The sequence below is a fragment of the Hemiscyllium ocellatum genome, unplaced genomic scaffold (genome assembly GCF_020745735.1).
Source record: "Hemiscyllium ocellatum isolate sHemOce1 unplaced genomic scaffold, sHemOce1.pat.X.cur. scaffold_600_pat_ctg1, whole genome shotgun sequence".
In the NCBI taxonomy this organism is placed as follows: Eukaryota; Metazoa; Chordata; class Chondrichthyes; order Orectolobiformes; family Hemiscylliidae; genus Hemiscyllium; species Hemiscyllium ocellatum.
The window spans coordinates 273,651-343,245 of NW_026869128.1; the positions used below are offsets into that span (position 1 = coordinate 273,651).

Sequence of the window (69,595 nt, forward strand, 5' to 3'; positions counted from 1 at the left end):
GAGGGTGGTGGTTGATGGGAAATGTTCATCCTGGAGTCCAGTTACCAGTGGTGTACCGCAAGGGTCGGTGTTGGGTCCACTGCTGTTCGTCATTTTTATAAACGACCTGGATGAGGGCGTAGAAGGGTGGGTTAGTAAATTTGCAGACAACACTGAAGTCAGTGAAGTTGTGGATAATGAGGAAGGATGTTGTACGTTACAGAGAGACATAGAAAAGATGCAGAGCTGGGCTGAGAGGTGGCAAATGGAATTTAATGTGGACAAGTGTGAGGTGATTCACTTCGGTTGGAATAACTGTAATGCAAAGTACTGGGCTAATGCTAAGATTCTTGGGAGTGTAAATGAGCAGAGAGATCTCAGTGTCCAGGTACACAGATCCTTGAAATTTGCCACCTAGGTTGACAGGCTTGTTAAGAAGGCATACAGTGTTTCAGCTTTTATTAATAGAGGGATCGAGTTCTGGAACCATGAGGTTATGCTGCAGCTGTACAAAGCTCTGGTGCAGCCGCACTTGGAGTATTGTGTACAGTTCTGGTCACCGCATTATATGAAGGATGTAGAAGCTTTGGAAAGGGTGCAGAGGAGATTTACTAGGATGATATGGAGGGAAGGTCCTACAAGGAAAGGCTGAGGGACTTGAGGCAGTTTTCGTTGGAGAGAAGAAGGTTGAGAGGTGACAATAGAGACATATACGATAATCAGAGGGTGAGATAGGGTGGACAGGGAGAGCATTTTCCAAGATGGGGAGCACAAGGGGGCATAACTTTAAATTGAGGGGTGATAGATATAGAACAGATGTCAGTGGTAGTTTCTTTACTCAGAGCGTAGTAAGGGTATGGAATGCTTTTTTTGCCAACTCCAAACGGACTCATCATAGGGATATATTTCCCTCCCCTCCCCTATCAGTGTTCCGAAAAGACCACTCCCTCCGTGACTCCCTCGTCAGGTCCACACCCCCAACCAACCCAACCTCCACTCCTGGCACCTTCCCCTGAAACCGCAAGAAATGCAAAACATGCGCACAAACCTCCTCCTTTACTTCCCTCCAAGGCCCCGAGGGATCATTCCATATCTGCCACAAGTTCACCTCCACCTCCAGACACATCATTTATTGCATCCGCTGCACCCGATGTGGCCTCCTCTATAATGGGAGGCAGGCCGCTTACTTGCGGAATGTTTCAGAGGACACCCGGACCAACCAACCCAACCACCCCGTAACTCAACACTTCAAATCCCCCTCCCACTCCACCAAGGGCATGCAGGTCCTTTGACTCCTCCATCGCCAGACCATAGCAACACGACAGTTGGAGGAGGAGCGCCTCATCTCCCGCCTAGAAACCCTCCAACCACAAGGGATAAACTCAGATTTCTCCAGTTTCCTCATTTCACCTCCCCCACCTTGTCTCAGTCAAATCCCTCGAACTCAGCACCGCCTTCCTAATCTGCAATCTTTTCCTGACCTCTCCTCCCCACCCCATTCCAGCCTTATACCCTCAACTTGACCTCCTTCCACCTATCGCAATTTCAATGCCCCTCACCCAAGTCCCTCCTCCTTACCTTTTATCTTAGCCTGCTGGACACACTTTCCTCATTCCTGAAGAAGGGCTTATGCCCAAAACATCAATACTCCTGTTCCTTGGATGCTGCCTGACCTGCTGCGCTTTTCCAGCAACACATTTGCAGCTCTGATCTCCAGTATCTGCAGTCCTCACTTACTCCTATGGAATGCTTTGCCTGGAACTGTAGTAGATTCACCAACTTTAAGTACATTTAAGTTGTCATTGGACAAGCATATGGAGGTACATGGAATAGTGTAGGTTGGATGGGCTTCAGATTAGTATGACAGATCGGCACAACATCGAGGGCCGGAGGGCCTGTACTGCACTGTAATATTCTATGTTCTATGTTAACTTGTTGCAGCATAGGTAAACATCTTCCACTTCCCAGAGTTCTGCCTGCCTTCTGAGTCTTCATTCAGTGGAAAACACTCCTGCAGTTATGCTGACACTTCAATTCAATATAAACACTTACTTTGTGTGAAATTATTACTTTCAGAGCAAAATAATTTCCATGTTAAAATTGTTTTACTTTTTATGTGTGCAAGAAAACAATGTAGGTACATCCATTTGTTCTTTAGTTCAACTAACACTAAATTTTAATTTATTGGAAACACTACACTGGGGTGAAAAGAACGATTCTTCAGCTCAAATCTCACATTAAATGGCTGTTTCTATTTTTCAAATCCTATAACCTCCAAAACAATATTTATTTAATTTCATAAGCAGAAAAAGAAACTGCTTTTGAAATGTTGAGATCGTTTCTTTTTCTTCCAACATTAGTTGTCAATGAAAAATAATCCCACAATTATCAGTCATTTGGTACGAAATGACTCCTGGGACCAAATGTCATTAACATGACCTTTCCTTCACAATAATACTCACTTTCCTGGCCTAATTAGTCTGACCTGCTGTGCTTTAACTGGCAACACATTTTCAGCTCTGATTATTGTCTTCCTAATTCTGACATAAATGTCGAAACATTTGTCACGGTAAAAATGGCATTAATTAAATGGACATGACTCTACAAAAAAAATCGATTGTTGGTGAGTGTTTCTTAATTATTAAAGCCACCTTTTAATGTTAATTTTGAGTTTATTAGTATTAATGAATATACAATCGATATCAGAGCAAAGTGCATTCAGAATATTAAGTCAACTTATCTATCAGGATTTTAGAAACAATTATCAATTACAGTAATTACACAACATTTTAGCTTAGAATTTGTAACAAGCATGTGATTGTCGCCATGCCCATTATGGTTGGGAAAGTTATGAAGGAATCTTGTGCAGCTCTGTTACTGTCTCTGCTACCACACCAGTAGGCACAGTTTCAATTCCCACCTTGTACAGAATTCTGATTCGAAAATATCTAAAAATCAATTGAATTGCCTTCCAAATCAATATTCGATATGCTTCCATCTGTTGTTCATTCCAATAATCACAGTATTTGTTATTTACTTTTTTCAGGTCACTAATAACAGAATGTATCTAATTCCACTCAATCAATATTCCTTGGAAAATATTTGAGAATATTGCAGTCATAAAGATGAAATATACGAAGTAATTATATTCATTGATTTTGTTTTGTTCTGAAGAGCTTAGTTCGGACAACACATAGAACTTGATGCTCCAGTGCTACAAATATTAGAAAATAATATTGTTCTTCTTCAGTAAAATAAACAAATGCCACTTGCTATTATTTATCATTTTTTAGTTATTGATCTGTTTGTGAATTGTGTGAAATGTTTAGTTTTCCACTCACCTATTTATGTTGAATGTAAGATTGAAATGCTGTGAAAATATCAGGGTGTGTTCGTTTGAAAATTGACTTTACATATTTCTCAATTACCTCATTTATTGCATGATGTCTTAAGTGTGTTTTGCTCAGCAATTCTAGTAAATATTTAAAAATGTCTAATCTTAAATAAGATCCTTCACACCCAAATATCAGTCTGTTCCTAATTCATGTAAATACCTTAAATTTTATTGAAATCAATGTTAACACAAAACACTGCACATAAAGCAACACAAAGTTCCTTATCACCAACTGATTACTGAGTAAATACCTTATTGTTCCTGAGACTAATAACAACAGTAAGCATTTGTCTACTATTCCCTGCAGTAAGTGCAATTGATATCTTATATTTCAGTCCAGTCATCAATGATGATTTATATTGTTTCAACCAATAATTCTACTTTATCCTGGACATTGACTGGAATACAAGAACATTGGGAACAAAAGTTTTGTCATTCTAACAATTTTTATGCTTTTTGTTGTGTGCAACAGACAATTCAAATTATAGCCATTTTTGTTGCAATTCAACAAACGCTTCATTTCAAATTTGTGAAATTCCTACATTTTTGCAAAAAGGTATGTTTCATATTAAAGGACTGCTATTTCAAATCATGTGTGCTACAAAATGATTATTGCTTTCATTTCATTGTAAGAAAAGAACAGCTTTGATCAGGTCGATTGTTTTTTGCCGTTTCTATTCTGACGTTATTCATCATTGTACAATAATGACAAAATTATTAAAATTGTTTTATATACCACATGTTGTTGACTACATTGTTTGTTCAATTTCCTGTTCACTTTCATGATCTACTAATTCTCTTCCTAATTCTGACACAAATGTTTAAACAGTCATCATAATATTAATCATATAAATCAATGTAACACATCTCTACAAGGAGTTCAGTGGATGGAAATTCACGATTCTTGTAGAATGTATATTTTTGTGTTAAAAAGAAGAATCTTGTTCAATAATCACTGCATGGCCTCATTTTTTTTATCTTCAATCCATAAAACTAGGTACTATTCCTCAGTTTAGTGATCTTAATAAATATTCAATCAACATCACAGCAAAGTGCTTTTGAAATATTGAATCATTTTAATTCTTCATGTCCAACACTAATAAGCAAGACATTGTCATTACAATAATGGCACAATTTTTAAGAAAGCCTTTTGAACAAATATAGTAAGATTCACATTTAAATTTAATCCATTGTTGCTTAGTACTAATACTCCAGTGTGAAAATGCATTTATTTTGCAGGTCACCTATCCCACAACAGAACCAATGACTTCCCATCCAACATCATTGCAAATATCTGATGTTTGCTCATTAGAATGATCAGCCTTAATCTCAGCCTTAAAATACAGGGAACTGTAATTACTTTTCACTGAATTAATTCCAGTTCATTTCCAGACATCGCTCAGTCCCATAGCAAAATGAGGTTTCTCGTTATTACTTAATACAATGATAGACTTTGACGATTTAATTGTTGTTGTTATATAATAATTTTTAATACTCATTCAATCCAGTACATTGTGCAAATGTGGAATTACGGCACAGTACATGAACTACTGTAAAGATTTTGCAGGGTACAATGTCACAATCATTGTTAATATCAATTTTTATTTTACCTGTGGAAACATAGTTGAATTCATTTAATTATATTTCACTTCAATGCTAAGATTTATCATGTTTGGAGCACAATAAGACTTAAGGATTTTTCATGCAACAAAGTCGAATGATAAAGAATTAACATCTCTTTATTGTTTCATTCAAAAATAACAATAAATTTTGGATTTTTGTAAGTTATATATTTTTGGAAAGAAGGAAAGTTGTCTTCAGTCGAATGCTCACATGGAATCACTAATTCACAGTATCTGCTCTTTATTCTCTTCCAGTTCTCAACAAAAGAAATTAACTAGTTCTGCTGGTTCTAAATCCGTGGAAAATATTTGAGAATGTTGTGGTCTTAAAGGTGAAAGGGCTAAGTGATCGTAAGTGATCAGGTTTTTTTGTTCAAAAGAGCTTGATTCAAACATTTCGAACCCATACATTGTCATTCTGCAGTATTTCAAACGTGTAAAACAAGTCGCTTTCTTCATTTATAAAATAAATAAATGCCACTTCCAATTATTCATTAGTCAGCTAATTACCTACGTTTGTTATTAAAAAATTGCAATTCGTCCAAATGTTGTTATGGCCTTTGATCAAATTAAATTTCTAATTAATGTTCATTCGTGAATTTTCGTTTTTTATTATTTTCCATTCATCTATTCATATTGAATGTAAATTTGACATCCTTTGACAATATCGGAGTGTGTTCATTTGAAATATGTCTTTGCATATGTATCAATGACTTTACTTATAGCATATGGTTGCACGGTGGCTCAGTGGTTAGCATTGCGGCCTCACAGCACCAGAGACCTCAGTTTGATTCCATTCTCGGGTGACTGCCTGTGTGGAATTTTCATGTTATCCCCATGTCGACATGACTTTGCTGTGGTTTCCTCCCACTATCCAAAGATGTGTAGGTTCGGTGATCTGGCCATGCTAAATTGCACATTGTGTTCAGGGATGTGTGTAATTAGTCAGCAGGAAATGTAGAGGAATATGATCGGGAAATGTGTTTGGCTGGGTTACTCTTTGGAGGGTCATTTTCTTTTCGACCAAATGGCCTGTTACCACACTGTGCTAACAGGAATTCTACAATCGTTTAGTTGTGTTTCTCTAAGCAATTCTAACATTTTGTCAAAATTTGATGTCAGTTAATATGTTTAATACTTGATTACCAATGTGCTCCTAAATCTTTTAAAATATCTCAATGTTTTTTGAAATCAATGCTCACACAAAACACTAAACATGAGGTCACACAAAGGTCCCCATGACCATCTAATTACTGTTCAGGGGAATAATCAGAGTAATTATCTGATTGTTCCTGAGATCAATCCCCACTGCCACAGTAAGGATCTGTTATTATTCCCTCCAATAAATGCAATAGCTGTCCTCTGGTATTTCAGTTCAGTAATTACACACGATACTGGTTGTTCAGAGCAGTGGTTATTCTTTATTATGAATGGCCAAGGATTTTAATAGAAGAGATGTTCATATGTCCTGATGTGTTGCATGGTCACAAACAGGTTTTCAGTCCAAATATTGCAAAAAGAAAGTGTAAATTTAGTTTTGTTCAACTGCCGAGGCTAACATTTCCTGTTCATGTCCATTACAAATACTTGGAGAAAGTGAGGGAAAGCAGATGCTGGAGATCAGAGACAAGCATGTGGTGCTGGAATAGCACAGTATGTCAGGCAGCATCTGAGGAGCAGCAGAAACCACGTTTCAGGCATAAGCCTTCATCGTCTTATTGATTCTTTGAGGAGGTGACCAAGCATGTGGATGAAGGTAGAGCAGTGGATGTAGTGTACATGGATTTTAGTAAGGCATTTGATAAGGTTCCCCATAGTAGGCTTATGTAGAAAGTCAGGAGGCATGGGATAAAGGGAAATTTGGTCAGTTGGACAGAGAACTGGCTAAATGGTCAAAATCAGAGACTGGTGGTAGATGGTAAATATTCACACTGGAGCCCAGTCACAAGTGGAGTTCCGCAGGGATCAGTTCTGGGTCCTCTGCTGTTTGTAATTTCTATTAATGACTTGGAAGAGGGAGTCGAAAGGTGAGTCAGTAAATTTGCAGATGATACGAAGATTGGTGGAGTTGTGGATGGTGAGGAGGGCTGTTGTCGGCTGGAAAGGGACTTAGATATGATGCAGAGCTGGGTTGAGGAGTGGCAGATGGAGATCAACCCTGTCAAGTGTGAGGTTGTCCATTTTGGAAGGACAAATAAGAATGCGGAATACAGGGTTAACAGTAGGGTTCTTAGTAAGGTGGAGGAGCAGAGGGATCTTGGAGTCTATGTTCATAGATCTTTCAAAGTTGCCACTCAGGTGGATAGAGCTTGTAAGAAGTCCTATGGTGTATTAGCGTTCATTAGCAGAGGGCTTGAATTCAAGAGTCTTGAGGTGATGTTGCAGCTGTACAGGACCTTGGTAAGGCCACATTTGGGGTACTGTGTGCAATTCCGATCGCCTCACTTTAGGAAAGATGTGGAAGCTTTGGAGAGGGTGCAGAGGAGATTTACCAGGATGTTGCCTGGAATGGAGAATAGGTCGTACGAGGATAGGTTGAGAGTGCTTGGCCTTTTCTCATTGGAACGGCGAAGGATGAGGGGTGACTTGATAGAGGTTTATGTGATGATCAGGGGAATAGATAGAGTAGACAGTCAGAGACTTTTTCCCCAGGTACAACAGAGTGTTACAAGGGGACATAAGTTTAAGGTGAAGGTGGGAAGGTATGGGGGGGATGTCAAGGGTAGGTTCTTTACCCAGAGAGTGGTAGGGGCATGGAATGCGCTGCATGTGGGAGTGGCAGAGTCAGAATCATTGGTGACCTTTAAGTGGCAATTGGATAGGTACATGGATGGGTGCTTAAGCTAGGACAAATGTTCGGCACAACATCGTGGGCTGAAGGGTCTGTCCTGTGCTGTATTGTTCTATGTTCTATCGTGAATCTCGAGCTCCATGGATGCTGCTTGGTCGACTGTGCTTTTCCACCACCACACTTTCGACATAAAAAATATTTGTCTGCTTATTTGGAGCAAATACTCTCTTTTTCCTCGGTAATATAAATTTACTGTGCTTTCTATTCACTCAAGTTCTCATTTTAATAGCTCCACGTTTTCTTCTTAATCTGATACAAATCTCAAAACTCCGGGCACAATAAAAGCGATATGAATTATAAATTAGTATCTGGACAAGAGAACCAATGAACAGCTACATAGACCTCTTGAACATCCGAGATATTTGAATGAAAAAGCAATGCCTTCCAAAAAAATCTCTGCACGTCTGTATCCTTTTTCAATGCAATAATCCTGCAAATAGCTTATAATTGTCAGTTGGTCTCCCTTAATGAATACCTAATCAATGTCATTGTAAACCACTGAAAACATTGAAACTTTTATTGTTAAAATGCAAAGATTCATTCTCAATTTGTTATTAAAACAATGAATGAACCATATTTTACCTGTCCACTAAGGTCAAGTGACCTTTGGCCCATAATTGAACATTCTAATTATTCCTAAAGCTTGAGAAATCGGAGCTAAAAAGGTCAAACTAAAGCAAGCATTAGACAAAATAACCAGTTCCAATAAACAGTGGAAAGCCCGGTTAAAGAGCTCACAACGTTTCTGGAGATCCAGTCACAACCAGCCCGAGAGTTGAGCTTTGGAGAGTTTGAAGCAGACTTCCTGGCACCTTGCCTTGCAGCCAGTGCCTGAGCGTTAGACACCTCACTTGAGAATGACGACAAGTGAAGGGTGTTTGCACGAAACCCATAGAATGCTTAGAATCCAGAATTCTGGTAAAATATTGTGAAACTTTTCCCAGATCATGGAAATCAGCTCAACATTATTGAAATCAACGTACTCTGAATGTTCTTCAAGACCACCTCATTACTGTTCGGTGAAAAACACTTTGTACGTGCCTTATTGTTCTCAGGAAGAATAATCACAGCAAACATCACAGTCTCACCGGATCCAAAGATATGTAACAGACACCTTATTATAATTTACACACTACATCTTTCCCAGACCAATGATGACACCTTATTACTTCTGACTGAGGATATTACTCGTAACATGTATCGAGATGAAGCAAATCTTAAATATAGGAATCTTTTTCTGATAGTTTCCATCCAAAAATTATGATAAAAATGTAATTGTGGCTCATTACATTAAACATAGTTATCTGTTTATTCAGAGACAATATTGAAACAAATACCTTGATAAATGCTGTTGACCGTACGTTTGTGTGAAATCTTCCTTATTGACATATTTTCTTTATAATTCTGACTCATATGTCTAAATATTGATGATATGAAAAATTGCATAAATTAAATACAATGCAGAATTTGTTCTCATTATATATTATATTTCTCCAGAAGAAAAGCTAAGAAACCAAGTACAGAAATCTTGAAGATCTGAGAATTTTGAATGACAAACCATTTCTGATCAACGTTCACCGAATGTCTAATGTCTTGCCACATCATCATGCCAGAATTTGTATTCTCAGCTGACACATTAAGAAATATCTAGTCAACATCAGAGCAAACCCGTTTGGAAATATTGAAACATTTACTTTGACAAAGTTCTAAAATTAATTATCAATTCATTGTCTCTCCAAAAATCTCACAGTAATTCAGTTCAGGTTTTATAACAAACATCATCTAATGCATATTTTAATTTAATCCATTATTTCTTAGAGTCAATATTAAAAAGGAATAATAGTTCTCTCATTCCAGGTCAACACAAACACAAACTTACTAATGATTCCCCATCCAACACTCACAGGTAATATCTGTTCCTTTCTAATTTGAATGTTCACAGAAATCATTGGATTAATATTCGGCCTTACATATTCAGTGATGTCTGATTTTTTTTTAGTTTAGATTACTTACAGTGTGGAAACAGGCTCTTCGGCCCAACAAGTCCACACCGACCCTCTGAAGCGCAACACACCCAGACCCATTCCCCTACATTTACCCCTGCTAACACTACGGGCAATTATAGCACAGCCCATTCTCCTAATCTGCATATTTTTGGACCGTGGGAAGAAACCCATGCAGACACGGGGAGAATGTGCAAATTCCACACAGTCAGTCGCCTGAGGTGGGAATTGAAGCCGAGTCTTTGGTGCTGTGAGGCAGCAGTGCTAACCACTGTGCCACCGTGCCGCCCATTACACTCCAACAAATGCTGTTCATTTTTACATATGACGGGCAGCTATATGAGATTTCTAATCAGCTGTCGCGACAATAGAAGAGTTCGTTTGTCAGAAATAGTTATTATTTTAAAGTTACTAAGAATATTAAACAAAGGTTCTAATTACAGATTCCTGAGAATCATAGGGGTAATTTGTAACATAATTAGATACATGTAAACAATGCCTATTAAAAAATTATAGAAAAGCATTTAGACTTAGATGTGCAGTTAGCTAGTTTTAGGAATTAACTTCAAGGTGTGGTGTTGACTGCCCATTAATTATAAAGTCCTGACAGTAAGAGAAGCTGGATAATTTCACACAATGTAACGAACATTATAACACAAGTCATATTACTAATCTTATGTCAAGTAAGTTAAAACTCACGGTCTTTTGTATTTCTTTGTACATATATAATTAGGACAGTGAGCAATATGAGATGTAATTGTCTTTGAAAAAATAAAGTATAATGAATTGCAGAATTCAAATGTCCCAACTGATAAGGCATCCTGAGAGGCCCGAGGGAGTGCAGGAATAACTTTGGAATCTGAATTAATGAGATGCGTGGAAAGATCGCAAAGCCTGGAGATTATCGTACCTGTTAAACAACATGAGATGAAAGGAATTTGGGAATGTCCATTAGAATGTTCATCTGTGATTATGTGTTTGAATTGGGTGTCGGGATGAGGAGGAGAGGGCTGTAACTACGTTGCATGTGGCCATTGTGATGCAGAAAGTCCACAAAACACATTTTACAGTGTGTCATGGATCTCCCTTCCGAGATTGGCCTCGGGGGATGATCCCTTCATTAACTGGTTGCTGCATGAGTAAACATCTTCCACATTCCTGAACTCAGCCTGCCTCCTGAGTGATCATTCTCTGTCAGGGGGAAAACACTTCTACAGCTATGATGACATTTCAATTCAATACAAACATTTATTGTGTGGGAAATGATTACATTCAGAGTGATATAATTTTTATGATAAAATTGCTTTACATTTGCTTTTTTAGTGTACAAGAAAACCATTTGATTATATCCATTTGTTCTTTAGTCCAACCAACAATAAGTTTTAAATTATTGTGAACACTACAATCGAGGAAACGGGAACTAGTCTTCAGCTCAAATGTCACATGATGTGACTATTTACTTTTTTCAAACCATGTGCCCTCCAAAATGATTTTTAATTCCATTTCATTATAAGAAAAGAAAGCTTGGAAATGTTGACAATTTCCCTTTTCCTTCCATGTTAGTTGGCAGTGAATAATAATCACACAATTTTGAGAATTCCTTTCCGTACCAAATGTCATTGACGCTACAGTTTGTTCACAATAATAGTCATTTCATGGTCTAAAACTTTTCCTCCTATTTCTGAAATAAATATTGAAACCTTTATTGTGATTAAAATTATATTAACATAACAACATGACTCTTCACGAAAGCTATTGGAAGCATATAACTCTTGCATTGCCTGCATTTTTGAACAAAATCTGTTTTGTTCAATTGTTGCTGAATGGTTTTTTCACACCATCCAGCTACGTTTTATGCTTTAATTTTCAGTTTGTTACCCTTAATGAATATCCAATCAACATCAGAGCAAAGTGCTTTCAAACTATTAAGTCAATTTATCTGTCAGGATTGTAAAGGCATTTATCAATTACAATAATTACACAGCAATTTAAATTAGACTTTGTAGTGTTTTTTTTAAAATTTCTTTCATTATTTCTTATTGTCAATGCTACTATAGTAATTGGGTGCGAATGATCTGTTTGTTCAGGCCAATGCAATTACAAAACGAGCAATAATATTCCTTGCAGAATTATTTGTAAATATCTGATTTTTGCTCATTTGAAAAATTACAATTACCTCAGCCTTTGAAATTCAGAGAGCTCCAATTATGTTTCCCTGCAATATCATTCTTCATTTCTATATATTAGAGTAAAAAATGAGGTCTGCAAATGCTGGAGATCACAGCTGCAAATGTGTTGCTGGTCAAAGCACAGCAGGCCAGGCAGCATCTCAGGAATAGAGAATTCGACGTTTCGAGCATAAGCCCTTCATCAGGAATAAGAGAGAGAGAGCCAAGCAGGCTAAGATAAAAGGTAGGGAGGAGGGACTAGGGGGAGGGGCGATGGAGGTGGGATAGGTGGAAGGAGGTCAAGGTGAGGGTGATAGGCCGGAGTGGGGTGGGGGCGGAGAGGTCAGGAAGAGGATTGCAGGTTAGGAGGGCGGTGCTGAGTTGAGGGAACCGACTGAGACAAGGTGGGGGGAGGGGAAATGAGGAAGCTGGAGAAATCTGAATTCATACTCATTTCTATATATTACTCAGTCTAATATCAAGATGAGATCTCTCATTATTCTCAAATTCACGAGTATGATTTTTAAAATCCCTTTGTTGCTAATATATCTTATAAAAAATAATTTTGCAATCCAGTAAGGGGTATAAATGTGGAATTATGCTTCCGTACAATAAATACTGCAAGGACATTGCAAAGTGAAATCTCTCAATCATTGTGAATATTGTATTTATTTTAAAGTTGGAAACATTTTTGAATTGATTTGATAATAATTTACTTCGATGCTGACATTTACTGTATATCCAATCACAATATCAGTAGATTATAAGGAGGTATCATTGTTCATTCCAATAATCACAGTATCTGCTATATTCTTTCTTCTGATCATAATAGCAAGATGTATCTAATTCCACTCAATCAATATTCCTCGGAAAATATTTGAGAATGTTGCACTCATAAAGCTGAAATATACAAAGTCATGATAGTCATTAATTTTCTCTTGTTCTGTAGATCTTAGTTAAAACAACACACAGAATTTTATGTTCCAGTGCTATAAATATGAGAAAAGATCAATTAATTCTTCAGTAAAATAAACAAATATCATATGATATTATATTTTTTTAAATTACAGGTTAGTTTATGAATTGTGTGAGATTTGAGTTTAGCTTTCCAGTCATTTATTTATATTGAATGTGACATTGTAGTGATGTGAAAATATCAGGTTGTGTTCATTTGAAAGTTGGATTTGCAAACTCTCACTTATCCCATTGATTGCATGATGGTTTAAGAACGTTTCACTCAGCAATCATAGTAAATATAGAAAACTGTTAAATTTTAAATCAGATCATTCGCACCCAATTATCAATCTGTTCCTAATTCATGTAAATATTTCAATTTTATTGAAACCAATGTTCACGCTAAACAGTACACATAGAGCTACACAAATACTTCCATCACCATCTGACTTTTGTTCAGTAGAATAACCTGAGTAAGTACGTTATTGCTCCTGAAACCAATGACAACAGTAAGCATTTGTTTACTATTCCATGCAACAAGTGCAATTGATACCTTCTATGTCAGTTCAGGAGTTATAGATGATGTATGTTGCTTAAAACAATGCTTCTACTTTATCACGGATATTGACAGTAATACAATCATGCAAACAACAAACGTTTTGTCATTCTAAAAATATTTAAGTTTATTTTTTTATATTTGTGTGCAAGAGATATTTCAAATTACAGCAAGTTTTGTTGTATAATTCAGCAAACCTAAACTTTGAATTTGGAAAAGTCTCCATTTTTGCAAAATGGAATTCGTTTTCAGTTTATATCACACAGTAAATGACTGTTTTTTTTTTCCAAATCACGCACTCTACAAAATGAGTATTGGTTTCATTTAATTGTAAGGAAAGAACTGCTTTGAACACCTTGATTCTTTTTGTCTTTTCTATTCCAACATTATTCATCACTGTACAATAATGGCACAATTATTATAATTCCTTTATGTACCAAGTATTATCATTATCTATTAACTTTCTTCCAAATTTTGACACAAATGTCTGAAAGCTCATCATAATATTAATCATCTGAATTAAAATAACATGTCTCTATGAGGAAACCATTTGATAGAAATTCATATTTCTTGTGTTACCTGTATTTAGTAAAGAAAAAGAAAGTTCTATAATCACTGAATGGCTCATTTTTTCTTCAATTCATAAAGCTAGTTACTATATTGTATTCCACAATTTACCAATTTTAATAAATATTCAATCAACATAACAGCAAAGTGTTTTGAAATATTGAATCATTTTAATTGCTCATATAACATTATCAAGTCATTGTCATGATAATAATTGTGCAATTATTTAAGAAAGTCTTGAACAAGTAAAGTGAGATTCACATTTTAATTTGACCAATTGTTTCTGAGTACCAACACTGCAATATGAAACTTTATTTTCAGGTCAACTTTCCCACGATGGATCCAAGGATTCCCATCTAACATTAATTATGAATGTCTAATGTTTGCTTATTTGAATGATCTCCATAATCACAGACTTTAAATTCACAGACCTGCAATTACTTTTCACTGCAATAATTCCTGTTTGTTTGCACATATTCCTCAGTCACATAGCAAAATGAGATTTCTCACTATTTCTAAATTCATTGATCGAATTTTATAATTCAGTTGTTGCTCATACCTAATAATCATTCAATCCAGTATTTGCTGTAAATGTGGAATTACAGCTCTTTACATAAATAACTAAATATATTGTAGTGTACAATCTCTCAAACATTGTTAATATTAATTCTTATTTTACCCACGGAAACATAGTTGAATTCATTTAAATATTTCACTTCGATGCAAACATTTATTGTACTTCTAATCACAATAAGATTTAAGTATTTTTCATGCAACAAAATCATGTAAAATTTTTGCGTTTTGTCAAATCAAATGAAAAACAATTAACTTCTCTGTATTGTTTCATTAAACAGTGACAATGCATTTTGAATTTTTCGAAGTTGAGCATTTTTGCAAAGAAGGGATGTTGGCTTCAGCTGAATAATTGCATTAAATGACTAATTCACAGAATCTGCTATTTATTCTCTTCGAGTTCCCAAGCAACCAAATTAACTAATTCTGCTGGTTCTAAATTCCTGGAAAGTATTTATATTGTTGCAGTCTTAAAGATGAAGAAATCATTGTGATTTCACTGATTTCTTCTATTAGAAAAAGCTTACTTCAAACATTTCAGGCACATAAATTGCTATTCTGCAGTGTTACAAAGATGAAAAGCAAGTCAATTTCTTCATCAGTGAAATAAATACATGTCACTTCCCATTATTCGTTAGTTAGCTCATTCCCAAATTTTTAATTAAACAATGCAATTCACCTGAATATTGATGTGTCCTTTGATCATTTTAATTTTCTAATTATTGTTCATTTGTGATTTGTTAGATATTTTTATTTTTTGTTTTGCACGTCTCTTACTTATTTCAGTTCTTGCATGGGGGATGGGCATTGAGAACAGAGGATCAGTGGTGAGCACTTGTGTCTTACTGTGTTGTGCACTTGGGTTTGATTCCATCCTCAGTCACATGTTTGTGTGGAGTTTGCATGTTCTGGTTTTCTCCCACAATCCAAAGATGTGCCGATTAGATAAATTGGCCAGGCTAAACTGCACGTTCTGTTCAGGGATGTGTAGGTTAGGTGCATTAGTCAGGGGTAAATGTCCAATAATCTGACTGCAGAATGGTGCTGAGTGGATTATTCTTTGGAACGTCAGTTTCAACATAGTAGGGATTCCGTATAATTAGAATTGTGTTTCGCTAAACAAAACTGACATTTAAAAAAAGTGTTGCCTTTAAAACTTATCTTTAACAGTCAATTGTCAATCTTGTAAAATATCTCAATGTTACTGAAATCAATGTTCAAACAAAACACTGCACATGAAGCCACACAAAGATCTTCATCACCATCTAATTACTGTTCAGTGGAATAATCACAGTAAATATCTTATTGTTACTGAGATCAGTCACAGTAAGGATCTGGTTATCATTTCCTCCAATAAATGCAATCATTTTCCCTCTGGTATTTCAGTTCAGTAGTTATACACCATACTGGTTGTTCAAAGCATGGTTATTCTTTATTATGAATGGCCAAGGGTTCTAACGGCAAGAGATGTTGTTCGATCTGATTTGTTGCACGTTCTCAAACAGGTTTTCACTATAAATATTGCAAAAAATGTGTTAACTTGGTCTTGTTCAACTGCTGATGCTACCATATACCGTTCATGTTCATTAAACATATTTGGAGAGAGTGAGGAAAGCTGAAGCTGACGATCAGAGCCAAGAGTCTGGCATTGGACAAGGGCAGGCACGTCCAAAGAGCAGGAGGATCGACCTGTCGGGCATTGAGCCATCATCAGAAAAGATTCCTGATGAAAGGCTTATGCCCAAAACGGCGATTCTGCTTCTCCTCGAATGCTGCCTGACCTGCTGTGCTTTTCCGGCACCACGCTCTTGACATTAGAAAAATTTGACTGAATATTCAGAGATTATACTAAAAGTTGCCTCTGTCAATTCAATTTCCTTTGCTTTCTATTCACTAAAGTTTTCATGTTAATTGTTTCTCCTTTTCTTCTTAAATCGGATACAAATCTCAAAATACAGAACGCATTAAAATTCACATGAACTATAAATCTGCATTCTCGAATAGAAGGCGAGATAGAATTCTTGAAGAGCCGACATATTTAAAAGAAAAAGCAATGCCTTCCAAAAAATGTTTGCCCATCTGTATCTCTCTTTCAATTCAATAATCCTGTAAATAGTTTATAATTGTTAATTGATCTCTCTGAATGAGAACCTAATCAATGTCAATGTAACCAGCTGAAACATTACCAACAGATTGATAACTGGGTGTTACAGATCTTATTTGAAGTCAACAAATGTTTGGAATTTACTCGAATTCCACCAGGAAACATTTTTGAATCATAATATAAGAAATGAGATATGTGAGAGACGTGCAAACCTTATTTTTAAATGAACAAACTCCAATATTTTCAAAACATTTCAATCTATCGGTCAAAATGAACAGGTGAATGGAAAAATAAAAACAAGTTTCTGACAATTCATAAACCGAACAACAATCACAAATTCACTTTGATCAAAGGACAGAGTAATATTTAGATGAATCACAACATTTAGTTACAAAGTAGGTAACCAGCTGACTGACAAGTAATTGGTGGTAGCACTTGTTAGTTTACTGAAGAAGATATCAACTTTATTTCAAGTGTTATTATGAAACCTTACAGAAGCTGAAAAGGGGCAAATCGAAGAAGCATTAATTTATATGGGAAACATCTCCCCTTTTTTCGTAAAAGTGAAAGTCCTCTTCTGATTTCTTTCAGTTAGAGAAAACAGGGACAGATGTAAGTCTTTTGTAAAAGCAATGTGGCTAAAGTGAAGTTTCCAACAATATTTCTTGGTAACCTGACACAAATAAGTATCAGATTTTGTGATTATTGATATAATAGATAAAAGCAGATCTAATGTTGAATTGAAAAGCAGTTCAGTCTGTGCTTAGGTGCTCTCTAATCACCATTCAGAGCAGCTCTTGATATATTTCTGGTGAAGGTGTGATTTGAAACCTTCCCTCGAGTCTAGTAATAGACTTACTGCCACAGCTCCACAAGCTCCTTTCATAATGTTCCCACCCAGGAAGGGCAGGACTGCAATATTATGTTTAATGTGGTTACACAAATGAAAACTAATCAGCTGTTTATTGCAGTAATTTGAATGGGAATTAATTAGGCAGTTTCTGTGTGTAATGGACTGGAAATTAAACAATATTTTACAATAACAATACAATGGTGGTCTTAAATAAACAGGAATCTCATGACAATTCTTTGAAAGACAAATTGATAAAACTGCATGATCATTGTACTTTGATTTTAAAAATGCAATTTCCCTTCCTTTCAAGAATGTATAACTTCCACAAATTTAAAATGAACAGTCATCGATAAAGAAAAGAACAAGCAGATGATAATTCTACTTTCTGTACATAAACGTGCGATGAATTTTAAGTAAGTTATATATATGTAAAAATGAAACTCTTATTGTGCTTCGAAACACAATAAATGTTAGCATGAAGTGAAATATAATCAAATCAATTCAACTGTGTTTTCTCAATTAAAAATACAGCTCAATATTCAAAGTAATCGAGTGATTGTACACTGCAACATCTTTACATTAATTCAGTGCTGAGACATAATTCCACATTTATACCACTAACAGTGAAGCAAACTTGTGCCAGGAGTCAGACGGGGTAGGGGAGGTCCTTAATGAGTACTTTGCTTCAGTATTCCCGAGTGAGTGGGACCTTGTTCCTGTGAGGACAGCGTGGAACAGGCTGATATGGTCGAACAGGTTGATGCTAAGGCAGAGAATGTGCTGAAAATATTGGAAAATCACAGGGATAGATGTCCCCTGGGCCAGAAAGGATATACGTTAGGATGTTAGGGAGGCAAGGGATCACTGTGTTTTGGCAATGATCTTTGCATCCTCACTGTCCACTGGAGTCATACCAGATGATTGGAGGGTGGCAAATATTATTCCCTTTTTCAAGAAAGGCAACTGAGATAATCCTGGGAATCATTGATGAGTCAGTCTTACATCAGATGTGGGCAAATTATTGGAGAGGAGTCTGAAAGACAGAATTTATGATTATTTGGAAAAGTATTCATTGATTAGAAATGGTCAACATGGCTTTGTGAGCGGCAGGTTATGCCTCACAAAACTTATTGAATTATTTGAGGATATTACAAACACATTGATGAGGACAGAGTAGTGGATGTGGTGTATATGGATTTTAGCAAGGTGTTTGATTAGTTTCCCCATGGTCGGCTCATTTAGAAAGTAATGAGGCATGGGATACAGGGAAACCTGCCTGGTCAGAGAATAAATTGGATGACCCATAGAAGACAGGGTGAGATTACATGGATGGTTTTCAACTTGGAGCACGGTGACCAGTAATATTCTGAAGGGATTAGTTCTGGGACCTCTGCTCTTTGTGATTTTTATAAATGACTTGGATGAGGAAGTGGAAGGGTGGGTTAGGAAGTTTGCCAATGACACGAGGGTTGGTGGAGTTGTCGATAGTGTGGAGGGCTTTTGTAGCTTGCTAGAGGACATTGGCAGAGCTGGGCTGAGAAGTGGCAGATGGAGTTCAACCTGGGAAAGTGTGAAGTTATTCATTTTGGAATTTCAAATTTGAGTGCATATTTTCGGATTAAATGCAGGATTCATGACAATATGGAGGAACAGAGGGATCGTGGGGTGCACGTCCATACATCCCTCATGGCTGACATCCAAGGTGATAGGTTTATTGAGACGGTATATGCTGTGTTGGCTTTCATTCGCAGGAAAATTGAGTTTAAGAGACACTAGGTTCTGCTGCAGCTCTGTGGATCCCTGGTGAGAATACACTTGGAATATTGTGTTCAGTTCTGATCACCTCATTATACATAGGATGAGGAAGCTTTAGAAAAGGTGCAGATGAGATTTACCAAGATGCTGCCTGGACTAGAAGGCATGTCTTATGAAAAGAACGTTGAGGGAGCTGGGGCTTTGGTCATTGAGGTGAAAGAAGGTGAGAGTTTGCTTGATAGATTTTTATAAAATGATGAGAGACATAGATAGAATGGATAATGAAAGAGTTTTCCCCACAAAGTGGCATAATTCTAAGGTGAATGGGGGAAGTTGTGGGGAGATGTCAGAGATAGTTTTTTATAGATAGTGGCGGGTGCGTGGAATGCCCTGCCAGTGGTGGTAGTAGATTCAGATCCATCAGCGACTCGAAGCGACTCTTGGAGAGGCACATGGATGATAGTAAATGAAGGGCGTGTTGGTTAGTTTGATCTTAGAGTAGGAGAAAAGGTCGGAACAACATCGTGGCCAAAGGGCCTGTACTGTGCTGTACTGTTCTATATTCTATGGAATGAAATGAAAAATTATTACATATTAGCAACATATAGATTTTCAAAATTCTATTAGCATACTTAAGAATAATGATAAATTTCATCTTGCTGCTTGACTGTGCTATCTGCAAAAATGAACAGGAATTGTTGCAGGGAAAAGTAATTAGGTTTTTCTAAATTTATAAGGCTGGGATTACACAGATCATTCAAATGAGCAAAAGTCATGTTTTTAACAGTGATGTCAGAGGTAGTTTCTTTATAGATAGTGGTGGGTGCGTGGAATGCACTGCCAGTGGTGATAGGAGATTCAGATCCATCAGCGACTCGAAGCGACTCTTGGATAGGCACATGGATGATAGTAAATGAAGGGCATGTTGGTTAGTTTGATCTTAGAGTAGGTTATTCAACTCAGATACATATGCTTCCTTTATGGTTCTGTGGGTGCTCACTCACTCCTTCCCTTCAGTTTTACATCAATTTCACACTGACTGTGAGGGTGGGAATGAATTTGTAAATATAAATACTCCAACCGAAACCCCTCACAGGTCAGGAACTGTTTTTGCTACTTTCATCACTCACAAGGAACAGGAAAATAAAGGTTCAGTCACAAATCTTACAGGAACATAGTGGTTATAATTACCAGGAAAGGCTGAACAGCTCAAAACGCTTTTCTCAAGGAAAGAGGAGGCTCAGAGAAAACGAGTAGAAAGCTTTGTGTCTGTGTTTTCAGAGATTTGAGGTTGAAATCATTGGGTTGAAAGCATGCTTCATTGTCCCAGATCATCAAAGGTGCGATCTAAATGTGCATCTTGCTTACTATCTGTCTGAGTTAACAATCAGACGAACAGGTCATTGTCTGTGTGTTTTTCCAAATCCCTGATTGAATCTGTCTCCCCCAACAAACTCAGGTGCCTCACCACACTCTGTGTCACAGAGAAACTCTGCCATTACAATGAGAACTATCTTTGCTGTCACCTCTCCTCGGGATTCCGCCTAATCCCCACTTCCCTTCATTAAATCCCAGCTGCCTCTAGTCCACCCACATGGACATGTTGAAGAGCTTGACAGGAGATTGGATTGAAACCGAGAGTTCAATCGACACAATGAAAGAGGAAGAAGGAAATAAACGGTGATTGTGAATCCCAGCGGATACAGACTCCAGGATTAATCCTTGTCGGCATTCCTGCAGTAATATGAGACAGCACTCGATGATGAGAGTTAAACCCGGGTGGCAGGAGAGGGAGCCACTGAGCATTAGCAGGTTTAGTTCAAACACAGGAGGTTTGTTCAGTCAGTAACAGTGTGTTCGATATGAGGGTGAAGTGAGCAGTGAGGGGAAATGTTGCCGAAAGCCGCAGATGGACAACTTTCATTGGAACAGGAGGAGGCCATTCAGCCCCTCAACTTTGCTCTGCCATTCAGGATGATCATAGCTGATGTGTGACCTAACGTACAATTTTTGAAACCCTTTAATTTCATCTGCAACAGGCAAGATGAGCATTGGAAAACTAAACATCTGCAAATGTTGGGAAATCAGAAATAAAAACAGAAATTGCTGGAAAAATTCAGTAGGTCTGGCAGCATCTGTGGAGAGTGAACCGGTCGTGTCCAGTGACCGGTCAGGTGACCAACTGCAGCTGACCATTCTGCCTGTTCTGGAACCCTCTCTGGAACAGGTTCTGGTGCGGGAGGAATGAGATTGTCAATGACAACTGAGACAAACAGTAGGATGCACTCAATTAGAATTAGGAATTTACTTACCCCTCCCAATGGGACACTCACCGACACAGTCACACTGCGGAGAGGCTGTTCACCTGCCCCACGTATGGGGAGGGATTTACTCGATCTCACAATCTGCTGAGGCACCAGAGATGGCACAGTGGGTTTAGACCCTTCACCTGTTCCATGTGTGAGAAAGGATTCATTCAAATCTCTCACCAGCAGAGACATCAGTGCATTCTCACTGGGGAGAGGCCATTCACCTGCTCAGTGTGTGGGAAAGCATTCACTCTGTCCTCTGACCTGCTTAAACACCAGCGAGCTCACTCTGGGGAAAGATCATTCACTTGTTCCCAGTGTGTGTGGAGATTCACTCAAATGCAGCACCAGCGGAGTCCCCAGTGAGCCCACACAGGGGAGAGGCCATTCAGATGCTGTGTGAGAGAAGTGATTCAGTGATTCATCCTGCCCCTGAGACCCCAGCGGGTTCACACTGGGTAGGAGCTGTTCACCTCTCTGTGTGACAAGGGATTTGCTGCGTCTTCAACACGATTGAGAGCCCAGTGAGTGCTCACAGGGAAGTGGTCATCCACCTGCTCCGTGTGGACTGCAGGACTCTGATTCTGATGTTACTATTCATCAGACTCAGGAGCGGCCCTTGTACATGATGACACTGTTGCAGTATTGATGTTATTGTTGTTAACCACATTAACTGGGCTGGAGTTGACTGAACTTACATTGCCACTCTCTAAACCTCAGGATGTCCCTCTGGGCAGGATGTCTCTACAAACAGCAATGGGACAATGAGCAGGGATCATCTGTTTTAATTTAAATTGTGATAATAGCACTCCTGCTTCACAGCACTAGGTACAAGGTTGGAGTCCCCACATTCTCCCCCTGATAGTGTGGGTCCCCTCCAGGTGCTCTGGTTTCCTCCCACAGTCCAAAGATGTGCAGGTTAGGTGGATCGGTCGTGCTACCTTGTCCACAGTGTCCAGGATTGTGCAGACTAGGTGGACCAGCCATGGGAAATGCAGTGTTACAGTGATAGAGTGCTCTGGGTGTGATGTTCTTCGGATGGTCGGTGGGGTTTGATGGGCCAATGCTCTCCTTCCACACTGTCGGGATTCTATTCCATGATTGAGGATAAAGGCTGCACAGCCGGGTGTCCTTGGAGAAGGAGCATGTGGTGTGTATCAATGCTCTTGATGCCTTTAGATAGAGGTGGGTTCCGCATGGGATACAGTGCTTTATCTCCACCGCTGCCCCCTCCCCCCCAACTCTACTTTGATTTCGTCCTTTTCTCAATCTGTCACTTGTAATGGTTTGCTTGGACCGTAATGGGCTTTGTTTGGAAATATTCAATTGGTTACACAAATGGTTTCCTGCAGATGATTATATGTCTAGATTAGAGCGATGTTGGAAAATCACAGCAGGTCAGGAGCCAGAAAATCAACATTGTGGCAAAAGCCCTTTTCCAGCACCACTCTAATCTAGGCTCTGGTTTCCAGCAGCTGCAGCCCTCACTTTTGCACTCCTGGTAATTATATGTTAACCAAAAGCAAAATGGTGTAATGATGATGTTGATGGTGGGAAGGTTGCTGTGATAATATTTCTGGTCATAGAAATGGGGAAAAAGAATGCTTCACAGCTCACAGAATGAGAACTGAAAAGCAGTTAAATCAAACCAAAGGTTCAGACAGGGAGGGAATATTTCCCTGGAGCTTGAGTAGCTGGAAAATGGTGGTGTCCGGGAATAGACAGGATTTTGTTTTACAGAGGTTGAAAGTTTTAAAACTGTTATATTCAGACAAATTATTTTCTTTAATTTTATTTGCTGTTCAAAAAACTTGCACAACATTTTAAAATCAAAATTTATCTTTAACACAAGGTTTGTAAATGTTAAATAAAATCCATCAAACCATCGCTCACTGAAACCTGTTGTGGAAGTGCAATCTCTTGGAGAATCTCTGCCCACTCCTTCCTACCCGGGCTCCATGGCTATATACATACCTGGGAGATAGCAGCAGGAGGAGACCATTCAGCCATTCAATCCTGCTCCACCATTCAATGGGAAACAGCTGACCATCCAGCTCAGTCTCCTGTTCCTGCTGTGCTCCAATCCCCTTTCATGTCTTTACCTCAAAGAACTATATCTAAGTCCTCCTTTAGTTTCACTGCCTTTTGTTCCAGTGACGTTGCTGTGTTACTGTGTGGGTGTAGGCAGGGGTAATGTGATGGTGCTGCCTCCTGGAGGATACACTCAGCATCCCTCACCATCCTGCAGTAACATCAACTGGGTTTCAGCAACTTGAGACAGAAACCATTTCCAGGATATGGGCATCACTGGCTCAGCCAGCATTTATTCCCCATCTCTAGTTACCCTTGAGAAGATGGTAGTGAGCTGCTGTCTTGTACCATTCACAGTCCATTTGGCGCAGAGAGACCGACAATGCTGGGAGGGAGAGTGTTGCAGGATTTTGGTGGAGTGATTCTCTATCTTTGGTTCTTCAAATGCTGGTTAACTTAATCACAATCTGCACATGACTTTGAGATTTCAGTCTGCAAATCTTCACCATCTAGCATCCTGTATAAAGGAATATGTACAGGTTAGAAATTCAGAGCAGACAATTCTAGTTTCTCTGGAATATCTTTTTCCCCTTTCTTCCCCCGAAGCTGTAACCCTCCAGCCCACTTACTCTCTCCCACCATTCTGACTCTGCTGTCCCTAATGTACACCCTCCCCATTCTCATGGAGTTACTGATAAACAGATCCATGCCACCACTTCCAGTCCCTGGTTAGACTCTGCACCCTTTCTGGGTTCACTTCCTTTCCCTTCAGTTGCTGCAAGTCAATAATGTAACAGCAGAATGAAACACAAGGAAACAGAAAGGGAGGTGGCAGATCCTGGACAGAAGAGGGTCCTTCAGGCTGGGAGAATGGGTCAGATCCTTCCTTGTTTCCCATTAGTTGATTCCCACCATTCCAATGAATTGGGGATGGAGAGTGGTCCTACATGGGAATGGTGACACTTTGACCCCCAACAGATCAATACTATAAGCAGATGCATTCTTCCTCCAGCCAATCACAGTGCGAAATACTTTCTGCAAAGTATACTTACACAAAGCACATGCTCTAAAACCCGCCCACATTCTGTATATGTACAGTGCCGGGTTTCCCCACACGTGTGGTCCCTGACACAGGGACTGTGGGAGTTGTAGTCCCCATGAAGCCACTGGAGCCCTATCTCTGGAAAGTGAATGAAAAGTGTGGGCTGGAGGGTGTTGTCCCCATTCAGACAGACAGGACATGTGGGCTGTCACTGGGTTTTACTGAGACACCTGCTTCCACAACCTGATTTCCTGATGTAAGGAACATAGATTCAGCCAACTGGGGCGTGGGAGGTTAATGGGAGGAGCAAATTTTAAGCAGAGGTGGCTCAATGGTTAGCAATGCTGACTCACAGCATCAGGGACCTGGATTTGATTCCAGCCTTAGGCGACCGTGTGGAGTTTACACGTTCTCCCCATGTCTGTGCGGGTTTCCTCTGGGTGCTCCAGTTTCATCCCACAGTCCAAAGATGTGCAGGTTAAGTGGATCGGCTATGCTACATTGCCCAAAGCGTCCATGCATGTGCAGGTTAAACCATTCACCATGGGAAATACAGGGAATGGGTGAGTCTGAATGGGACGCTCATTATAGAGTTGGCATGGACTCCATGAACAATTACCCTGTTTCTGCACTGTAGGGATTATATTCAATTCTCATGAAGAATGTACCGATCTCGATGTGTTGTGAATCTGTCGAATTCTCTATTCAAAATACAGTGGATGCCAGGACAAAGAGGAAATTTACTGAAGAGATACAGATGTTGAATTTGCAATGAGATGAAGGGTGAGAGAGAGCAGGTGGGAAAATCCAGCTGAGACAGAGGTGAGCTCAATCATCACCGTATTAAATGGTGGAGCTGGTTCGAAGGGCTGCATTGCCTCTCCTGTGCCCAGTGCTTATCTTCTTACAGTAATAACTGGAAAGCTGCATCCAAAACTCACCACCTTCACCAAAGGAGATTTTCGGAAAAAGCAGGCTAGTCAGGTGGATTAGCGTTCCAAACTTAGATAGTGAGGAAGTGTGTAGGAGATAATGATTTTCCAATTTTAAACTGAGGTGAGTTAAAAATCACACAACAACAGGTTGTAGTCCAACAGGTGTAATTGGATCATGATGAAGGAGTCTAGTGTGTTTCCAATTAAACCTGAGAGACTATAACTTGGTGTTGTGTGATTTTTATCACACCTAAGTTTAAAATTGCTAAATCATTTTCTCCCACATGCTTCCTCACTATCTAATACAAAGGTATAAGAATGGGAGCCATACATCGGACAGGCGGGAAGTTACCTGATGCGGCCTGGAGGTGTTTTGCATGTACACTATCCAGGTAACTGCCATGTCATCAATAAAGACTCAAAGAAGACCTCTCAGAGTTCTGTACCTAGTTAATCCTATCCAGCAAGGTTTAGGAATATGAGTACACAGCAGTCAGTCTTCACAGTGGAGGATATGAAGGACATGCCTGTTATTGATAAGGAAACTGAGGAAGATGAGGACAAAGAAACAACTATTATCACGACAGAGTTGGAGCTGGGCAAGCTAATGGAGCTAAAGGTAGACAAGTCTCTTTGCCCTGATGGAATACATCCCAGGGTGCTACCAGAGATAGCGGGAGAAATAGTAAATATACTTGGAGTCAGAGTCCTGCAGCAGAGACAGGCCCTTTGGCCCAAACTGGGCCATGCCGACCAGAATGTCCATCCACACTAACCCCATTTCCCTGCACTTGGCCCATCTGCTTCTGACCCTTTCCTATCCATGTATTTGTCCAAATGTCTTTTACCTGTTGTTAATGTACCCGCCTCAACCACTTCCACTGGCAGCTCAGTCCATATACATACCACCCTCTGTGTAAACCAGGTCCCCCTCATGTTCCCTTTCATTCTTTCTCCTCTAACCTTAAACTGATGCCCTCCACTCCTTGATTCCCTGCGAAAGAGACTGAGTGCATTCACCTTAGCCAAGCCTCTCATGGTCTTATATACTTCCAGAAAAGATCCCCCCTCTGTTTCCTCTGCTCTAAACAAAAAAGAAAATCCTCGCTTGTCCAACCTCTCCCTATAACTCAGACTCCTGAGCCCTGGCAAAAATTCTTGTAAATTTCTTCTGCAATTTTTACAGTTTAATAACTGAAACCTACATTACATTCATCACATTTCCAGTGTTTCCCCACAGCAGTGGAACCGACGTGACAACGCCAATGGATTACAAGCCATGATCGATAATTAACTCCTTAATAACAATCCCGTTTTCTTAGCATTTTCCATGGTGCAGGTATCCTTGTGTTGTTTCAGGTTGTATGGTCAATTAAAAACTTGTCCTCATACAAAACAAATCTGTAGCTTAATTGTCTCTGGGAAATGTGCCATGTTGTTTCAGACTTTTAAAAACAAAATAAATCTCTCTCCACAGTCACCACACTAACATGGACTTGGCTGTGTCTCAGTATTTTTTTCCCAGTCACACTGATATTTGAAATTCTCGCCCACGGACAGAATACACACCTTCCCTTCCACATGAAAAGGCCAATGATATTCAGATCGGCACGGATCAAGTAACTATCAAAACTGAACAGGAAGTTCAATTTGAATTTCTCATCCACAAATCCGCCTTTTCAGTACTCTACAACAGAGAAAACAAATCACCACCGTTAACACAGGATGGAAATTCATAAGACAATTATTGTATTAAATTGTAGTTTCTTGTTCCCCCAAAGCTTTAAATCTCAGTCTCATAATTGTTTCCTCCCACAATACAAATATGCACAGGTCAGGTGTATCGGCCAGGCTAAATTGCCCATAGTGTTATGTGCATTAGTCAGAGGGAAATGGGTCTGAGTGGGTTACTCTTCCGACGGTCAGTGTATACTGGTTGGGCCGAAGGGTCTGTTTCCACACTGTAGGAAATCTAATCTAATCAAGTCAATGAATCTGACTTGGAGCCTCCTGGATGTTGGTGAATCCTCCCCCCACCTCCCAGGGTTTCCTTCCTGGTCAGACCCAAACTGATTTTTCCCAATCTGGAACCTCTTATTTATTTACCCCACACTGACCTCTGATGAGAACCATCCTGCACACCCTGGCCAAACCATATCTGGTTAAACTAAAATGAACTAAATTACTACTTTAGTTGCAGGCCCATCCTTGTTCCTTTCCATAACATTCCTGAATCTTCACAGGAGTTCTGATAACTTTCTGCAAAATGCTCCCCAACTGATAGCCAACCTGTTGTCTCGATATCAGGGCAGGGGCCATTTCTCTGGGTCCTGTTTTCAGAGGGAGGAACTGCCAATGACAGATTATTCCCACACACCCACAGCCTCCCTTCCTGGCACTGACCCATACTGCACATACGCCAACAATTGCCCAGCACCGCGCCTGTGCACTGGTCTCCCCTCCAACAGAGCATGCTCCAGATCACACAGGAGCCTGGGTGATTGACAGCAGCTGCTGCCCAATAGGGTGGAGGGGGCGTGGCTAGAGATGGTAAACAATGAATGAATGTGGAGGACACTGGGGGATGGACAGGAGCAGTGCAGCAGCAGGAGGGGATCCTGGACAAACTGAGCAATGGGAGAGGCTGACAGGAGAGAAACTACAGGAAGGTTCTGTTTGGAGGCTCAGGCAGGGACAGCTGGGAGACAGTATGGCCTGGTGGCTTGGGCAGGTTTTCCAATCAGCCTCTTCCAAGATGCTGTTACACAACTCTGAGCCCGATCCTCCTGGCCCAGAGGTAAGGACACTACCACCATTTCCTGGTGGGCTAGTGGAAAGAAGGGAAGATGTTCTCCGTCTCACTCACATGGAAACTCCATGAGCTCCTCCCACTTACTGTCTACGGTGGGGATGGAGGAGACAGAGCAGATGGAAGCGGGGTTCGGGATATAGGGACTGCCATTCTAAAGGAACTCACCTGTGTTGGTGATATTAACAAGACTCAATACACAGTCTCTAACACAAAGCTGGTGGACGTGAACATTACCCAGAATATTAACATCTATAATTGGATGACGCAGACCCCAATGTACAGAGTTAAGTCCTGGATATTAATAATGGCTGTGTGTACGAGAAATCACGTCTCAATTTTTTTTTGAAGTAACAACAAAGAGGATTGATGAGGGCAATGCAGTGGAAATGATCTACATGATCTTCAGTAAGGCGTTCAACAAGGTTCCCCATGGGAGACTGCTTGGCAAGGTTAGATCTCACGGAATACAGAGAGAACTAGCCATTTGGATACAAAACTGGCTCAAAGGTAGAAGACGGAGGGTGGTGGCGGAAGGTTGCTTTTCAGATTGGAGACCTGAGACCAGTGGGGTGTCACAAAGGATCGGTGCTGGATCCACTAATTTTCATCATTTATATAAATGATCTGGACATGACTATAGGAAGTATTGTTAATAAGATGACACCAAAATTGGAGGTGTAGTGGACAGTGAAGAGGATTACCTCAGATTACAATGGGATCTTGATCAGATGGTTGAATGTGCTGAGAAGTGGCAGATGGACTTTAATTTAGATAAATGTGAGGTGCTGCATTTTAGAAAAGCAAATATTAGCAGGACGTATACACTTAATGGTAAGGTCCTTGGGAGCGCTGCTGAACAAAGAGACCTTGGAGTGGAGGTTCATAGCTCCTTGAAAGTAGAATCGCAGGTAGATAGGAGAGTGAAGCAGGTGTTTAATATGCTTTCCTTCATTGGTCAAAGCACGGAGTATAGGAGTTCGGAGGTCAAATTGCGGCTGTACAGAACATTGGTTAGGTCATGCTTGGAATATTGCGAGCAATTCTGGTCTCCTTCCTATCAAAACAATATTGTGAAACTTGAAAAGGGTCAGAAAAGTATTACAAGCATGTTGCCAGGGTTGGAGGATTTGAGCTACAGGGAGAGGATGAATACACCGTTTTCCCTGTAGCGTCAGACCTTATAGAGGTTTATATAATCAGTCGGGGCATGGATAGGGTAAATACACAAGGTCTTTTCCCTGCGGTTGGGAGGAGGTATGATAGGAGGGGGGAGACAGAGGGGGGTGTCCGAGAGGGGAGGGTGACGGTTATTTTGTAGATCTACAACACAACCCTGTTCCTGTTTTCTCCCCATCCCCTTCAATCCCTCTGATGGGCTCAGAACAAGTGCACAGACCCTGGAAAGTAGAGCTTCAGGGTGATCAAGTGATGAAGATTGCATTTGGGACGCTGACTTTTATTGGTCTGTGCACTTATCAATAAATGGACCTGGGTTCAATTCCACTGTCCTGGATTCATGTCTGTGGCCACAGACGCACCTGTCTCTGACCCTGACTTCTGGATTCCCTGTCACTATAGCTCTGCCATTCTCCTTCCTCCTGTTCTGTGCAGCGGAGCTCTCTGTGGGGTCATGGACCTGGTTGTTGCTGATTTCCCCTGAGAGGCCACCCCACCTGTTCCCCCCATTATAGAATCCCAAGCGGTGCACAATATCTGTTTGAGAAGCGGAACGATCACTGGGGAGTCCTGCACTTCCTTCCTGAGCCTTTTGCTTGATCTGATGGTCACCCATTCCCTTTCTGCCTGTGTAACCCTCACCTGCAGTGTGACTAACTCACTAAACGTGCCATCCATAACATTCTCAGTATTGCTCCACAGTGAGTCCACTCTCAGCTCCAGGTCTGAAAAGCAGTTTCCCAGTAGCTGCAGATGGACACCCTTCCTGCACACACAGCCGTCAGGGACACTGGAAATGTCCCTTATTTCCCACATTGTACAAGAGGAGCATACCACGGGTCTGAGGTCTCCTGTCACAACATCTCTCTAGTTTCAGCTAGTTACTCCCATTAGGAGAATTTAAATGAGCTAGAAATCTTCCTTCTCTTCCAACATTTCCATTATAATCAAAAGCCCCGATCTTTACTTATGCTGACATTTTATACTTTAAAAACTGTTTAAAAAAAACTCAGCAGGTATCGCTTACAACTTGGCTGTTCCCATTGGGACCATGTGAGTTGCTGAATGGCCTGAACTAAAACTGAAGCTGAGTTTCACCTTCTCCCTGTCCCACCTCCCTCTGTTTACACCCAACTCCAAAACACACTCATTGAGCCAAGCAGCCCTCAGTGCAGCCCTGTCATTGTCATTGTCTGCTCACACCTACACTGCCCTCAGCCTCCTGTACTGTTCCAATGCATCTCAATGGGAGCTCAGAGACAGCATCTCATCTTTCAATTCAGCCCTTTGTAACCCCAGAGACAACATGGACCTCAGCAGTTTCTGAATGAACAGACAGTTGGGAGAACCTGGAACATTCCACCCGAAATGCTGCTGGAATTTGAGTCCATGAGGAATTTTAATGAGAAATTTGCAGGAGATGGAAAACGAGGAGTTTACACGTTAACATCATTAAGTGGCTGATTGGGTCGAACTCTGACAGTTCCTATAATGAGACGAGGTGTAATTTGAATAAATCTGTGCTCCCTCTCAGGCCAATGACACCTTCCACAGCTGCAGGGCCCAGAACAGAGCACATACCCCAAGGGTGATCAAACCATGAATTTGAACATCTTTCTGATTTTGCTTGACAAAAATATTGGAGATATTTTCCCACAGACAGAACAGACAAACCTTTCTCCTTGCACAGTTAAATGCCAATGGTATTCAGATCCTGATGACCCTGCTGATGACAGAAAATGGCTTTTGAGATCCCTTTCTCAATTAATATCCTATAAAATGAACTCACAAAACAAAGCTCACAGTCAGTGCAGGCTGAACAGTAAAGACAAATATTTCTCTTGGAATGTGTTTGACGTGTAAATGCTCCTCTTCAAATCACCCCGACCCCACCCAGGAAGAAGTCATGTCCATGTGCCTCACTGTACCTTGGCCCCAAATAAAGATAGCGGCCATAACCCAGAACCTATCACTGCCTGAGGGCCACAGCCGTTTTCCCATGTGCTGTAAACGTGGGACCAAGAGCTTCTAATTAAGGCCGAAATGTAATTAAACCCTCCCAGCTCTAAACTGGATCCAAGTGATCTGTCCTGTTTCCTCTTCCTGCACACACCATGGGTCATTCTAGGTCCAGTGACCCTTCCTCAGAAACGAAGGCAGCTGGGAAAAATAGAATTCCTACAGTGTGGAAACAGGCCATTCGGCCCAACAAGTCCACACCCACCCGCTGAAGAGTTTCTCAAACAAACTCATTCCCCAATCCTATTATTCTACATTTCTCCAGATTAATGTACCTAACCTATACATCCCTGAACACTATGGGAAATTTAGCTTGGCCAATTCACCTAACCTGCATATCTTTGGACTGCAGGAGATAGGGGTTAAAGAGTAAATAATAGGTGGGGACAGAACCCAAAAGAGACAGTAACATTTGGAAAGATAAAAGAGTGGATAACAATCTGGCTGGGAGGGTGCATACTGTTAATGGAGGGGACAGGAACTTGAGTCTGGCAGCATCTCAGTGGAGGTGCTGAAAATGGCAGCTGATGATCTGCGTTCTGCTGCAAAACAGACCCTGAGCTTCCAGTTGCCTGTCACTTTAACCCACGAATCTGTTGCCTGGCCAACGTCTCTGTCTCATGCTTACTGCAGTGTTCCAGTGAAGCTGGCAGAGCACTCCAGAACATACCAAAATGCCCCATATTTCAAGGACTGCAATTTCCCCTCTCACGTGGTCAACAATACCCTCCAGTGTATCTCCACCACTTCCCGCACCTCTGCCATTGAACCCCACCTCTCCAACTGCAACAAGGATAGAACCCCCCGCCCCAACCTCACCTTCCACCCAGATACAACGCATCATCCTCCGCCATTTTCACCATCTACAATCAGATCCCACCGGAGATATATTTCCCTCTCCATTCCTTTCAGCATTCCACAGAGACCATTCCCTGTGAATTCCTAGTCAGATCCATGATCCCCACTAACCCACCCTCCACTCCCAGCACCTTCACTTGCCAATGCAAGAGGTGTAAAACCTGTGCCCACACCTCCCCCCTCACCTCCAAAGGACCCTTCCACATCCAGCAGCGATTTTCCTGCACATCCAAACACCTCACCTATCATGGCCTTTGCTTTCGATGTGGTCTACTCTCCACTGGGGAGTCAGGACACCAACTTGCGGAATGTGTCAGGGAACATTTCTGGGACGCATGCACCAACCGACCCCACCATCCTGTGGCCGACCACTTCAACTTCCCCACCCACTCCGGCAAGGACATGCAAGTCCTGGGCCACCTCCACCACCAAATCCCAGCCACCCGACGCCTGGAGGAAGAAAACCTCATCTTCCACATTGGGACCCTTCAACCACAGAATCAAGGTTTCCTCATCTCCCCTCCCCTACCTTATCCCAGATCCAGCCCTCCAACTCGACACCACACTCTTGAACTGTCCCACCTGTTCATCTTCCTTTCCAATTATCCCCTCCACCTCCATCTACCTATTGCCTTCCTAGCTCCTTCCCACCAACCCCACACATCCATCTTATTTATCTCTCAGCCCTCTTACTACCCTCTTCCCCCTCCAATCCCGGCAGTTCTGATGAAAGGCTTATGCCCAGAACATCGATTCTCTTGCTCCTGAGATGCTGCCTGACCTGCTGTGCTTTTCCAGCGCCACACGTTAACGCAAGCTGGAAGAACAACGCCTCATCTTCTACTTGGGGACCCTGCACACCTCTATCCCCAGTATCAAATTCAATAATTTTAGGTCCTGAACTCTCCAATGTCCTAGCACCCCAGCATCTTAACCCACACACAAGGCCTTGTTATCATATAGCCTACCATTACACATTACCTATAGTTAGCCACTAACAGTCCCCATAAACAGTTATTCACCCTCCCCCAGCCAGATCGTTATCCACTCCTTTGTCCAACTGCTCCCATCTCTTTCATTGGAATCTATCACCTCCTATCATTTACTCCTTAACCCTTCCTTCTGCACATAAACCAACATTTCTTTTCAGACACATCAGTTCTGAGGAAGGGTCAGCAGATCCAAAATGTTAACTCTGATTTCTCTTCACACATGCTGCCAGACCTGCTGAGCTTTACCAGTACTTTTTAGTTGTTGTGAGAGATTTACAGTATCCGCAGTTCTTTTGGTTCTAATTTACCAGGAATTTCTAATTCAAGTCTAGCAGCCTAAAACCGTGTGTTTATAAATACTCCCAGTCCGTACAAACTCCATCTCCCTCCCAGTCTCTGCTGTCTCTCTCACTCCCTTCACATTCACTGAGTCACCCACAGTGACACTGCACCTGCACAGCTCATGGTCACATGTTGGCCCATTGGACCCACCCCTCATTCACTCCCATTGGCTGGAGGATCACACCAACTCTCCTATTGGTCTGAAGCTGCCATCAATCACCCGGACCCCATTGTGACATGATGGCGTGCTCCTCCCAGGATTATTGGAGGCTAAAGGGTGACCTTATAGAGGTTTATACAATCATGAGGGGCATGGGTAGGATAAATAGACAAAGTCTTTTCCTTGGGGTGGGAGCGTCCAGAACTAGAGGGCATAGGTTTAATATAAGAGGGGAAAGATTGAAAATGGATCAGTGGGTCAACGTTTTTCATAGCAGGTGGTGCCAGTATGGAATCTTCTGTCAGGGGAAGTGGTGGAGGTTGGTATAATTCGACCATTTGGCATCTGGATGGGTGTATGTATTGGAAGGGTGTAGAGGGATGTGTGTCAAGTGTTGGAAAATGGGACGAGATTAGGTTAGATTATCTGGTCAGCATGGACTAGTTTAACCAAAGGGGTTGTTTTCATGCTGTACATCTCTATGGCTCTGCACTGGCATGAGCTTCAACATTCAGTGAAAGGGGGCAGTATCACAGAGTAGAGGGACTGGGGGCTATTCAGCCCATTGGGGCTGTACTGTCTCCCTCTGGAGATGGTGCCAGTCTATCCCAACTCACCTCCCATTTGCCTGTAGTCCTCCAAATCCTTCCTTAAAAGAAGCTAAATTGCAAATTTGTTTTGACAATAATTGCTGAATCTGCATCCAGCTGTCGTTCAAACTGATCCAGATGCTTAGAACTGAAAAAGTATTGCTGGAAAAGCGCAGGTCAGGCAGCATCCAAGGAGCAGGAGAGTCGATGTCTCGGGCATGAGCCCTTCTTCAGGAATGTCGAAAGTGTGTCGAGCAGGCTAAGATAAAAGGTAGGGAGGAGGGACTTGGGGAGGGGCGGTGGAAGGAGATCAAGGGGAGGGTGATAGGCCGGAGTGGGGGTGGGGCCGGAAAGGTCAGGAAGAAGATTGCAGGTTAGGAAGGCGGTGCTGAGTTTGAGGGATTTGACTGAGACAAGGTGGGGAGAGGGGAAATGAGGAAACTGGAGAAACTGAACTCACAATTGTATCAACCACTGAGGTCTGCACCTGCCATATGCATTCTTTTGTTGAAAAAAGAATTATTCACTGGCAAAGATACTGTGGAAAATTTAGTCCGTTTAGAGAGCAGCACATTGTCAGGGATTGGGCAGCAGAGGAAAATTAACTTACAAAAGGTCTGTGAAAGTAACAGTAAAACACTGAACAACCCAAACACCCTGTTTCCCAAGACTCCCCTCCCGCTCCACCAAAAGCATGCAGGTCCTAGGCCACCTCCACTGCCAAATCTCAGACATCTGATGCCTGGAGGAAGAACGCCTCATCTTGTGTGTTCGGATCCTCCAACCACATGCGATCAATGTGGATTTCACCAGTTTCCTCATTTCCACTCCCCCCACCTTATCCCAGATCCAGCCTTCCAACTCGGCACCGCCCTCTTGATCTGTCCTACATGTCCATCTTCCTTCTCACCGATCAGTTGCTGCCTGACCTGCTGTGCTTTTCCAGCATCACACTCTGTCGTTGAAAACACCCTGACTCTGACACTCTGTAAATCCTGCCCTATCACACCCTGCCAGGGAAGGCTGCGCAAGCATTCCCCCTGCAGCTTGCCCCTCACAAAGTTGGCTGCCACAGACGTGTCCCGCGGATCACTGCCCCCAATAAAGATGGCGGCTCCTACTCATGTCATTCACCATTTGAAGCATTTTCCAGTTTGCCACAAACACGGGCCTGGGATTTTCAGATTTGTGTTTTCCGATGTGCACTAAGTTCTGTAAAATGTCTCAGCCCGTTCCATTAAAATTTCTTTCTCTTCCTGATCAATATGCCTTTCCTTAACCGTGCCCTGCACCTTCACACGTTTCCAGTGCCTTGGTCACAACAACATCGTGCAGCCAGTGAAGCTGATCATGTGGTTGAGTATAGCTACGCCCCTCATTCACTCAGATTGGTTGGAGGACCAACCAGCATTGTCTGGTCCTCCAGCCCCGTCGCCATCGTCTTATTGGTTCTGCGCTGACATCAATAATCGGAGGCCCATTGTGGGCTGGAGCATGCTCATTACTTCCTGCTTTTGCTGCTGTTCATTAGGTATGAGAGAGAGAGAGAGCTCATCCCTGTTTCTCCTGATGCCAGACAATAACAACAACTACCTGCATTGTATGGAGCCTTTCACACAGAAATCTCCTAAAGTGCTTCACGAGTGCTGGAAACGTTGATAAAAAGAACTTTAAGATACATCTTTGAGGAGTATAGAGGGGGTTACGAAGGATATTGAAGAGGTTTTTTTAAGATTAGATTGCTTAGACAAACCGTCCAAAGTGCAACCCACCCAGACCCATTCCCTTACATCTAACACTACGGGCAATTTAGCATGGCCAATTTACCTAACCCACACATTTTTAGACTGTGGAAGGAAACCCACCCATGGAGAGAATGCGCAAACTCCACACAGACAGTTGCCTGAGGCAGGAATAGAACCTGGGTCTCTGCCACTGTGAGGCAGCAGTGCTAACCACTGTGCCACCCATCTGCAGCTCTGTCCTCTGCAGCTCCAATCATGGAGTGATGTGTGTGGGGAACAGCTTACAACGGAGACAGTTAGTGGCTAACCATAGTTTAACAACCCCATGTCCTAGCCCCCTACCCCACACACCCGGCCTTGTTCTCACAGCCTGTTATTACACACTACCTCTGGTTAGCCACTAACAGTCTCCATTAACAGCTAGTCACCCTCCCCCAGCCAGATCGTTATCCTTTATCCAACCGTTATTCTCGCACTATCCCCACATATCCTTTACTCCTTACATCCTTCTCCCACCCCTACCTTCTACATATAATCCAACATCGTTTCTTTCAGTAACATCAGTTCTGAGGAAGGGACACCGAATCTGAAACATTAACTCTGATTTCTCTTCACAGATGCTGCCAGACCTGCTGACATTTTTCTGAGCCTCCTGGTTGTTGTTTCTGATTTACAGCATCCGCAGTTCTTTTGGTTTTAATTTACCGGGGGTTTCTAATTCAGGTTTAGCAGCCTCTGTCCCAGTCTCTGCTGTCACTCCCACACCCTTCATACTCACCAAGTCCCACCCTCACAGTGACAATGCCTTTGCACAGCACATGGTCACATGTTGTCTTGCTGGCCACACCCCTCATTCACTCCCATTATTTGCAGGACCACACAGACTCTCCTCCAATTGGTCTGGAGCTGCCGTCAATCACCCGGGCCCCATTGTGAGGTGAGTGGTGGGATCCTCCCTCTCTCTGCCCTGGGATGAGCTTCATCATTCACAGTGAATGGGGGCAGTATCACAGAGCACAGGGGCTGGGGGCTATTCAGCCCATTGGGGCTGTACTCTCTCCCTCTGGAGATGCTGCAAATCTGTACCAATTTTCCTCCCCTTTGCCCACAGACCCCCAAATCTCTCCTTAAAATGTAAAATTCCAAATCTGTTTGAGAATAACCAGCTGCCATTCAGAATGTTCCAGATGCTCAGAACTTAGTGAGTAAAATAGTGTTCACGTTTTCACCTTGTATTATTTGCCAATTACTTGAAAGTAGTTACTAAAAATTGTGACAGTGTTAACAATTCCTCTCTTTCTGCAAATTCAATATCTTGGAACCAAATCTGCACCAGGTCGAAATCACTGCTTCACTTTCTCAGCTCCAAAGACAATTATCTGTGCTTTAGTTAGCTCTCTGCAAAAAAAGGAACACATCTTAATTTATTAATTTCAAACAGATGTACAGCACAGAAACAGTCCTTCACTCCAATTCATTCATGCCAACTAGGAATCCTGAACTACTGGAGTCCCATTTACTAGCTATTAGCCTATATCCATCAAAACCCTCACTGTTCACGTACCCAATCGGATGCCTTTTAAAAGTTTTAATTGCAGCAACCTCTACTACTTCATCTGGCAGCTCATGCCATCCACACACCACACTCAGCTTGAAAACGTTGCCCCTTAGATCCCTTTTCAATCTTTGCCCCCTCAACCTAAACCCATGTGCTCTAGTTTTGGACCAAGCTTATCCTTATCCACGCCCCTCTAGATGTTATAAATCTACATGAAGTCACCTCTCAGTCTTTGACTCTCCAAGGAAATTAACCCCAGCCTATTCAGCCTCTCCCTGTAGCCCAAATCCTCCAATCCTGGCAACATTTTTGTAAATCTTGTCCTTTTCAAGTTTCACAACATCATTCCCAGAACAGGGAAATTCAAACTGAAAACAGAATTCCAGAAGTGGCTTAATCAATGCCCTGTCCAGCCAGAATATGACGTCCCAGTTTCTGTATTCAATGCATTGACCAATAACGGAGAGCGTTAATGGAGTCCCATTTGCCAGCGGTTCACCCTTATCCCTCTAAATCCTCCCTCTTCATGTACCCAATCAGACACCTTTTAAATGCTGCAATTGTACTAGCCTCCACCCCTTCCACTGGCAGTTCATTCCATACATGCAATGCCCTCAACATGAACAAGATGCCCCTCAGCTCCCTTTTAAATCTTTTCCTCTCACCTTAAGCCTGTACCCACCGAACTTGGAAAAAAGTCCCTGACTGTTCACCTTATCCATGCCCCTCATGTTTTTATAAATCTTCATAACATCAACACTCAGTCTTTAACTCTCCAGGGAAAATAGTCCCAGCCTATTCAGCATTTCCCTATAGTTCAAACCGTCCAACGTTGGCAAAGGCCTTGCAAATGTTTTCTGAAACCTTTCAAGTTTCTGAACATTATTCCAAGAACAAGGAGAGTGGAACTGAAAACAGAATTCCAGAAGGGCTGTAATCAATGTTCATGACGTCACAATGGCTGCATTCAATGCATTGACCAATAACGGAGAACACACAAAACACTGCCTGAACTCACCTGCCTACTTGTGACTAATCTTTTCAAGGAACTATGAAATCCATGGTCTCTTTGTTCATCAACACTCCTCAGGACCTTACCATTAAGTCCTGCCCTGATCTGCCTTTCCAAAATACAACAGCTCACATTTATCTAAATTGAACTCCGTCTGCCATTCCTTGCTCCAATGGCCCATCTGATCAAGATCCTGTTGTATTCTGAACTAACCTTCTTCACTGTCCACTACACCTCCAATTTTGGTGTCTTCTGTAAACCTACTGACCATACCTCATATATTCACATTCAAGTCATTTATTTAAGGGCCCAATATCCATCCTTGCAGCACACTGCTGCTCACAGGCCTCCAGTCTGCAAAGCAACCCTCCATTATCCTCTGTCTCCTACCTTCAAGGTAGTTTTGTAATGGCTTGCTCTCCCTGCATTCCATGTTATCTAACCCTGCTAACCAGTCTGCTTTGTGGAACATGGTTGAATGTCCATATAAACAACATTCACCGCCTGGCTTAAACAATTTTCTTTGTCACTTCAAAACACTCACTCAAGTTAGTGAAACACGATTGTGCATGTACAAAGCCACAGTGACTCTCCCTGATCATTCCTTACCTTTCCAAATGGATGGATATCCAGTCCCTCAGAATCCCTTCCAACAACTTGCCTGCCACTGACTTCAGGCTCACTGTTCTCTTGTTCCATGGCCTCTCCTTACCACCTTTTTTAAAATAATGGCACCTCACCTTTTGCTATCAACGATACAAATACCTCAGGAGAGGCCCAACAATCACTTCCCTAGATTTCCGGAAAGTTCCAGGATACACCTGATTAGGTTCCAGGGCATTATCCACCATGATGCGATTTAAGACATGTAGTACCACTTCCCCTGTAACATGGACATTTTTCAACTTACCACTGTTCATTTCTCCAAATTCACGAGGTTCCATATACTTCTCCAGTAAAACAAATGAAGTGAAATATTTGCAAATCTTTACCACCCTCTGTGGTTCCATAGACAGCCTTGTTGACCTTTAAGGGGTCCTATTCTCTGGTCCAGTTAATCTTTTGTCTGTGATATATTTGGTTAATCTCTTTGGATTCTACTCCAGGACATCCCAGAAAGGCCTAATACAAGGACCGTAATTTTCCTCCGATTTGATCAACACATACCCTCCAACACATACCCTCCACTTCCCGCACCACTGCCTTTACCCCACCCCTCCAGCCACAATAAGAATATAACCCTGCAGTCTTCACCTTCCACCCCAATAATCTCCAGATACAGCACATTAACTTCTTATTTCGGCTCCCTAAAGTCAGACCCCACCACCAGAGACATATTTCCCTCCCCACCTCTATCTGTGTTCCGCAGAGACCATTCCCTCTGCGACTTCCTGTTTAGGTCCACATCCTCCCGCCAACCCACGGTCCACACCCTTGACTCTCCCTTGCCGCCATGGGACATGTAAAACATGCGGCCACTCCTCCCTCTGACCAAGACCCCAAAAGGATCTTTTCACTTCAGGCAGAGATTTGCCTCCACATCCCAAAACCTCATCTACTGCATCTGGACATTATAGGGAATTTAACATGGTGCACCATCTAACCTTCACATCTTTGGACTGTGGGAGCAAACTGGAACACTTGAAGGAAAACCTCACAGACACTGGGGAGAATGTGCCAAAGTGAACACGGGCAATTGCCCGAGTCTGGAATCAAACCCAGGTCCCTGGTGATGAGGAAACTGCTCTAACCACTGAGCTACAATACTGTGGGATCTTTGGTGCTGATGCGCTGCCCCACTGATACCTCAGTCACTCACCCTGCCTCATTTCCTAAGAGGCAGTGATGATGGAGTGAAATTATCGCTAGACAGTTAATCCAGAGACCCAGGTAACATTCTGGGGACCTGGGTTTGAATCCCATCACGGCAGATGGTAGAACGGGAATTCAATAAATATCTGGAAAAAATAATCTAGTGACGACAAAGAATCCATTGTCAATTGTTGGAAAAACCAATGTGGTTCACTCATGACCTTTAGGGAAGGAAAATGCCATCCTTACCTGGTCTGGTCTGCATGGGACTCCAGACCTATAACAACGTGGTTGATTCTTAACTGCCCTCTGGGTAAACGCAGCAATAAATGCTGGCCGAGCCAGTGACAGCCTCATCCTGTGAATGAATAAAGGAAACAGGTCAGGTTTTGTTCCTTCTCTAGTAGGTACATCCTACAAACTGAATCTAAAATGTTCTCGTACATACTGAACAAATACCTTTCCATCCAAGCCCTTAACACTACATCACTCCGAGGCCATGTTGCTAAAGTTAAAACCCTTTATCATTGCATCCATATTATTCTTATAGATAACAGATCTCCTGGTAAAATTGTGTCTCAATTCCCTGCTGACTATTGGGAGAGAGTCTATAATACAATCCCAGTAAGATGGTCATCCCTTTCTTATTTCTCAGTTCCAACCAAATAACTTGCCTGGATGTACTCCCAGGAATATCCTCCCGAAGCCCAGCCATAATGTTATCTCAAATCAAAAACACCTCTCTCCCTGCTCTGTTGGCCCCTTTCTATCCTTGCTGTAGCATCTATACCCTGTAACATTAAGCTGCTAGTCCTATCCATCCCTGAGTGATGCCTCGGTAATTGCTGTAATATCCCAGTGCCACGTTCAAAACCATACCCTGAGCCCACCTGCCTTCCCCGTCAGGTCTCTTGCACTGCAATAAATGCAGTGTAACTGGTCCGTCGCACCTCATTCTGTGGCTTGCTCTTGCCTGCCTTGAGAGTCTGACCGGTGAACAGTACCAGGCTCAGACTCACCTCTTTTCTCACTATCTCTTTAGGATTACCCTGACTCCCTCACTGGTTTAACGCCCCACAAGTGGCACTAACAAATCTCCCTGCTCGTCAGGACCCCATGCTTTCCCCTTCCTATGCTATTGGTACCAATGTACAATGACCTCCCACTGGTTATTTTCCCTTTTGAGAATATTCTGCTCCCTCTGTGAGACATCCTTGACACTGGCACCAGGGCAGTACCACCCCATTCTGATCTCTCACTGTCAGCTGCAGAAACAGCAGGCTGTGCCCCTGACTAGAGAGTCCCCTATCACCATCGATCGTGTGGAACCGGATATACCTCACATTATGTTAGAAGCCAGTCTCAGTACCAGTAACTTGGCTGTCAGTGCTGCTTTCCCCTGAAAGTTTGTTACGACCCACATTTTCCAAAACAGTATACTTGTCTGAGATGGGGATAGCCACAGGAGACTCCTGCAGTACCTACCTACCCCTCCTAGCTTTCCTGGCAGTAACCCATCTACCTGACTGTATCTGCAGTATCCTGCAATCCTGAGACTGCCGCCTATCACACTCCCGGGCTCCTGTCAATTCCTCACTGCCTTTAATCACTCCTCCACCAATCCATGCGATCCAATAGGATTTGCAATCACACTTGCTGCAGACAATCATCAGGTTCATTGAAACTCTCCCTAATCTTCCGCACCCGACAGGAACAGCACACCACTCTACAACAGGCCATCTCTCCGCCTTCACAACCTACAGACCAAGACAAAGGCACAGTCTTACTGCTCGAAAAATACTACCCGAGAATAACTTAATGCTTACGTTTTATATCTTAAACATTTAATCAAGAGACCGTAAGACATTAAAAAGAAATCCTCACCTGACTCATGATTGTAGATTTAATAAAATAAAACTGACTAAGATTGATGTTTGAAGAGACTGAAACGCACTGAGCTGATCCCTGGCTCTGAGTACTTCCAAGGGGGAGGTCTCTCTGAGGGCAGCTGTGAAATGTCACTGTTTCTCTTCTCTGCCCACTCCATTTCCAGAGAGGTTTTTAACTTCACAGCAAGTCAGCTCAGAGAGGTCACTGCTTGGTTTTATTCATTGGGGGATGCCTTTGCTGCCCAGACCAGTATTTATTGGCCACCTTTACTTGTCTTGGAGAAAGTGGTGGTTAACCGCCTCCCTGAAATGCTGCAGTCCATGTACACCACAGTGATGTTTGGACAACAGTCCCCCTCTGGCCCCACAACCCTCCCTGTCTCTGTAATCCCCCTCCGGCCTCACCACCCTCCCTGTCTCTGTAATCCCCCTCCGGCCTCACCACCCTCCCTGTCTCTGTAATCCCCCTCCGGCCTCACCACCCTCCCTGTCTCTGTAATCCCCCTCCGGCCTCACCACCCTCCCTGTCTCTGTAATCCCCCTCCGGCCTCACCACCCTCCCTGTCTCTGTAATCCCCCTCCGGCCTCACCACCCTCCCTGTCTCTGTAATCCCCCTCCGGCCTCACCACCCTCCCTGTCTCTGTAATCCCCCTCTGGCTTCACCACCCTCCCCGTCTCTGTAATCCCCCTCCGGCCTCACCACCCTCCCCGTCTCTGTAATCCCCCTCCGGCTTCACCACCCTCCCCGTCTCTGTAATCCCCCTCCGGCTTCACCACCCTCCCTGTCTCTGTAATCCCCCTCCAGCCCCACAACTCTCCCTGTCTCTGTAATCCCCCTCCGGCTTCAGAAATTACATGTCCGTGGCATAAGATTTTTATTTGGATTCGTTTTTGTTTAATAAACCACCTCCCCCCTCCACAAAAAAGTGACATATTTCACCCCCAAACAAATTTCTGTTGATTGCCCTTTTGGAGAGGCCGACACATGGACACCGCAGTATTTTATCTCACATTGTACACATAGAATGATGGAACTTGCTTTTAAATATTGCTAAAAAAGGAAGGCAATGGCTTAATGGTATTCCTGCCAGATGATTGAAATGTACAGTGTTCCGAGGATTAGGGTTAGAATCCCAACATGGCTGATGGCAGCATCGGAATCCAATACAATCTAGAATGAAAAGGCGAATGATGACCATGAAACTATTGTCGATTGTTAGAAAACCCAACTGGTTCACTAATGTCCTGTCGGGAAGGAAACTGTCATCCTCACCTGGTCTGGCCTACATGTGACTCCAGACCCACAGCAATGTGGTTAGCTCTCAACTGCCCTCAGGAAAAATACATTAAAAACTGTTAACAAATACCCCACAGGTATCACTTAAAAACTGGCTGTTCCCATTGGGACCATGTGAATTTCTGAACGGCCTGAACTAAAACGGAGTTTCAGCTTCACCTTCTCCCCGTCTTCCCTCACTCTGTTTACACCCAACTCCAGAACACTCTCATTGAGCCAAGCAGCCCCCTCAGTGCAGCCCTGTCATTTTCATTGTCTGCTCACACCTACACTGCCCTCAGCCTCCTGTACTGTTCCAGTGTATCTCAACGGGAGCTCAGGGACAGCATCTCATCTTTCAGGTCAGCCCTTTGTAACCCCAGAGTCAACATGGACCTCAGCAGTTTCTGAATGAACAGACAGTTGTCAGAACCTGGAACATCCCACCTGAAAAGGTACTGGAATTTGTGTCTAAAAGGAGTTTTAATGGGAAGTTTGCAGGTAATTGAAAATATCAAGTTTACAGGTTAACATCATGAAGTGGGTGATTGGGTCTAAATCTGAGAGTTCTTACAAAGAGACGAGGTGTAATTTGGATAAATCTGTGCTCCCTCTCAGGCCAATATCTCCTTCCTCAGCTACATGGCCCAGAACAGAGCACACACCCAAAGGGTGATCCAAACATGAATTTGTACATCTTTCTGCTTAACAAAAATATTGGAGATATTTTCCCACAAACAGAACTGACAAACCTTTCTCCTTCCACAGTTAAATGCCAATGATATTCAGATCCTGATGACTCCATTGACTGTAAAAACTTACTTTTGAGATCCCAACCTCAATTATTCTGATTTACTATCCTATGAAATAAATTGACAAAACAAAACAGAATATAAAGACATACCTTTCTCTTGGTTTGTGCTTGATGTGTAAATGCCTCTCCTAAAAATCACATGCCCCCCTCCCCCATACCAGAAAGGGGACATGTCCATGCCCCTCACTGTATCTTGCCCCAATAAAGATGGCGGCCATATCCCAGGACCTATCACCGCCTGAGGGCCGCAGCCATTTTCCCATCTGCTGCAAACGCGGGATTAAGAGTTTCTAATTCAGACTAACGACCTGTACAGAGTGTAATTAAAACTTCCCAGTCTAAAGTGACTCATTACCTCTGTCTCTGAGGCCACTCTCCCCTTCCCTGTTTGCCTCTCCCACATTCACCAACAGCCGAGTCACGTGACACTGCACAGGCGGAGTTACTGGTGACGTGTCATCCCACTGGCCACGCCCCTCATTCACTCCCATTGTTTGGATGACCAGCTGGTTCCACTTCGTCCACCAGTCCCACCTCCTTTTCCTATTGGTGGAAAGCTGCCATCAATCAGCTGGACCCCATTGTGAGGTCAGTGGTGGGATCCTCCCCCTGCCTGAATCAAACCCGGAAGGTGGATGGATGGTGTCAATCAGGAACAACAAGCAGGAGGTGCTGGGAAAGCTCAGCAGGTCTGGCAGCATCTGGGAACAGGAATCTGTCCAGTGGCCCTTCCTCAGAACCGATGGGAGCTGGGAACATTAGAATCCTGACAGTGTGGAAACAGGCCATTCGGCCCAAAAGTCCACAGCGTCCCTCCGAATGGTATCCCACCCAGACCCATTCCTCTACACTATTACTGTATATTCCTCCTGACTAATGCACCTCACCTACACATCCCTGAGCATTATGGGAAATTTAGCTTGGCCAATTCAACTAACCTGCAGATCTTTATACTGCAGGAGATAGGGGTTAAAGAGTAAATAATAGGTAGGGACAGGAACATTTGGAAAGACAAAGGAGTGGATTACGATCTGGCTGGGAGGGTGCATAGCTGTTAATGGAGAGGACAGGAACCTGTGTCTGGCAGCATCTCAGTGGAGGTGGTGGAAATGGCGACTGATGATCGACGTTCTGCTGCAAAAACAGACCCCGAGCTTCCAGCTGCCTGTCACTATAACACACCTGGCCAACACCTCTGTCTCATGCTTACTGCAGTGTTCCAGTGAAGCCAGAACATACCAAAATACCAAATATTTCAAGGACTGCAATTTCCCCTCCCATGTGGTCAATACCATCCAATGTATCTCCTCCACTTCCTGCACCTCTGCCTTTGAAACCCACACCTCCGACTGCAACAAGGATAGAACACCCCGCAAGCTCCCCCCACCCACCCCAAGTCCTTACCTTCCACCCAGATACAACACATCAGCTTCTGCCATTCCCACAAGCTACAATCAGACCGCACCACCAGATTTTGAAGGGGTTTGACAGAATAAATACTGATGTGTCTGAGGGTAAATACTGAGGGGGGAGTCTGAAACCAGATTCTGAGCCAGTCACAGAATCAAGGGTTCTGTTTCGGATTCATCACATTTAAGGCAACACAGACACGGGTAAGGGGTTTCAGTAGCAATGGAGCTGGAGTGAGGAGGGGACAATCAACGTTTAAGAGATTGGAATTCCTGGTGTTTGGGATTGTGTAAACGTCTAATCAGAAGGTCAGCTTCGCGTCAGAAACAACTGCAATATTGTGAAGAGTGAACTGCAATATTGTGAAGAGTGCAGTTCTGCTGTATAGTTCTCAGTGAGAGGGAGGGGCTCAGCAGTAAGGGAAAGGAATTGGTCAGGCAACGGGTTTAACCATGACAATGTTTCATTGGAGGAAACTGCACCTAATCGAGTAGTGGGAATGTGGTTAGCAGCTTGATAACTGAGTAACAGTGGAGTAATGGAGAGGGATGACGGGGAGGGAGAGCTGGGCATTGTCAGTGTACATGTGAAACCCAACATGGTGTTTTTGCACAATGTCACCTCCTGTCAGTATGTAGAGGAGATACAAGAGGGGCCAAGGATAGATCCATGAGGGACACCAAATGCAAGGAATTCAGAAAGGAAAGGGAGAGTGGAGATGGAGCAGGATTTTTCAACAACCATGAGGTCAAATATTAGTTTTTCACAGAATGGGAGAGAAGGACATAACCAGAAAAGACAGAACAAGGAACAATATCTGTGAATCGGTGACGGAGACTGATGAGGAGGGGGAGAAAAGAGAGTTGGAAACTCTATGGTTTACTGAGATGAGGGTAAAAGGGTCAAGATGAGCTCTGATAAGGCTTGACCGGGATTGGAGAAAGTTTGGACAAAATCCGGGAACACCACGTGAGGCAGTTTGACTCAGTGGGAGGGAGGGAAGCAGCAGATCGGATTGTCTCAGTCTTAGTGACAGAGAAACTCCATGTGCTCCAAACTCTTGTTGTTGGAGAGAAGGATGGAGGAGACAGGATGATGGACAGTGTTTCACAAAGAAACAAAACCTGGGTAAGTGATATTTAAAGTGAGTGAACAAACCTAATGTATTTAACTTTTACCCAAAATATTAAAACCAATGACAGAAATCCTGGTTCGAATCCCAACTTGGCAGATGGTGGAATCTGAATTCAAGAAAAAATAACTGGAATTAGGAATCTTCTAATCTCCATGGAACCATTGTCAATGGTGGAAAAATATCCTGCCAACCCGACAGTGGCCCAGCCAGCTACTCACTGTATTAATCACTGCAAAGTCTCAACAACGGAATGAAACTGGATGGACCACTCAGCATCTGACAAGGCACCAGAAAATACAACCACAGAATCAGCCCTCTCGATGGTGCAACGTCCTCCAGACTAACATCTGGAGTTTGGTGTCAAAATGTGCAGAGCTGTCTCACAGACCAATCAAGGAACAGCCTGACATACTCATACTCATGGAATCAACTCTTACAGACAATGTTGAAAATGTGTTGCTGGAAAAGCGCAGCAGGTCAGACAGCATCAAAGGAGCAGGAGAATCGACGTTTCGGGCATGAGCCCTTCTTCAGGAGCCCTTTTACAGACAATGACCAGATACCACCATCACCATCCCTAGATATCGAGAGTGTGGTGATGGAAAAGCACAACAGATCAGGCAGCATCCGAGGAGAAGGAGAATCGACGTTTCGAGCCTAAGCCCTTCATCAGCCTGACCTGCTGTGCTTTTCCAGCACCACACTCTCGACTCTGATCTTCAGCATCTGCAGTCTTCACTTTCTCCTGAAATCTCTGGATATGTCCTGTCCTACCAGCAGGACAGACCAGGCAGAGGTGGTGGCACAGACAGGGAGGATTTGCCCTCTGAGCACTCAGCATTGACTCCGGACACCAGGAAGTCTCATGGCTCCTGCTGATTACCACGCTCCGTCCTCCCTTGGCTGATGAATCACTTCTCCTTCATGTTGAACAACATTTGGAGGAAGTACTGAGGAAGTAAAATGGTGTCAAACGTACTCTGGGTACAGGATTTCAATCTCCACAATCGAGACTAGTTCTGCAACAGAATTACTGACTGAGCTGGTCAGGTCCTAAAGGATATAGCTGCTCAACTGAGTCTGCAGCAAGTGGTGAGGGAACCAACAACAGGGAAAAACATACTTGATCTCATTGTTATGAACTGACCAGCTACAGATACATCTGTCCATGACAGTATCGGTACGAGCGACCATTGCACATTCTTTTTGGAGACACAAGTCTTGGCTTAAAGTTGAGAAAAACTTCCATTGTGTTGAGTGACACTATCACCGTTCTAAATGGGACAGACTTTGATGAGATGTAGGAACGTAAATTGGATCTCCCTGAGGCACTGTGGGACATCAACAACAGCAGAACTGTACTCCAGCACAATCTGTAATCTCATGGGTTTGTAAATCCTGCTCTCACCCATCACGAAGGACAGGAAAGGAGGGCATGCCCAGAGCAGCACCAGGCATAACTAAAAATGAAGTGCCAACCTGGTGAAGCTACCAAACAGAACCATCTGCATATCAAACAGCATCAACAGCAAGCAACAGAGTTAAGTGATCCCACAACCAATGGATCAGATCAGAGCTCTGCAGTACTGCCACACCCAGTTGTGAACGGTGATGGACAATAAAACAACTCACTGCAGGAAGCATCACAGATATCCCCACCCTTACTGATGGAGGGGCCTCACACATCCATGCACCAGATAAGTCAAAAGCATTTGCAGCCAGAAGTGGGATGCTCCATCTCAGCCTTCTCCAGTGGTTTCCAACATCACAGATGTGAGTTTTAAGCCAGTTTCATTCAGTTTGAATAACATCAAGAAGTGGTTAAGTAGTGCAAAGGCTACGGGCCCTGCCAATATCCTGGCAATAATACTAATGCCTTGTGCTCCAGAACTTGCCACCCGCCAAGCCAAGTACCGCTCCAGCACTGGCATCTACTGACATTGTGGAACATTGCCCAGGCATGTTCAACAGAAAACACAGGGCAATCCAACCAAGCCAATTTCCCTCCGTCAGTCCACACTCGATCAGCAGTAAAGTGATGGAAGTTGTCACCAACAGGGCTACCAAGCAGCAGCTGCTCAGCAACAGCCAGCTGAGTGACACTCATTTCAGGCTCCACCATGGCCACTCAGCTCCCGATTGTGTTACCGCCTGATTCACAACCTGACAACCAGCTGAATCCCAGAGGTGTGGTGAGGTCAGGGGGACAAGACCACTATTTCGAGCTGATTCTAACATTGTATTAGCTCATATACTCTCATCCACCTTGTGTTATCTCCAGACTTCCTTATACAAACACACTCCTGGCCAACTTCCCACATTCAACCTCCCTGTTATCTCAAGAAAAACTAAATCTCTGCCCAAGTACTTCCTCGTACCAAAACTTGTTAATCCATCAAAAGGCTGCTATTCATAATCAACAACGTAGAGCCACAGAGATGTACAGCATGGAAACAGACCTTTCGACCCAACCTGTCCATGCCGAACAGATATCCCAACCCAATCTAGTCTCACCTGCCAGTATCCGGCCCACATCCCTCAATTTAAAATTCTCACCCTTGATATAATTCCTGGTTGTGACCATCCCTAGCTCGCTGCATCACACACCCTTTGAGACCTCGACAACCCATTCTGTTTGAGACTCCCAATGACCTGTTAATTCATTACCTCACCTGGGTGGCTGCTTTTACAGTTGCCAAAGCAACAAGGTCTGAAATTCACAGCCAAAACCTCACAGGTCTGCTTTCCTCCTTTAAGACATTCCTCAAAACCTACTTCTCTGGCCTTGTCTAAAGTTTCCAATAATAGTTTTGTGAAATTATAAGCATGATAATAAAACTACAAACTGTTCCTGATTTGGACATTATCTTCAAATCATCACTGTTGCTGTAATGAATAATCTGTAAAGTCTCTTACCCAACCACATTGTGGGAGCACCTTCACCACACAAACTGCAGCTGTACAAGAAAATCAAACATCACCCTCTCCCCAGGCAACAGGGCTTTGGCATTAACCACTGGGATCTGTGGATGGAGAAACATAGTTGATGTTTCAGGGAGTGCAAAACGGATTACAGGGAACGAAAATGATGCAGAATTTAGAGTCAGAAACGGAAGGAAAATACACTTGCTCATCGGAAAAAAAGAATTCTTGACTGTCAAAAATTTTCCAGAAAAAAAATTAATAAGCAGCACACGGTCAGGGGCTGGGCGGCAGTGAAAAATTAACGTATAAAAATGTCTGTAAAAGTAATAGTAAAATACACCCATTGTTCGAGATTGAGGAAGCTAGACATTAACAAAGTGGTCATGAGGGAGCCCAGCGATGAAGCAGAACAGTATAAGCTGTTATGATCCCACAGTCATAGAGATGTATAGCGCCGAAACAGACCCTTCAGTCTAACTCATCCATGACAACCAGATATCCGAACCTAATCTATTCCCATTTGCCAGCACTTGGCCCATATCCCTGTAAACGCTTACTCATCATATCATGTGCCTATTTAGACGCCTTTAACAAGTTTTATCTGTACTAGCCTCCACCACTTCCTCTGGCAGCTCATTCCACCCACTGCATGAGAGTTGTCCTTTAGGCCCCTTTGAAATTTTATCCGTTCATCCTAAAGCAATGCCTCTACTTCTGGACACCATCACTCCAAGGAAAACACCTTGTTCATTTACTCCATTCATGCCTCTCTTGATAGTATAAACCTCCATAACATCACAGGTCAGCCTATTGCACTCCAGGGAAAACAGCCCAGCCTCCAACCTCAAATCCTCCAACACTAACAACATTCTTGGAAGTCTTTTTTGAAACCTTTCAAGTTTCACAGCACCCTTCTGATAGGAGGCAGGCCAGAACTGCACACAATATTCCAAACGTGGCCTAACGAATGCCCTGTACAGCAACATGACCTCCCACATCCTGTACTCAATGCTCGAACCAATAAAGGAATATAAACTGAACACCTTCTTCACCATCCTATCTGCCTGCAACTTGACTTGCAAGAAACTATGAACCTGCAGTCCAAGGTCTCTTTGTTCCGCAAACGTCTCCAGGGCCTGGCCATTCAGTGTATAAGTCCTGCCCTGATTTGCTTTTCCAAAATGCAGCACCTCACATTTATCTAAATTAAACCCCATCTGATCAATATCTCATTGTAATCTGAGGTAACCTTCTTCATTATCCACAATACCTCCAATTTTGTATGACCTGCAAACTCATTTCCGATACCAAATCATTTAAATGAATGACAAAACAAATCCAGAAATAAACATCCATTTCTCTGAGTTTGAATGTGCTCTGTAAATCCTGCCCAATGACTCTGTACCACAGAAAGGCTGCACATGGGCCTGGCAGCGCCTTGCCCCCTACAAAGCTGGCAGTTCCGCATGTATCCAGTGAATTCTTGCCCCGAATAAAGATGGTGACGCGTACACATACCTGCAGCCACACTGAGGCAATTCCCTGTTTACTGAAAACACGAGACTGGGACGTTACAAAATATGTGTTTTCCGATGCGCACATTGTGTTTGTAAAACCTCTCCACTCACACAGAACCTCTCTCACCTCCTGCGGTTCCACAGACAGCCTTGATTTTTGCAGGTACCTATTCTCTGCCTGGTTACTCGTTTGTCCTTAGTGTGTTTGTACAATCACTTTGGATTCTCCTTAAACCTATTTCCGAAAGCTATCTCATATCCCCTTTTTGCCCTCCTGGTTTACCTCGAGTATACTCCTACTGCCCCTATACTCCTCTAGGGATTCTCACAAACACAGCTCTCTGTACCTGCCAAATGCCTCCTTCATTTTCCTGACCAGGCCCTCAATTTCTTTCGACAGGCAGCATTCCCTACACCTACCAGCCTTGGCCTTAACAGGAACATACTGTCTATATACTCTCATTGTCACAGGCCTGTGGAGGCAATAGCAGATGAGGACAGAGAAACAATCATTCCCAGTAAAGAGGCAATGTTGGGAAAGATAACCGCCTCAAGGTAGCTGGGTCTCCTGGCCCTGATGGAATGCATTCGAGGGACTAAAGGAGATGGGGGGGAAGAATAACAAACTCGTGATAATTCACTAAAATTTGTTGGATTCTGGGATGGTTTTGACAGACTGGAAGCTGCAAATGTGGTGCCACTATTTTTCAAAAAGGACCTGTTAGCTTAACTTCTGTAGTCGAGAAAATGCTTGAATCTCTCAAGGAAGTAGTGGTGAGATATCTGAGTAGAAATTGTCTCATTTCGCAGACACAGCATGGATTCATGAAAGGCAGGTCACATTTAATGGATTGACTGGAATTATTTGAGGATACGACGAGCGCTTTGGACAAGGTAGACTCGGTGGATGTGGTGTACCTGGATTTCCAGAAGGTATTCGATACGTTGCCACACAAAAGGCTGCTGTATAAGGTAAAGATGCACAGCATTATGGGTAATTATCATTGATACAGGATCGGTTCACTAACATAAAATAAAGAATGGGGATAAATGGGTGTTTGGATTAGTGTTGGCACTACAACTGTTTGCAATTTACACAAATGTTTTGGAGTTGAGGACCAAGTGTACGGTGTCAGAGTTCACATTTGATACAAAGATGAGTAAAGCAATGACTGCAGAGGCCACTGTCAGTCTGCACAGGGATAGAGAGAGGTTACGTGAGTGGGTAAGGATCTGGCAGATGGAGTACAATGTTGGGATATGTGAGGTCATCCATTTTGGTCGGACTAACAGCAAACTGGATGATGAAATGGTGAAAACATGCAGCAGGCTGCTGTACAGAGGGAGCTGGGTGCCCTTGTGCATGAATCACAGGAAGCTGGTTTGCAGGTACGGCAGGTAATTAAGGCAGTGAAGGGAATATTGTCCTTCATTGCTAGAGGGATGGTTATGCTGCAGCTGTACAGGGGGCTGGGGAGGCCACACCTGGAGTACTGTGTACAGGTTTGATCCCCTTACATTAGCAAGGATGTACTGGCACTAGAGGGAGTGCTGAGGAGGGTCACTACTTTAAGTTGAGAAGGTTGGCGTATGTGGAGAGATTGAGAAAACATGTTTTATACTCATTGTAATTTAGAAGAATGGGATGTTGGATAGGAAACAAATAAAATTATGAGGGGAGGAGATATGACAGAAGCAGGGAGGCTATTTCCACTGGGGACGGGTCCAACTCCAGAGCCTCAAAATAAGGGGGAGCAGATTTAGGACTGAGATCAGGAGGAGCTTCTTCAGCTTAAGGGTTGTGAATCTGTGGCGTTCCCTGCTGACTGCAGCATTCGAATGCCTTTCAGGCAAAATGTAGATTTGTGAACAGGAAAGGAATTAAGGGTTATGGTGGGAGATCGGGAATGTGGAGCTGAGGCCATGAAAAGATCAGCCCTGATCTTATTGAATGGCAGAGCAGGCTTTAGGGACCAGGTGAAAGTTCTTGCCTTGTGCCATCAAAATTGGCCTTTGTCCAATTCAGAACCTTAACTTGTAGATCTGGTCTATTATTTTCTGTAACTATTTTAAAACTAGTAGAATTATCAGAGAATCCCAACAGTGTGGAAGCAGGTCATTCAGCCCATCACATTGATATGGACCCTGAGAGCCTCCACACCTTCCCCAGTAACATTGCATTTCCCAGGGCCACCCAACCTACACATCCCTGAACATTATGGACAATTCAGCCTGGACAATCCACCCAACCTGCACATCCCTGAACACTGGACAATTCAGCCTGGATAATCCAACCTATCCTGCACATCTTTGGACTGTGGGAGGAAACCAGAGGACCCAGACGAAATCCATGCAGAATACCCCAATAAGGTGGTCATCCCTTTCTTATTTCCCAGTTCCAACGAAATAACTTCAATGGGCGTACTCCCAGCAATATCTTCCCTAAGCAAAAACATAATGCTATCCTGAATCAAAAATGCTACTCCCCTCCTCTCTTGTCCCCCTTTCTATTCTTCGTATAGCATCTATACCCTGGAACATTAAGCTGCCAGTCCTATCCATCCCTGAGTGATACCTCTGTAGTTGCTATAATATCCCAGTGCCATGTTCAAAACCATACCCTGAGCTCATCTGCCTTCCCTGTCAGGCCTCTTCTATTGAAGTAAATGCAGTGCAACTGCTCAGTCCGACTTCATTCTGTGCCTTGCCCTTGCCTGCCTTGACTATTTGACTTCTGAACTGTACCAGCCTCAGACATACTCTTTCCTCACTATCTTATTGGGTTTACACCCACTCCCTCACTGGTTTAATGCCTCCCGAGTATCACTAATATCTCCCTGTCTGGATGTTAACACCTTCCAATTCAGGTACAATCCATCCTTCTTATGCAGGTCAACTCTACTCCAGAGGAGATCACAATGATCCAAAAAAAATGTGAATCCTTTTCCCCTGCACCAGTTCCTTTGCCACTCATCCAGCATCTCCTCCTCCTCTGTAATATGGACATTTTTCAGGATGTCACCATTTATTTCCCCACATTCTATATCTCCCATGTACTTCTTCACAGTAAACACTGATGGAAAACACTGGTTTCCTATCTCGCCCATCGCCTGCAGCTCCACACAACGGCTGTCTTGCTGATCTTGGAGGGTCTCTATTTTCTCCCTAGTTAGCCTTTTTTTCTTCATGTATTTATAGAAGCCCTTCGGATTATTCTTAAACCTATTCACCAAAGCTATCTCACGTCCCTTTTTTGCTTCCTGATCTCCCTCTTAATTATACCCCTACTGCCTTTATACTCAATTTTTTTGGATTGGAATAAATGCAAAATATAACAACCTGACAAAACAGACGAGGGCAGGACTTGCTCTCAATAAAGGTAGGGCCCTGAGTAGTGATATGGGAACAGAGAGATCGAGGGCTTCACGTCTTTGAAGTTTGTGTTACATGTAGACAGGGTGGTTAATAAGGTGCTAAGCACACTGACCTTGATTGTTCAGACCTTGGAGTACAGGAGTTGGGACGTTATGTTGAGGATGTACAAGATGTTGGGGAGGCCTCTTCTGGAATACTCTGTCCAGCTCTGGTTGTGCTGTTATAGGAAGGAGATTATTAAATTGGAGCAGGTTCAGAAGAGATTTACCAGCATGTTGCCATGAATGGAGGGATTGTGTTCTAAGGAGAGGCTGGATAGGCTGGGAATTTTTTCACTGGCGTGCACGAGGTTGAGGCGTGAGCTTATTAGAGGTTTATAAAATTAGAAAGAGTGTAGACAAGGTGAATAGCCGGGGGAGAGGAGGATTCAAAACTCGGGTGCATTCATTTTGAGAAGAAATGAGAAAGATTTGAGAAAATACATGAAGGTTTTAATAAAAAAGATACACGTGTGGAATGAACTTCCAGAGGAAGTGGTAGCTGTGAATACAATTACAATATTGAAAAGACATTCAGATAAGTACATAAATAGGAAATATTTGGATGGATGTGGACCAAGCGGAGGCAGGTACAATTAGTTCAGTTTGGAATTATGGTCGGCATGGACTGGTTGGACCACAGGGCCTGTTTCCTTGCTGTATAACATTATGACTCTAATCCTCACGATCCCTAAATTCCTCCATCCTCAACTCGCCTGATCAATGTCACCTCATCCAGCCTTACAACTCTTCCTTATTTATATAATTCCTCACTAGCCACAGAACGCTCCCTATCTCACGTCCTCCAGTTTCTCAAATCTCTGCGATATGTGCCTTTCTTTAGTTCCAACCTTGAGGATGCCCTCATTCACTCCGATTGGTTGGAGGACAAACTCGTACGACCTGGTCCTCCAGTACTGCCCTCTGGCCCTATTGGCCTGCGCTGACATCACTCACCTCACAATGGGCCCCGGATGATTAGTGGGATCCTCCCTCTCTCTCTCTCTGCTCTGGGATGAGCTTCATCATTCACAGTGAATGGGACAGTATCACAGAGCACAGGGGCTGGGGGCTATTCAGCCCATTGGGGCTGTACTCTCTCCCTCTGGAGATGCTGCAAATCTGTCCCAATTCCCTTCCCATTTGCCCATAGCACCTCAAATCTTCCCTTAAAAAGTAAAATTCCAAATCTGTTTATGAATAATTGCTGAGTCTGTCCAGCTACCGTTCAGACTATTCCAGATGCTCAGAACTTACTGAAGAACATAATGTTCACATATTCACTTATTATTTGCCAATTACCTGAAAATAGTTACTAAAATTGTGACATTGTTAACAATTCCTCTCTCTCTGAAAATTAAATATCTTAGAAACAAATTTGCAGCTGATCAAAATCACTGCTTAACCTTCTCAGCTCCAAGAACAATTATCTGTGCTTCTGCTAGCTCTCCACAAAAGAGGAACACATCTTATTTTCATTTATTAGTGTCATAGAGATGTACAGCACAGAAACAGACCTTTGGTCCAATTTGTCCATGCCAACCAGGAATCCTCAACAACTGGAGCCCCATTTGCCAGCGATTGGTCTGTATCACTTGAAACCCTTCCTATCCATGTACCCAATCAGATGCCTTTCAAATGTTGTAATTGTATCAGCCTCCACTACTTCATCTGGCAGCTCAATCCACACACACACCACACTCAGTTTGAAAACGTTGCCCCTTAGATCCGTTTTAAATCTTTGCCATCTCAACTTAAGCCCATGCAATTGTTTTGAACCCACCTAACTGGGGGGAAAACACCGTGGCTGTTCACCGTATCCATGCCCCTCATGATTTTATAAATCCCCATGAAGTCACCTCTCAGTCTTTGACTCTCCAGGGAAATTAACCCTGGCCTATTCAGCCTCTCCCTGTAGCCCAAATCCTCCAATCCTAGCAAAGTCTTTGTAAATCTTGTCTGAACTATTTCAAGATTCACAACATCCTTCCCAGAACAGGGGATTTCGAACTTAAAACATAATTCCTGAAATGGCTTAATCAATGTCCTGTCCAGCCACAATTTGACGCCCCAGCTTCTGTACTCAATGCATTGACCAATAAATATAAGCACACCAAACCCCACCTTCACTAGCCTGCCTATCTATGACTGTACTTTCAAGGAGCAATGAACCTGCATTCCATGGTCTCTATGTTCAGCAACATTCCCAAGGACTTTACCATTAAGTGTATAAGTCCTGCCCTGATTTGCCTTTCCAAAATCCAACAGCTTACATTTGTCTAAATTGAACCCAGTCTGCCATTCCTCGCCCCAATGGCCCATCTGGTCAAGATCCTGTTGCCTTCTGAACTAACCTTCTTCATTGTCCACTGCACCTCCAATTTTGGTGTCTTCTGTAAACCTACTGACCATATCTCATATTCACATCCAAGTCAATTATTTAAGGACCCAATATCCATTCCTGCAACACGCTGCTGCTCACAGCCCTCCAGTCCACAAATCAACCCTCTGCACCACCCTCTGCCTCCTACCTTCAAGCCAGTTTTGTATCCAAATGGCTAGTTCTCTCAACATTTCATGTTATCTAACCTTGCCAACCAGTCTGCTTTGTGGAACATCGTTCAGTGTCCATATAGACAACATTCACAATCTGCCTTCATCAATCATCTTTGTCACATCTTCAAAAAAACTTAATCAAGTTAGAGAGAGAATTTCCCACACACAAAGCCATGCTATCTATCCCTAACCATTCCTCGTCTTTCCAAATACATGTAAATTCTGTCCCTCAGAATCCATTCCAACAACTTGCCTGCCACTGACTTCAGGCTCACTGATTTCTTGTTCCCTGGCCTTTCCTTACCACCTTTTTAAATAATGGCACATGTCTTCCAGCACCTCACCTGTCACCAAAGACAATATAAATATCTCAGGGAGGGGCACTGCTATCACATTCCTAGCTTTCCACAAGTGTCTGGGATACACCTTAACAGGTCCCAGAGATTTATCCACCTCGATATGATTCAACACATCCAGTACTACCTCCTCTGTAATATGGTCAGGAGGCGGGCAGCAGTGGACAATTCATTTACTGAAAGGTCTGTGAACATAATAGTAAAATACTAAACAGAGCAAAAATACACTCAGAGACTGAGGAAGCTAGATAGTGAACAAGTGGACATCAAGGTGCTCAGAGGCGAATCGGAGCAGTTTTATGATCCCACAGTCAGAGATGTCTAGCACCGAAACAGACTCTTCAGTACAACCCATCTATGCCAACCAAATATTCGAACCTAATCTATTCCCATTTGCCAGCACTTGGCCGGCATCCCTCTGAACCCTTCCTATTCAACTGCCTTTGAAATGTTACCATTTTTGTTGCCCTTTAGGTCCCTGTTGAATTTTCCCCTCTCACCCTTAACCTATATCCTCTAGTTCTGGGCTCCACCACCCCAGGGTAAACACCTTGTCTATTTACGCTATCCATGCCCCTCACGATTATATAAATCTCTTCAAAATTACACCTCAGCCTATGACACTCCAGGGAAAATGGCCCCAGTCCCTATTATGCCTCTCCCTGCAACTCAAATCCTCCAACCCTGGCAACATCCTTGAAAATCAATTCTCAAACCTTTCAAGTTTCAGTGCCTCCTTCTGATAATAGGGAGACCAGAATTGCACACAATATTCCAAAAGTGGCCTAACCAATGTCCTGTCCAGCTCCTGTACTCAACGCTCTGACCAACAAAGGGAAGCTTACCAAATGTCTTCTTCACTGTCTTATCGACCTGTGACTCTACTTTCAAGGAACTGTGAACCTGCATTCCAAGGTCTCTTTATTCAGCAAGACTCTCCAAGACCTTACAATTCAGTGTGTGAGTCCTGCTCGGATTTGCTTTTCTAAAATGCTGCACCTCACATTTATCTAAATTAAACCCTATCTGCCACTCCCCAGCCCATTGGCCCATCTGATCAATATCCCATTGTATTCTGAGACAACCTTTATCACTGACCACAATACCAACAATTTTGGTGTCACCAGCAATCTTACTAACGGTACCGCCTCTATTCACATCCAAATCATTTAAACGAATGACGAAACAAATGCAGAGAAAAAAAATCCATTTCCCTGGGTGTGAATGTGCTCTGTGTAAATCCTGCCCCATGACTCTCTATCAGGGAGAGCTGCACATACTCCCCTCTGAACTTTGCCCCCTACAAAGATGGCGGCTGCACGTGTCCAGTGATTCGTTGCCCCGAATAAAGATGGCGACACTGACTCGAGTCAATCGCGAAATGAGGCATTTTCCGGTTTACTGCAAAAACGAGACTGTAAATTTCAAATTTGTCTTTTCCGATGTGCACCAAATGTTCGCAAAACCTCTCAGCCCAGACCAACACCGTTTCCCTCCCGCTTGCTGCTGTTTATTTCTTTCCTTACCGACAGCTCTCCGCCCGCATTGCCGCGCTGTCCGCGAGGATGATCACGTGGTATAATCAGGTCCCGCCTCTCATTCACTCTGATTGGTCGGAGGGCCAACCGCCTCGCCAGGTCCTCCAGTCCCGCCCCTGTACTTCCATTGGTCCACCGCTGACATCAATCATCTTGTGACCATTGTTGGCTGGAGCATGCGCACTGCTTCCTGGTTTTTGTTGCTCTGCATAAGTTACAAGTGTGAGGGACAAAGTTAAAAACACACAACCACCTGATGCAGCAGCAGCAGCGCTAGTGCTTCCAAATAAACCTGTTGGACTATAACCTGGTGTTCTGGGAATTTTAATTTTGTCCATCCTAATCCAACATCAGCACCTCCAAGTCACGAGTGAGGGAGGAATGTGTTATAAGTGATTTCTGTCTAGGTTTTCTGAATCTCCGGAGAATAGTTCCTGACACTTGGCTAACTATTCTAACTCTAGGGATCTGATTCAGAACAACCGGGTCCTGCCTCCGAACTCTGCCAACCGCGGACTGACCTTTAACCCTTGTGTCAAGGGAGACTGTCCACAAGGTTAAGTTCAAAAAGGCGAACTCCAAGTTGACTGGTATCAGCCCTTATCCCCACCGGCTGTCACTTTTCCCGTGGCAATTCGAAATACTGCGAGACACACACAGACAGAGCAACTGATGTTTATTCAATCTTCGAAGATTGGGCGAATTCCAAAAAGGACTTCGGAAATCGCAACGGGAGATTTTACAGCACTAATACTTATACATTATTTTTCCATTCAAATACATTGGTGATAATTTCATTGGTTTAAACATCTCACGCTATGGATTTTTCTTACATTAAAAATCATTAATGACAATTCCATTGGTTAAAGCATTTCACGCTTTTCTCTGCCAATTTCTTTAATTAAAATGTTATATTATTTTACAATTTCTGCTACTAGTTATAACATTTATTGATGTCATGAAAAGAGCTTTCATTGTATATTGCCCTCTGTGTCTAACTGAAGCATTCCTTGGTTTCTTGCCCAAGGTTACCATGTTCCTGGCATAACAGAGGTGACTTCTAGTTCATGCTTCATTATGGCCTAGTCGATCATTAGTTTCATAATTTAGTTTTTATTCATTAAACCTCAGTTTTAGTACAGTGAGTGTGTGTGTAGGTGTGTGAGTGAGTGTGTGTGTATGTATGTGTGTGAGAGTGAGTGTATGTGAGTGTGAGTGAGTGTATGTGAGTGTGTGTAGGTGTGTGTATGTGTGTGTGTGTGTGTGAGTGAGTGTATGTGAGTGTGAGTGAGTGTGTGTGTGCGTGTGTGAGTGAGTGTATGTGAGTGTGTGTGTGTATATAGGTGTGTGTATGTGTGTGTGTAGGTGTGTGTATGTGTGTGTGAGTGAGTGTGTGTGTATGTGTGTGGGATATGTGTGAGGTGTGTGTGTGTGTGTGTGTGTGTGTGTGTGAATGCATGAAACTGCAGAAATTACATTAACCATATCAATTGTATAACATAAGAACTAGGAACAGGAGAAGACAATCCTGCCCTTTGAGCTTGCTCTGCCATTCAATAAGATCATGGCTGATCACTTCGTGGACACAGAACCATTTACCCATGTTCTCACCGTATTCTTTAATTAATTATTTCTGTTTTGAAAAAAAGCTACCTTAGCTTTAAAAACGTTTACTGTACAAACATCAACTACTTCCCTGGGCAATGAATTCCATTGAGGTTAAGAAGTTCCTTTCCAATTCAGTCCTAAATTTGCTGCCTCTAATCTTGAGGTGATGCCATCTTGTCCTAGATTCACCTGCCAGTGGAAACATCCTCTCTACTTCTATTTTATCCATTTCATTCATTATTTTATATGTTTCCATTCTTCTGAATTCCAATGAATATAATCCCAATCTACTCCGTCTCTGTTAAGCCAACCCCCTCAACTCTGGAATCAACCTAGTTAATCTCCTCTGCACCCCCTCTCGTGCCAGTACATCCTTTCTCAACTAAGGAGATAACAACTACATGGAGTACTCCAGGTGTGGCCTCACCAGCACCCAATACAGCTGGAACATAACATCTGCTTTTAAGCACAATCCCTTCAGCATAGAAGGACAAAATTGCATTTGCCTTCAGAATTGATTGTTATACCTGGTGACCAACCTCACGCAGTAGGATACTCAGGTGCCTCTGCTTAGCAAAAATGCAACTTTTTAAAATTCAATTAATAATCTCTTTTTAATGTTACTCCAACCAAACAGTATGACATTACATTTATGAACATTATATTCCATATGACCGACCATTGCCCACTCACTCAATGTATCTATGTTCCTCTGCAAAGTTCCACAGTCCTGCGCACACTTTGTCCTGCTACTCATCATCGTGTCATAAGCAAACTTTAACACCCTAAATGTGGTCCCCAACTCCAAATCATCTGTATCAATTCTAAATAATCGCAGTCCCAACACTGATCCCTGAGGCACACAACTAGTCACTGATTGCCAGCCAAGATAATATGCATTTATCCCCACACTTTGCTTCCTGTTAGTCAACCAATCTTCTATCCATGCTAATCCTATACCCCTAATGCCATATACCTTTATATTATGCAACAGCCTCTTGCACAGCACCTTTTTGAAGGCCTTTTGGAAATCCAGGTACACTGCATCCACTGGGTCCACATTGTCCAACTTGCTTGAAATGTCTTCATAGAATTCCAAAAGATTTTTCAAGCATGACCTGCCCTTCATGAACCCATGCTGTACCTGTCCAATGGGACAATTTCTATCAAGTCCCTGCTATTTCTTCCTTGATAATAGATCAAAGCATCATTCCCACTATAGAGAAGAAGCTGTCTGGGGTATAATTACCCATCTTTTGTCCACCTCCTTTTTAAAACAGTGGCGTCACTTTTGCTGCTTTCCAAACTGCTGAGACTGCCATGAAGTCCAGTGAATTTTGGAAAATTACTGTCAGTGCATTTGCTATTTCTCCTGGGATACATTCTGTCAGGGAAAAGAGAATTTTCTATTATTAGCTCAATTACCTCCAACAGTCCAAAACTAGGTGTCCTGTAATAATGATAGCTTCCATATCCTCACCTACCTTTGTGTCTTTGTTAATTACTGGCAAGATATTAGTATCCTCCACTGTGATGTCCCGGAACTAAATGCTGCTTCTCTTTTTCCAAAAGACCAACGTTTACTTTTGCCACTCTTTTCTCATTATTTATGTTTATAGAAACATTTGCTATCTGTCTTTATAGTCTGTGCTAGTTTATTTTTCTCATGTTCGAGCTTACATTTCTTTGTAACTCTTCTGTGGCTTTCTGTTGACCTTTAAAGTTTTCCCAGTTCTAGTTTCATGCTGGTTTTGGCCACTTTGTATGCCTTTCAATTTGATCACTTTCCTTAGATACCCATCGTAGAGAACACCTTTTCTTACAGTCCTTCCATTTCACTGGAATATACCTTTGCTGAGGACTTTGGAAAATGTCTTTGAAAATCTTCCACTGCTCATCAACTGTCCCACCATAAAATCTTTGTTTCCAGTCTACGTTATCAAGGTTCTCCCTCATTCTATTGTAGTTCCTCATGTCCAAGCACAGGACCCAGGTATTAGGTTTTATCTTCACACTCTCCATATGTGTTAAATTCAACCATACAGTGATCACTTCTTCCGAGAGGATCCCTAACTCTGAGGTCACTAATTATTCCTGTGTCATTGCAGAGGGTCAGATCTTGGATAGCTTGCTCCCTTGTAGATCCATTTCATACTGTTCATGTAAAATATCACAGATACACTTAATGAACTCCTCATAGCTACCCTGACTAAGCTGGTTTGACCAAAATACATGCACATTAAAATCACCCATGATAATAACCATACCATTTTTACAGGCATTAGTTATTTCTTTGTTTATTGCCCATCCCAATATGATGTTATTATTTGGTGGCCTATACACTGCACCTATCAGTGACTTTCTTGGTAGAATTTTGAATGCATCATTCCTGTTTCTCCTAATGTATGGCAAAAACAACAACTACTCATATTGGATGGAATCTTTCACAATGGCAAATCTCCTAAGGTACTTCATGGATGATCAAAACATTGATTAAGCAGAATGATTTCCAAAAAAATCTTAAAGGAGGATAGAATAGGTTAGGGAGACGATTTGACAGACTTCTGCCCTTGACACTTCCAATTGTGGAGTGATGCAGATGGGGCAGGTTGGAAAGGGAACATGCAAAGGGGAAATGGAGGAGTGCAGGCAGTGTATAAGGTCTTAAGGACAGAGGAGGTTCCAGACTGAGTCTGTCTGTGATAGACAGTATGGCTGCCTCATGGAGTTTGAAGCTCTGCAATGGGTGCATGCAAGTCATGTTAGTCGAGGATAGTATAACGGTGGCTGAGATAGCTTTTCATGAGGACTCGTCTTCTGAGGTAGTGTGGGCTGAGGTTAGAAACAGAAGGGGAGAGGTGACACTGCTTGGAGTTTTTTTTATAGGCCTCCACAGAGTTCTAGGGAAGTGGAAGAGAGGATTAGCAAAATTATTCTGGGTCAGAGCAAAAGTCCCAGGGTGGGCATTGTCTATAAACCTCAGGCACATGCGCAGTTTGGTTCCTATGTAGCACATGCGCAGTGTCACATTGATCAGGACAGAGAGAGACATGGAGCTGCTTTCTCCGGCAGCGGCTGCGATCGGCTTCAGAGAGCGGCGCTCAGAGCCGGTGTGTGGGAGCCTCGCTCGGAGAAAGGAGCGGAGAGAATTCACAAGTCCCAGATACAGGTTAAAAAAAAACCGACAAAGCCCCTCCAGGCCCGGGGAAGGAGGTGGCGGTCTCTGATCAGGGAAGCGGCCCAGGGTCACGGCCGCCATTTGTTTGAGGGAAGAGCGCGGGCCTGAGGGCCGCCATGTTGAGAAGGTCAAGGTGCAGGAGGGCGGGGCTTTCGGGGTCTGTAGAACAATCAGAGGAAAGGGAAGCCCCATTGTTCCTGATGAATTCCATGAACACAGCGTCACTGGGCGGTCCCGCAGGAATCTCCTCTCTCAGTCCCTGCTGTGATGTTTCACCCCAATCACAACCAGCAGCTCTCCTCCTCTCTCAGCTCCCCTTCTGTCCTTCCTGCAGCATCTGTCCCCTGGGGCATTGAGCTGCCTGTCCTGTCCCTCCCTCAGCTGTTGTTCTGTAATCCCTGTCATATCCCAGTCCCACCTTAGATTACTTCACTAAAGACATGAAACATTTAATTCACATTCAATCATTTACAATGGTGGGATTTGAACCTGTGTCCAGAGAACATTTGCTGAGTTTCTGGATAAATTGTCTCACAATAATGCCACTAGGCCATCACTTCGCCTTCTCACAGGTTGGGCATCCCAGCACAAGTGTTTGATCCTGTACTCTGGTGATATCACTCAGTGTCGCTCCATGGGCATGGATAGGATAAATAGGCAAAGTCTTTTCCCTGGCGCTGGGGAGTCCAGAACTAGAGGGCATAGGTTTAGGGTGAGAGGGGAAAGGTATAAAAGAGACCCAAGGGGCAACATTTTCACACAGAGAGTGGTATGTGTATGGAATAAGCTGCCAGATGATGTGGTGGAAGCTGGTACAATTGCAACATTTAAGAGGCATTTGGATGGATATATGAATAGGAAGGTATTGGAGGGATATGGGGCGGGTGCTGGCAGGTGGGCCTAGATTGAGTAGGAATATCTGGTCGGTATGGACGGGTTGGACCGAAGGGTCAGTTTCCATGCTGTACATCTCTATGACTCTATGTGGTATCCCTCATTGTGTGGTTCTAATTGCTGCCCCTGTCACCATCTCTCACTCTTGTAGCTACTCCAAATCCTGAGCCAACAGAATTCTCCACTCTAGAGAGATGAGGCAGCACAGGCCAGGATTGGAGACTGGGTTTTTCCAGATCTCTGTGGGCTCAGTGCCATTCTACATGTGTAACCCTCACAGCATCAGTCTAATTTCCCATTCTGCCTATTTCTGTGTCTTCTACAGGTACCCAGGGAGTTTCTGACTCAATAGACTTGACAACTGCTGGTCGGGAAGATGATTGGTCAGCCAGAGAGACAAAGGTCAGAGAGGTCGGGAGCCTTGAATAAATTCTGCCGCCAGATAAGATCACTCAGCGCACAGAGAAGAGAGCAATGAGAGGGCTCTATACATCAGCTAACAGGACATGAGATAGATATAATGCTGGAAAGGAGCACAGTACTGACACACCCCAGGCTCAGGTACCACCTTTACTTTAAGTTTTGTTGTATTGGGACAGCATCGGGAGTTCCCAGTTTTTCAATCCAGGCCTGTGCTGTCTTGATGAACATCAGGACAACAGAGGGGAAAGCAGGCCTCCCATGAGAGGGTGATAATGCTTCCTGGGTCTTTCTGTTCCCTATTCCCTCTTCAACACTGTATCGATGGCTTGTCTTGTGGACCAGTGTCTTCAATCATTCTAACACCAATAAGTGTTCCTATCTCTGTCACCTCCTTCCTTCTCACCAATTACTTCACATATTTGAAACCTCCAGTCCAGATGACCATCCATATCGCTGTAACTTGCTTCAGTCTCTACAACATGCCTTGTCTCGGTAGTCTCCTCCTCCAATAACTAGAAACATAGGGTCTGTTTCTGTGCGGCATGACCTTTCGGCCGAGGTTTCCGAAATGGAATGAGTCGCGTTTGCCTGTGTTTGGCTCAAATCCCTTCAGGTCAGGCAGCATCCAAGGAACAGGAAATCCAACGTTTCGGGCATAAGTCCTTCATCAGGAATGAAGGGCTTATGCTCAAAACGTCGAATTTCCTGTTCCTTGGATGCTGCCTGACCTGCTGCGCTTTTCCAGCAACACATTTTCAGCTCTGACCTCCAGCATCTGCAGACCTCACTTTCTCTCCAAATCCCTTCAAACCTTCCCCTCTCCATGTACCTGCCCAAGTGCCTTTTCCATGTTGTAATTGTATTTGTTTCTACCATTTCCTCTGGAAATCCATTCCGTCTATGCACTATCCTTCATGGAAAATGTTGCCCCTCAGCTCCCTCTTTAAATCCTTGCTCTCTCACCTCACGTTTATGCCTCTAGCTTTGGACTCACCTACCCTTGGAAATTCACTTTACTTAGGCCCTACATTGTTTCATAAACCTTTATAAGGTCACCCCGTGGCCGCCTCTGCTCAGGAGAAATAATGACGACAATGTTACCAATATCTCCAACTCGTGTTCAATGCTCTGACCAATGAAGACAAGTGTGCCAAATGCTGCTTTTCCCACCCTGTCCACCTGTGATGCCACTTCCAAGGAACAATGTAATTTCACCCCTTGGTCTCTCTCTGTTCGATAACCCTGCCCAAATCCCTACCATTAACTGCATTAGTCCTCCTGGTTTGACTGAACTAAATTCAACACCCGAATTAAACGCCATCTTTCATTCCTTGACCCATTTGCCCAGTTGATTACCATCCCCTTCGAGAACTATATTCCCTGCCCAGTCTTGCACTTATCTTTGTATCCACAAACATTATAACAGGGACTCTTATATTTTAGCTCAAAATGTTGATGTAAATGATGAACAACAGTGGTCCCAGCACCAATCCTCACAGCACACTGCTGGTCAGAGGCCTCCAGTCTAAACAACAACCCTCTCCCACCACCCTCTGTCTCCCACTGTCATCCCATTGTATATCCCATTGCTGGCTAGCTCTCCCTGACCCCTTGTGATCTACCCTTACTAACCAATGTATCATGCTACACCCTAACCAAGGGTTTACTGAAGACAGAAACAACATCTGTTGCTCTGCCTTCATCTATCTTCTTAGTCACATCTTGAATAAACTCCAGTCAAGTTTGTGAGACATGTTTCCCACGCACAAATCCATGCTGGCTGTCCGTAATAAGTCCATATCTTTCCAAATGCATGCAAGTCCTACCTCGCAAAATGACCTCCAACAACTGACCCACCCTGATGTCTGGCTCATCAGTCTGTAGTTCCCTGGCTTCCTCTTGCAGCCTTTCTTAATTAATGAGACAACATTATAATCCTAGTCAGAGAGTCATACCGCACTGTTCGGTTAACACTAACAATACTCTAAAACTGATCTCATCCCACCTGCCTGTTCCTGGATAATATCCCTTCAAACCTTTCCTATTCCTGTACTAATCCAAATATGTTGAAACATTGTAATTGTCCGCACATTCATCCCTTCCTTGGAAAGTTCATTCCACACGCGTCCCACCCTCTGTGTGACAATGTGTCCCCATGTACTTTTTTAAAAAAATGTCTCTCCTCTAAACTTAAGAATGTAGTGCCTTGTCTTGAAACTCCCCTGACCATGGGAAAAGACAACTCCCATTAACTCTATCTATTCCCCTCATTACTTTATAAACTTCTATGAGGTCATCTGTCAACATTCAAGTTTCAATGAAAAAATACCAACCTATCCAGCCTTTCTTTATAACTGAAACCCTCCATAACCAGCCACATCCCAGTAAATCTCCTCTGAACCCTCTCCAGCTTAATATATCCTTCCTATAACTGGGCGACCCGAACTGGGCACAGTATTCCAGAAGAGAACCAAAGGATTGAGCAGTGAAAGCAAGTGTGGCAAGCAAGTTTTTTATTAACCAACCTGTCTCTCCATGTTGCAAACTTCAAAGAATTATGTACCTGAACCCTGAGTTCTACAACACACGACCGAAGGTCCTACCATTAATTGTATAAGTCCTGCCCGTGTTTGTTGTACCAAATGCATTCCCTCACATTTATTCAGATTGAACTCCATCGACAGTTTTTCAGCCATTCACACATTCATCAGGATCCCTTTGTAATCTCAGAAAACCTTCTTCACTGTCCACAATGCCACCTTCCAGTCTACCTGCCTCTCACACATGGTACAAATATCTCTGCTAGGGGCCCTACAATGTCTTCACCAGCTTCCCACAATGTCCTGAGCTACATTTGATCAGGTCCTGGGGATTTATCTACCTTGGTGTTTTAAAACTTCCAGCACCTCCTCTTCGATAATGTGGACTCATTTCAAGACATTGGCTCATAGAGATGTACAGCATGGAAACAGATCCTTCGGACCAACTCCTGCATGACGTATCTAGTCACATTTGCCACAATTTCGCCAATATCCCTCTAAACCCTTCCTACTCATACACCCATCCACATGCCTTTTAAATGTATTTCTATCACCCTTCACTATTTCCTCTGGCAGCGTATTCCATACACTCTGCAGGAACCAATTGTCCTTTAGGTCCCTTTAAAAAGTTCCCCTCGCACTTTAAAGCTATGTCCTGTCAGTTGGGAATCCCTCAGCCTGGGGAAAAGACCTTGTCTATTGACCCTATCAATGATCATCATGATTTTAAACACCTTTATCAGTTAACTTCTCAGCTTCCCATATTCAAGTGAAAACAGCCCCAGCTTATTCAGCATTTCCCTGAAGCACAAACCTACCACCTGTGGCAACATCCTTGGTCATTTTTTCTGATCCCTCTCATGTTCCACAACATCCTTCCTGTGGCATTGAGACCAGAATTGCACACAGTATTCCAATAGTAATCGGGCCAAACACTGTTTAGTTCCCTGAGCTCCCCAGTATTTATCCACCGTAAGTTCCAAAGTGAAATATTTGTTTCGGATCTTGTAATTTCACACATCCCCTCTCGCCCTCCCCTCCCTCTCTCGCCCTCCCCTCCCTCCCCTCCCCTCTCTTGCCCTCCTGGCCCTCCACTTCCCTCGCCCTCCCTCTCCTCCCTCTTTCATCCTCGGCCCACCTCTCCCCTCTCTCGACCTACCGTCCCTCCCCTCCCCTCTCTCGCCCTCCTCTAGCCCTCCCCTACCTTCCCCCTCTCGCCCTCCCCCACCACTTTCCTCTCTCGCCCTCCCCTCCTCTAGCCCACCAGGCCGTGCCCTCACCTCCACTCATCTCGCCCTCCCCGCCCCTCCCCTCCCCTCACCCACCCCTCGCCCTCGCCTACTCTCTCTC

At 43.1% G+C, this 69,595-nt stretch overlaps 1 long non-coding RNA gene across 2 annotated transcripts; it reads right to left on the reverse strand.

The window, feature by feature from the left end:
- Nucleotides 1-23,509: 23,509 nt before the first annotated feature.
- Nucleotides 23,510-59,628, reverse strand: LOC132813970 (uncharacterized). Of its 2 annotated transcripts, none has more exons than XR_009644248.1 (4): nucleotides 59,591-59,628; nucleotides 41,022-41,130; nucleotides 27,266-27,383; nucleotides 23,510-24,236 (listed from the first exon to the last, which is right to left on the reverse strand). It is a non-coding gene; the product is annotated as an uncharacterized LOC132813970 (long non-coding RNA). The 2 variants fall into 2 exon arrangements; XR_009644247.1 differs by lacking the exons at nucleotides 41,022-41,130; nucleotides 59,591-59,628 and adding exons at nucleotides 31,359-31,410; nucleotides 37,620-37,781.
- Between the last annotated feature and the right edge of the window lie 9,967 nt (nucleotides 59,629-69,595).